At 47.5% G+C, this 60,948-nt stretch overlaps 2 protein-coding genes across 3 annotated transcripts; both read right to left on the reverse strand.

Moving 5' to 3' along the window:
- Window positions 1-29,292: 29,292 nt before the first annotated feature.
- On the reverse strand, window positions 29,293-32,352 carry LOC115307295 (anti-apoptotic protein NR13-like). Its single transcript, XM_029958710.1, is given in 5 exon segments — window positions 29,293-30,466; window positions 31,949-32,037; window positions 32,040-32,194; window positions 32,197-32,304; window positions 32,307-32,352. Coding segments are annotated over 5 exon segments (531 nt in total). The 3' UTR covers window positions 29,293-30,333.
- Window positions 32,353-34,828: 2,476 nt separating this feature from the next.
- GNB5 (G protein subunit beta 5) lies at window positions 34,829-60,704 on the reverse strand. 2 transcript variants are annotated; one of them, XM_018069763.2, is made up of 12 exons: window positions 60,579-60,704; window positions 55,753-55,864; window positions 52,122-52,258; window positions 50,736-50,777; window positions 49,878-49,954; window positions 48,242-48,374; window positions 44,352-44,495; window positions 41,145-41,236; window positions 40,975-41,023; window positions 38,358-38,454; window positions 37,166-37,332; window positions 34,829-36,927 (listed from the first exon to the last, which is right to left on the reverse strand). In XM_018069763.2, exons 1-12 carry the CDS (start codon window positions 60,702-60,704, stop codon window positions 36,916-36,918), a joined length of 1,188 nt encoding a protein of 395 aa, XP_017925252.1. In that variant the 3' UTR covers window positions 34,829-36,915. The 2 variants fall into 2 exon arrangements, with proteins under 2 accessions (XP_017925252.1, XP_017925253.1); XM_018069764.1 differs by lacking the exon at window positions 60,579-60,704 and adding an exon at window positions 56,175-56,189 and having other exon boundaries at window positions 36,570-36,927.
- Window positions 60,705-60,948: the final 244 nt, after the last annotated feature.

A 60,948-nucleotide genomic window follows, 5' to 3' on the forward strand; every position in this document is an offset into this window, starting at 1 on the left:
CACGTGCTGGTGGGCCACCATAACACCTCTGTCTGCACAAACAGGGGCTGCCACCCCCAGAGCTGTGCTGCATTGCCATGGAGAGGCTCTAACACAGACTCTGTGTGCACCATGGCCCAACAATATGGTGTGGTGTGGTGAGGCTCATCCCAGCCCTGTAGGAAAGCAGCTTTTTCTGGCATATGGTGGGAAGCAAACATTTCAGAGCCTCAGCAGGGCAGTGTGAGCTGGCCCAAGGGCTGGTGTCCAAAGGGGTTCAGCTGCCTCCTGTACACTGGGCGTGTATTTTATGGCCATCATCACCATCTTTCCTGCATCCTTCTCAGGGAAGGGCTTGGGGAATAATTAATTCCTTAAAAAATACTGTTGCACTAATGCCGACGTAAGTAATTTTATAGTGCTAAATAGTCAGTTCCAGTTAATGCATTTTTTAATTTCTGAGAATGACTCGGCAGCCCTTTAGGTGATGTCAGCAGTGTTCCCACCTGCTGTCACAGCCTGGGCACGAGGAGGCTGGCTGGGCACTGCTGAGCTGCCGTCTCTTCTATGCTGGCAGCACATCCAGAGCATTATAAATGAAAATTTCCAAACACGAAGGCAGCACTGAGGAAGAGGAAAATTACCCTTCAGCGAAGTATTCTGCTATTGTCAGGGCAGTGTGGAATGAAAGCAGAAAGGATTTCAAGACTGGGCTTTGGCTGCCAGTTGAGACTGTGATTATAAACTGCAGCCTGAATGCACCATGCCCAAACCTACCCCTCCTCCTGCCCAAGCCTTAAGCCAAAGGATTTAAACAAGCTCTTATGTAATATGGTTTTAGTGTTTCCAGTAGAAATAGGTGTTCTAAATATAAATGATTTGCAGATAAAACAGGCTTATATAAAATGCTTTTACATTTATATAACCCTGTGTTGGCATTGCACCCAACACCTCCATCGGCTGTGAGCCCAGCAGGGCAGAGTGCAGGGTGCTGGCAGTGCCCTGTTCAGGTGACATCCTGCCTGGCTGTGACATGGGACTGCACTGGCCTCTGCAGCCACAGACCAGTCCCTGTCCTGTCCCCCAGCCTCCAGGGGTGGTGCCTGCTGGAAGAGATGTAACTTGTTTTTGCATTTCTAATATGTAACCCCCTTCCTTCTCCCAGCCCAGGGGTTCACTCACAGCAGCAATTGCAGGATCCTGTGGTGTTCCTGTTAGTGCCAACTCTGGGGTGGTAGGGACACCCCCAGTTCCAGCAGCAGTATTGGTATTCATCCAGGCTCAGCAGCTGGGCACTGCAGATACTGTCCCTTGGGGTAAATTGCTTTGGTCCTTTAGGCAAATAAAGTTGTTCTGAGTGTTGAGAGGTGGAATTCTCCTTCATCCCGATGTTCATGCAGGGATGTGTGTGCATGTGTGTGTATGCATGTATTTATATACACACACATATATATGTATGTATATGTTTATATATACACATATAACATAGTAGAAGAGCTGACTGCCTCCAGCTCTGGGTTTGCAGCATGGCCTGGGCCATGGGCTGTTCCCAGGCAGTGGCCACAATCCTGCTCAGCAGCCAGACGTTGCTTGCCATCACAGTGAGGCTATCTGAACACTTCAGGCTCATAAGCCAAATATCTCCTTCACCAAAGGCTGTGCCACCACAGGATGAGCCCTTTTCTCCCCAGCCACCTTCATCAAGATTGTGGTTGATGGAAGCTGCTGAGCTTCTTGCCCAGCTCAGCAGTGCACCAGGAGCCATGACAGCAGACACTGATAAAGGATAGTGACAATTAGCTTGGAAATGGTGTCTTCTGAGCAGAAAACAATGGTTGCTACGTTACAACCTTTACGTATGGGAAAGGTACTCAGTCAAATCTGACACAACAGCCCTCAGTGCATCACACCAACCGTTTGCTTTTAGGGGAATGACTGTTTATTAAGTAAATTTAGCTACTGTTATGCGTAAAACACATGCATAGAATCCTACACAAATATACGGAGATATGAATAGATATGCACATCTTGTTTATAGACACGCACGTATATTTTCATATATACGAGAAACAAGAACATGTTTTTCAGATACAATCTATTTTTGCAGCAGACCAATATGATTTATATCTCCTTGCCATTAACGTTTCCATTCAAATAATGCCTTATTTATGCCCATACCGGAGAAGCTCTTTTGACAACGTGGGAAGGTGCTTTTTATCGTGAAGCCAGAACTGTCAGCAGCCTCTATTATTTCTGGTGGGACTGTCAGTTCTCCAAGTAACATGACTTCATTTTTAATCCCGGTTTGATGGAAGACACTTGGTCTGTCCTGCTTTTGTCAGTCACAGGAGGCAAACTTGCCATAAAGAAATGGTGTGTGTGACCTTCGAAAATGACTGTCGCCCTTTCCATCTTGTCTGTGCTCTATTTTTCATAAAAACCTGTTTCTGTGGTGCATTAGGGGGAAAATGAGCTATTCATCTTTGTCTCCACTGCCCTCACTACTGCTGGGGAGTTACTCCCTGCAGGCTTAAGGAGAATGCTGGGTCAAGCAGCACTTGGGCATCTTCTAGAGCTGGACCTGCAGTGATCCATCAGCTGCTTCCCTTTTGGAAATCAATAGTCATCTGTACTACAAGTGCTTCTGGCCCCTGAACAGATAAAAATTAAAAAAACTCCACAAAACCTAAAAAAAATAGCCCTACAAAGTGGCCACAGTGTGTTTTATGTCTCCCAGCACTGAGATCACCTCAGCAACCTGCTCTGGAGGCTGGGCTCCAGCCTCAGCTGGACCTTGGTCTAAATGCTTGGTGCTGGCACTACTTCTTGAACCAAGGGCTCTGCCAGCTCCCGTGTGCTGTGGCAGTCAGTGAGGTACTGCAGCCCTTTTGACAAGCATGGTGGGGCTGAAGGACATGATGAAAACCCCACAGTAGCTGCAGACAGGACTGTACACACCAGTTACAGCCCGAGGCTGTTTGATCTCAACAGCAAAAGAAGTTATATTACATATATAGTATGTAACATTGAATATATGTCTGTATATATATATAAAATAGAGCAGTAAATTATGTGTAATACAACTTTATATTATATATAAACATTATATGTGTATAACACATACACATAGATATATAGATATATATCTATATACGTGTATGTCTCTACATCTATGTGTGTATGTGTAAGCATATGCATATACACACACAATGTGTGTGTGTATATATATTAATATATATGTATGTATATAGACTCTATTCTATATGTATAATCATGTATAGAATATGTGTATATATACATGTGTTACATATGTGTGTATATGCACATTTATGTGTGTACACATATCCATACACACAGAGACATAGAGGGAAGCTCACCTCATGCAGGATACTGTAAGTAGGTGGCCCAGTGAGTGGTCCCAGGGTCTCATACTGCCAGTGCTTTTTCCTTCAGGAATTCAACAGTGATGCTCAACCCAGGGCCCTTGCAGTGCAAAGTGATTCCAGCACCTGAGTCAACCTGTCTTTGCACTAATGCCACTTTTCCCCCAAGCTGGTGTGAAGGCAGACAGACACTGCTGTGTGCTCAGCACCGTGCTTGGGTGATGTTCTGTGGAGCCCCACAGGGTGACAGTGGCAGTGTTTGTCCTGCCCAGTCAAGGGAATACAGTGTGTTTCCCACTCTACAGATTTGACTGTTCAGTGCTCCAGTACACAGTAGTACATGTCTAGTTTCTCTTGCTGTTACTTTTCTCTGAGGCTTTTAAAATAAGGTAAAAGACAGCCTGAAGTGTCGTGCTTGCAAACGTGTAGCAAGCTGTCTCCCTACTGGGATTTGTGTTTACAGTTCATTATGGAAACTAAATTTTGGTTACAGCAACTGGTCCACAAAAACTAGCTGTCACTAAAAACCCACTCCTTGCCCTCACACTGTTTTGCTATATTTCTGAGGTGACTAATGTGCCACTTTATTTTACCAGTAAGTATGAAAAAAAAAAGCTAATAAAACTGCTGGAAGAACGTTGCTTATTTTTCCTGGCTTGAAGCTGGGGGACAGGGCAGTTACCATGACGATGTATGTAAGACCATCAGCCTCATTCATCACAACTTAAGGAGCAGATCCTGGCAGGACTTTGCACAGCAGGTGAGCACCATTTCTTTGGACATCTCAGAGACTCTGCCAGAGGCCTTCACTTGGCCACTGTGTGAGCCTTCTCCTCCTCCCCGCTGATGCCTTGTCTGGTGCCAGGAGGAGGATCACCCCCCTGCAGTGCACACAAAGGGACCTCCATCCTCCTCTAAACCTCACTGTACACAAGGAAGGCCCCCCAGGTACCAGTTTCCTTTTCTAGTGAAGGTCTTTTGCATGGCATGAAATCATCAAATGCCCACCACATTTCCCACATTCCTGTTACCTTCCCACAAGTTAACTTGTTAGTGTTGGTCTCTCCACCCACAACAGAACCTAGATGTATATAGACACATTACATGTGTACAGGTATATGTGTGTGTACATATAAATAGACAATGCTTATATACACATGCATGTGCATGTATGTAAAAAAATATACATAAATATATAACATGTATACATATATGCATGTGTGTGTGTTATACATATATGCATATGTGTGTGCATTGTGTATGTATATACATACATACACATATACGTATATTTTTATTGTTTTATATATATATTTTTATTTAATTTTATATACGTCCTTGTGGCTAGATGATAGAAAGCACAGAGTTATTGACTAAACTCTTGGTTTAATGTCTAAAACTACAGATAGAAAAAATGTCATTTTATTGGCAAAAGTATTCAGGTGAGTACTTTCGCAGGCACAAAATGAGTAGCTCCTTGGTGGCCAAGTAGCAAGTGGCTGGGAGAGGACTGTGTGTTGCAATGGAGGGTGCTACTGAATCCATGCTCATGGAAAGCTGACAGCGACATTTCTGAGCTAGACAGACATATCTGCAGAGATGAAGGCAGCTGAAAACAGAGTTGACCCTTGTTTAGGGAGTAAATCCTATCTGTTTTTGCAAGAGGCATGACATGCATACTTCTGCTAAAGTAACAGCATAAAGCACCAAGCACAGCCACTGGAAAGTTGGCAACATCTTCTTTTCAGTGCTGAAAAGATGCCAGCCTGCTCAGGCGATGTGGGACAATTTTAGGAGATGAAAGACAAAAGATGAAATGGAGCTACGCCCTCGTGTTCTGTGCCTGGTGTGGTGAGAGGCTGGCCATGGCCACCACACTCCCGTGCTCTGCAGGCTGGCGGGCAGCCCGCTGCCATCCAGGCACTGGCCAGGCTGGGAACAAGTCCTGGCACCCCCAGTTTTGGAGCAAAGCATGCAGGAGACAGTGCCTTGATCTGCAAATGAGGCAGTCTCTCGCTCACCAAACAGCACTGCTTGCCCCTGAGCCACCCAGCTCCCCTTCCCATTGGCAGGGAGCAATCCCAGCCTGCCCTGACACAGCACCTGTGCTGCAGGACTCCAACCTTACCCACTGATCCCAGTTTGCCAGGTAGCAGCAATACAAACAGGTGAAAAGTAAAACCAGCAGCAACCTCAGTTTGCACTTGACTCTGGGTGCTTTGGCAGTTTCTCCTGAAGGATGACATGAAAGCTCCATTTTGCCTGGAACAGATCCCTCGCTGACTCTCAGGAACATCAGCATCAGCAGGGTTCCAAACACTCAGCCCTTCACTAGCTTTGCCCTGGGGGCACCTGGGGCTGGACCTCCACTCACAGGAGCACCAGTCATTACAGACAGGGCTGTATTCATGGGCCTCTTTCACTACGTGACCTTCAACTCCTGCTTTTCAGGCTATACCTATGGAATTTAGGTTTAAATTAATCCTTTGGCACCACTGGGTTCAGGACTTCCACCCTAAAAGCTAATGAGCTGCATTAAGATTAAATCTCATCAAGGAGAATACCAATGTCTTTGCTCCTCAGTGCTCCGTTCAGATCCCTCCTAAAAGGCTATCACAATGCTGTTGATCATATTGCTCAGGATCAAGGGATTCACTGCTGTTGAGAAGCCCAATGGAGCTGGACCCAGACTGAGCAACAGCCCGCCAGGTGGGCTCTGGAGGCATCTTCCAACCTATGTTGTCCTCTGGTTCTGATATCAAAAGCCACCTTGTGGAAATAAAAAAATGAAAACTAGCTCCACAGCAGATGGAGCTTCTCTCTTCTGCTGCTGTTTTTGGGTATAACATGGTCACAAACAGCACTTTCTTCTGTACCTGTCTTATCAGAAATAAAAGTGACAGAGAAAATGCACAAGAAAAGAGTAATTTTCTAATAAAGTCTTTGGCAAAAATGAAGAACAGTGACTTGCAGGGCTTTTACTTGGACTTTTTCATCTCTCTGGCTGAAGTGCATGGGAGCTGTAAGCCCAGCCATTCTCACCACAGACCACATGGCCAGAAGCACCCAAAATCCATGCCCATTTTTGAAACATTGGCTGCATGAAAGCAGCTTTAAAAAGGAACGAAGACACAAACCTCACCAATGCACAGTCATCACACAGCTGAACTGAAATCCTCTGTCTGCCTTGTGAAGATTGTCTCGGGATTTGGGCACAGATTTGTGCCTGAGCTTTGTGCCTCTCAGCCCTCCCAAACATGCAGTTTAAACGCTTCAGTAATCTCCAGTCTTTCAGGGTTAATGATCACATGTAACTTTGAAGTCGCTGAACTTGTGAACCAGGATGTGTTGGGAAAGGCTGAGGCATGTAAAGATTAGCCCTTTCTCAGGAGGAGAGTGTTAGCTGGGATGACTGGGAGGGTTTACATTTGGTGGGATTTCACTGATGGAGGTGATGCCATGGCCCTGCACACGCATGACAGCCTCCTGAGCTGCTTTAGGGAGCTCAAGCAGCTTTTCCCTCATTTCTCTCTCCATGCTCATGCTGCAAAATCAACAGTCAGCATAAAACCCCATGGCTGCTGCATTCTGCTATATGGGGTTGGAGTTTTTTCAGTTTGTTTCAGTCTAAATGAGATGAAACCCAGTCATTTATTCTGCAAAGCATTACTTTCACCATCCTGTAGCTACTCACCCAAACCCACCTAAACATCACATTGTGCAGCTGGAGGGTGTCCTGCCTCAGTCAGCCCAGAACCCGAGCCTGGGAGGGGACAAGCCAGAGGCAGCTCTGCCAGCCCCACCTGGGCTGTGTGGCTATGCCCATAGCCACTTGTGAGAGAAAATGCACAAGAAAAAAGTAATTTTCTACAAAAGTCTTCGGCAAAAATAAAGAATAATGACTTGCAGGGTCACTGCAGTGACTGCCTGCTGCCAGCCTGTGGTGTGTGGGTCTCAGTCCCAGCCAGGACAGCTCCTGCTTTACTTCTGATTCTTTCGCCTCTCACTCCTTCCAGGCACAGCAAACATTCCCCAAGTGACTTCAATTTTACAAGCTATTAGGATACTACCTGGTACGAAAACATAAGCAGAGCAATTCGAGTGGGATGAAAGACGGGTAAAAACTCATTTCTGTACGACAGACACGTCTGAAAACCGCGTCGTTCTCCGGGAGGAATTTTTATTCCCGTTTCTCCGTTACATACTTAGAGATTACCGGGGTAATATTTTTCGTTATTAACCTTTCCGAAGCCGTGCTTGACCCGGCACCGTTCCCATCCCGTCACCGCAGCGGGGATCGTGCGGCCAACAGCGTCACTCGCCGGCCGGCAGCGGGATGGACCCGGCCGGGGACACGCGTGTTCGCGGGGATGTGCGCGTAAATGTGCGTATGTGTGCATGTGTTCGTGCGTGAGAATGCATGCGTATGTATAATTTATGTACATACACACGTGTGTGTGTAGGCACGCCTATACATGCATTTATATATGTGTATATGCATGTAGAGAATTTCTATACATACACGTTTGTCTACACACACGTATATATATATGTTTATACGCACATTATAAAAATTTATAGAAACACACACACACATCTTTACGTGTGTACATATACACAAGTAAAGATACGTGTTTATCTATATGCATTCTGTGTGTATGTATGTATAAATTGTTTCTACACGCAGGGTGCACACCGGCTCCCGCTCGCCCCCAGCCGCTGTGCACCCTGCAACCACGGCGGGGTGCCGGCGCCCCGCAACAGCCCCGACCGGCCCGGGGAGATGCGCCGCAGGAAGGGGGGTAGGAGGGAGAGAGAGAGGGAGGGACGCAGGGATGGAGGGAGGCAGGGATGCAGCCGCAGGAAGCCGTGCTGCTGAGGAGCCCGAGGGGCCGTGTCCCACCCCCGCAGGGCAGCTCCGGCGAGAGTGGAGGTGTTTGAAGCCTTTTAACGCCCTCACTCAGCTGCTGCTCCAGCTGCCGTGTAATACCAAAGTGCTCTCCTCATTTAGTTACCCTCTGGTGTTCCCGGGAAGTGAGCTGACATAGGTGACAGGTGGGAATGGAAATATGAGCTGCGATGATTAGCCCAGTGCTCATTTAGAAACCCTGACTGTGTCAGAGCGGTGCTAGTTTGCCCCTGCCCTGTGTGGTGTGTCCCCACACCCCTAGTGAAGAGTCTGGGACGCACCAGTCGCTGCAAAGCCTGGCTCAGGCAGGGGGGTGAAGCCAGGCTTTGACAAGCCTAGCACCCCAGAAAGCTTCTGCTGCAGCCTGCAAACCTGGTCGGGCTCCATCCTGTGGGACAAAGCAGGAATGTCAGCCTGTTGTGTCTGTGTAAATAGTGCCAAAGGCACCCAGGCAAGGCACCAAAACTACCTACCTGCAAGTGGATAAGATCTTTTAGCCTGCAAAAAAGGAAAAGGTGCAAAACTGAGAATTTGGGAGGGGGAGGGACCAGCAACACTACCAGGGCTGGAATCTAGCTGGACATCCTCCTGGAGGCCTCTTGCTAGAACAAGGTAAACTTTCAAAGTTCAGCTTCTTCTCACCCATCATAATAAAACACATACTTCTAAGTACAAAGCACAGCAGCACATCAAGACTGGCCTTTAACAATTGCATTTCCTACAGTCAGCCTCCAACAATAGCAGGTTTCTGCTGTTATTGCTGAAGACTCCCCTGTGAAATATCTATTTTAAAAGCAGGAGATCCCCATCCTCAAATATAAAATACTTACAGCTTAGTCAGCCTTTAGCACTTCAAAAAAATGTTAGATCATCTGCACCAATACTGAACTTCTACAGAGTAAGGGGAGGAGAATTTTTTTCCTTATGTTTTGCTTTTGGCATTGCCAAAGACTTTCCTGCCCTGATTTTCGGAGTCACTTGATTACTGGTGCAAGATGCACCGTATGATCCCAGTGTGTGACAGGGTGTTCTAAGGCAGGGAGCTGTGGCCCTGTGTGCCCCCAGCTGGTGGCCCTGCGCTGGCCCATTGAGACAGACACCCTGACACTGCTGTGGTGGGACTGATTGGGGTAACTCTACCCCTGCTGCACACTGTGGGCATAGGCAGAGCACGGAGGGCTGCAGTTCATTACTCCAGTAGGCTCTGGAAGGAGCTGAGCTCCAGCTTGGCTCACTTACAGCCAAACCCACCTGGCAAGCTCTCGTGAAGGAAATTGGCAGTGCTCCCCAATATTTTGCATTTGCCATCCTCCACCCCAGCCTCAGCACAGCCCAGCGACATACAGAAGTGGTCTGTTATGGGGAATGGTGCTGATAAGCTGTGCTGTGCCTCTGGCTTCTGTCCTCCACACAGGTTAAATAGCCTGCAAGACTTGTAGTAATTATTAAATATATTTGCTCCTGGGAATATACCCAGAGTCTTCCAGACTGCCTGCCTGCTGGATCCCACTCATTCATCCACATGGTCGTCCCGTTGTGGAGACAAGGACTGGGTCAGAAGGAGCTATCAGACACAAGGAGCTATTGGGATGGAAGGAGCTATCAGGGTGAAACACAAGAGCTGGCAGTGAGAAGATAGTGGGTGCCCCACTCGCTTCACCCCAACAGGACAAGGTGACCTGAGGGAGTGCTGACCACCCGATGGGACAGGGAGTGGAGGAGCTGGAGTGGGCTTCACAGCCAGCTCCAGCCATGCCTCTGCTCAGCAGGACATTGGTGGCAGCCTGGACTCTCTTCTCAGGAGCAGCCCAACACAGACTCCCCGACATCCTCAGCTTTACTGCAGCCATCTGTGTACGAAAAGGCCACATCAGCCCTCAGCAAAAGGCGCCGCCATGGCCAGCAGCTGTGGCAGCAAGCCCCCTGGCTGCAGTGGTCACTAGCTGCTTTCACAGTCCAAGGAGTCTGCAGTGGAAAAAAAGAGTCCCAAAGCAGCAAATGAAAGCACCTCTGAGCAGTAGCTGTATGCCCACAGGAGCACGCAGCGGACCGGACACGCTGGAGACGTCGTGCAGAGCTGTGCTGGTTTCACTCTGATCAGATGAGGATGAGGTTGGTTTCTGCAATTTGTGGTAACAGCATTTTGCAAGCATGACAAAACTGTGTGGTAACCCTTGGGTGAACTGGGGCAGTCTTTGCACACAGACCATGGGGTATGGGGTTTGGAAGAGTCAGCCCCACTCCTGTCCCCGTGCTCCCGGGGCACAAGACAAGCCCTGCCACCCACACCAGCCCTTGACCACCTCCTCCAGCTTCTGGGTTTCCTCTGGGACCTGCTCCTGGGGTTCAGCAGCACTGCTGTGGGGTGACCTGTAGCAAGCGTCCTCAGTCCTTTGGGGTCATGGCTGCAGCTCAGCTGTGGGTACAGCCCTGCAGCCAGACCAGCAAGGAACCCCAGAGGTGTGTGGGGCTGAGCACTGTGAAGCAAGGCACACAGTTAAGAGCTGGAGGTGAGACCCACAAGCAGTGCCCAGAGCCTTACAGTGGGTGAGCAAAACAGTAGAAAAAAATCAATTTGCTCTGACAGCATGTCCTTACTGACTGTGAACTGGTGTGTATTAATGAAATCGCTACAGAGGAGTAGTGAACTGCTCATTTGTCCCATTAGTTTGCTTTGCCTGGGAGAAACTGACTTTGAAGTATCCTTCACATGCCCTTTCTTCATTTCTAAAACACACATTGCACCTGGACTAACTGAGGACACCCACACTGGCATGGCAAGTGGATGCGTGTCCTGCCCTTGCTCCAGCTGCTGAGGGACTCATCCAAAAGAAAAGTGAGATGCCAGCATTTTGAAAGAGTAAACAGGACAATGCTAGAGGCAAGTCACTGTGACCCAGTTGATTAAATCAGGTCCCCTCCCTTAAAAAGTTTATTCTGCTAATCGAGAAAGGTTTGCAGAAAACAGATCTGGTCTCAGAAACTTGCTGTGGTGCTGATACAGGATGCTCACGTTTGGTACAGCTCTTACTTGGTATTGCATTTTGACTGAGAACAAGAATAATGCAAAAGGTCAGAGCACATAATAACAGTGGCAAACCTGGCCAACTCACAGCTCTGAAAACCAATTCTAAGCCATGAAACAGCATCAAGGAGACACTTTGTCAGACAGGAATTTTTTCCTTGTCTCTCTGAAATTTCACATCAATGAACTGGATGAAACCACCATAATTAACACAGAATCCAGGTCCTGCCTCCAGAACTGGGCATACTGGGCACGCTGTGGAGGCAACATCATAACACAGCTGCTTCAAATGGGCACCAAGAGAAATAGACCCCAAAAAAAAGAGCTGCAGAGCCTGTAAAATCTTTTATGGCAAGACCAGTCAGACATACAGACACTGAGCTGAATTTTAAAGGAAACACTATGTTTGGGAGATCCTTTCTACAATTGCACACACTTTTCAACGTCCATGGTGAGATAGTTAGGGGCTCCTCTTGCAAGTGAGAAGCCACAACCAGATCTATGAGCAAGCCCCTTGCCTGAAGGGGATCCACAGGCCCAAAACACACACCCCAAAAACATCCTTTGGTGGGACACAGTCAAACCCCCCTGGCCTAGGCAGCAGGACAGCTGAGCCACAGGCTGCAGATGGCCTTATACCCTGTAGCCTGCAGCTCTTATGCAGTACTTTCTTCTAGTAATTAGCTAAAGCAATTTTCAGACTCAGTTATCCCAGAGGAGTAGAGGCAAGAAAGCTCAGCCACAGCCTAAGCAAGACATGGGCAGCTTTGGGCGTCCTTTCCTTCTCTTTATGACAAACAAGGGTGACCAAAGATGGGCAAGAAACTTGTACTATTCCCCAGGCTCAAAACTCATAAATAAATGCTCTTGGACTTCTTTTTCTTTAGTAGTTATCTCCATGTTATCTCCCTGAGGAGTCTCTAGGACACTTTGGAGGCTTCAGATAAGATTATGGACAATTAGGAAGGGAGGAAAGAGTTCATCTCTTGGTATCTTCTTGGACAAATAATCGGAGGCAAACAAGGTGTAGCAACATCTCTGGGATCACAGGGTTTAAGATCCCAATAACTCACTGTAAACCCAAAACACAGCCCAGCCAGTTTCCCGGCATGGCAATATCTTATCTGCTCCGACCTCTCACTCCTGCCAAGCCCACCAGCCAACCCTTTTATGGCAACCTGCCCATGAAATGCTGTAAGGATGATGTGTTTTCATCACCTTTTGCTCTGCTCTTTGAGATGTGAGCAGCCATCAGCTGGGAGTGCCAGGTGTATCTGGGGGGGTTGTCTGTTCCCAGCACAACCAACACAAACCCTGCATTGACCCTCTGTGACCCTCCTGCTTTGCAGAACCCTGATACAGCAGTTCACCAGCAGATCACTGAATGAACTGAGTTGTCTGCCCAAGAGGAAATGTCTCCTGCAGAGGAGCTGCTATTCCCAGCATCCTGTTTTATTTGCTTTACTGATACTACAGCCCACGCCACACACCTGGCACCACGAAGGCGAAAAATGAAAAGAAGGTAAAATTTCTGTGCCCACACAACAAGACCTTTTTATAGCCAAGGGGATGAGGTTTTTCACTCCCTTCCTATTTTCCACTTAAGGAGTAAACAGGAAAACCAACCTGACCTGGTAGCTAATTTCGGAGCACACAGCGTCCCTCTGTGTGCTTCCCTGTGATGCTTCCCACCCTCTCCTGCTGTGCCAGGATTGGTAGGACAGCACTGGGTCCAACACCCCATGCCCCCAGAGTTTGCCTTGGAGGGAGCTGACAGCTTGTGGCCACTCCTGAACGGTAATGGAGACACCCAGAGCTAGTGCTGGGCATGTGGGGCTGGTTTGCATCTGTGCTAACAGCGGGCAAAGCAAAGGGCAAGAGTGTGAGCACTGCACCACAGGCGCTCATAGGGTGGGCATTTTCACCTGGTTGTGCCCTTCCCTTGGTGCAGTGTGCACCAGCATGCTGGGACATCACTGCCACAGCCCAGTGGGGCTGGAGTAGGGCTGTGGAGTTCAGGCTGGGGGAGCAGAAGGACATGTGCTTAGTTCAAGGTACACAGCTCCCTCGTCTCCTCAGCACATCCACAGAATCTCTACAGCTCCCACCACAGCCAGGCTGGGAGCCAGCACCTCTGAGAGAGCTGCAGATGGCCTTATACCCCTTCCATGGGGCTGAAAGTGTTTGTGTACACTGGCATTCACACAGCCTGGACTCATCCTGTACCTGTGCTCATGTTTGTGTCACCACATGACTTCCCAGGCTTCCCCAGCACCACCATATGTCACTCTTTGCTGACTCACTTGGCCACGTGGCTGGCTAGCTCATCTCCCACCTTCCATCTGCAGCCCTCCTTCCCTGGCCACATGCACCCCCATAACACTGCCAGCACTCACCACCCCGGGGGGTGTGATGGATGAGTGGCCCCAGGTGACCAACATCACCAGGCAGTTGCTCTTAGAGCAAAGCATCACCTCCTTGCTGGCACTGCCCAGGAGAGCATGTCTCTGCCTTTAACAAGGGAAAGACATTGGCAACTGCAAGAGAGAAAAAAATAAGCAGCACTGATGGCAACAAGTGAAACCCAAACTGTAGCAAATCCTCAGGCCCTAAGAAATGCAGCAGGTCTCTGACTTGCTCAACAAGACAGCCAGTGTGAAAGCTGTGAGCCCAGCAGAATGAACCTTGTAGCAATAAGACGGCTTTAGTCATGGTCACAAGGCTGGAACAGCCAGGAGGGGAACATTTCCTCAAATACCAAATAGGAAAGTTGCATAACCACTGCCTAGACCCTTCAAATTGGGCCTGATCTTCCCCTTCAAAGTTAGGATGACTTCCCCTTGCATCAGTTTCCAGCTGAATCTGTGGCACAGAGTTAACCAGAGGTTGTGGACCCAATCCACAGGGTGCACTTGGAGGTCCTATATGCTTAAGAGAGTGGAAAAGTATCTCAAAAAGCATCACCTGTAAGGTTAATCACAGCAGGCAGCTTTTAAGCTCCTTCACTGAGCAATCACATGCTGGTAACCAAAGGGCTGAAGCTGGGGGATGCTGCCTGACGAGGCTGGACCATACCTCTCCCAGTCCTGTCCTCTCAGGCCACATGGGATAGCAGCTGGAAAGCTTCAAGAGGCTTTGTCAACATGGCTACAGTGAGACTTTAGGTTTGGTTATTTTTGATCCCTTTTCAAAAGGGACAGCAAAAGCAAGGCAAAGAGAACTGAGGCACGGGCATGAGAGCTCACTGTGTACAAACAGGTGTTTGCCCAGTGCAAGGACGTCCGTGAGAGTGGCACTGGTACCCCCAAGCAGCTGGACACAGGCTAAATTCTGGAACTAAAAGGCCACCCTGATCAGTGTTGCTCATTCCCAGGCACCATTCGTGTGCATGAATCACTGTGCTTCCCTTTGACCCATTAATCACTCCAAAATCAATAAAGGCCACATACGTTTTTCATGTAGCAGCCATTAGTCTGACCTTGCGTCTATCTCTGTAGAGGGTACGAAATAAAAGCCTGTGAGATCAAAGCAATCGGCACTAAATTTACCCAGCACCAGTGCCCGGTGGAGCTGCTGATTTACGGCCGCTGAGCTCATACCGCGGTTGTTTTGGTTCCCGAGAGCCCTGGCCAGTTACAAAGCACTCGTTGTCCTCTAAGGACAGAGCAGGCAGGAGGGGGCTGCTCCGAAAGGATGTTCTTTGGGATTTGTTTATTTCCTTAAAAACAGGGACTGCTTTCTTGTCCAGGAGCAAGTGTCTACATTGCACTCAGGGATGAGCAGAGGCGTCTCCTTCCCGAGGCACTCACACGTGGTGGGATCACACCCAGAGCTGCTGTGTCCCCCTCCCATGGCACCTGCCTCATTCCCATCCTTCACCCGAGCCTTCTGCACTCTGCTGCTGCAGAACAAACACGTCACAAAGCAAAACCCACTGGAGACCCATCATCACCAGTAAAGGGGGACCAGAAGGACCAAAGTCATTCCCTGGGGCATGGTAAACTAAGCCTTCCATTGCCCTTGGACCACAGGGTGAAGCCCCTCCAGCTGATGCCCAACCACAGGAGCTGGACCACCTGCATGTTTCTGAATGCATTTATTTCTTTTGGGACCAAGACACCAAGAGCCAGGCAGTGCTGCTGACCAATTACCATCACTATTGATCACTTCTGCATCCAGTTTTCTGGGTCAGGCCTGCTCTAATTTTCTTAGAGGCAGGCACAAAAGGCCAATGAACCAGGAAACCACAGTGCTCAGAGATGCCTCTGGGGCACAGTGACAGGTCAGCCAGGTCCACAAAACCCAAATGCCTTCCAAATACCACATGCCAGAGGCAGATATGCTGCTGTCCCACATGGAGCACTGATGACTGCACACCAAACCCCTCATCAGCCTGTCACAGCGCTCCTAACGATCTCTGGTTAATGCTGCAGCAGAAGCCACAGAAATATTTGCCTAAGGAAAGAGAGTGGTTTACTTTTCAGAAAAATAAAATGGGCCTTTGCACTAAGTGGGGAGGTGGGAGGATGGGTTAGGACACTGCAACGTGAAGCTCATGTAATAGCAGGAGGTGCACAGCTTGGACCTAAACAGCTTCAAGACTTCTTAAAGCCTGAAATCAGTAATAATTATGCCTACTGGAGACAGCCATTTATCACAGATTGTCTTGGTTTTAATTTAAAATCATGTCCAATTCACGTTTCTTCAGCTTTCAGCCCGGGGAACATATCAGGTCCCACCTATCCAAAGCCTCTCTCATGAATGCTGTGGTCCTGGCAAAGGCACAGGGGCCAGCTGAGGCTTGCAGGCTGGATTTCATCCACCTCTCAGTGCCAGTCCACCATTCAGCCATCCTCTCCAGAATGCTGTAATCTACTTGTCCGGCACAAACAGCCCTTCACCACATCAAAGGCATCCAGCAGGCACCCTCCCTGTTAGGTGGGGTATCTTCCCACTGTACCCCTCTGCCCCACCTCCCTCCCCATCTGACACCTCAGACTCAGCCCTCTCACAATGCAGTAGCTGTGGCCAGAATGTTGCTGGGCGCTGCCCTCACAGGCAGCACTTTTGTAACTCGGTCTGTACTGGCTGCCTCCCCCCAGTGACATCCACCCCTTCGTGTTCCCCCTCACAGTTACTGATTTCCAGGGCAGCTATGGTGGGGTTTCTCACCCTGTGTCAGGCTGACACACCATGTGTCACACACAAGCACATCCCCTTTGGCTTTGCCCAGAGCATCTCCCCTTCCATAGTTTGGGGAAGGCAGACACAGACTGCTGATCTCAGCCTGCCTTTCCTGGGGCAATCCCACTGTACATGCAATTCAGGTTTGCTGCACGTATGCAACCCGTGGCAGCGACCTCCCCATTCATATTTGGTAGTCAATGGCACACACCTCTCTGGCTCAGCAGGCAAACAGCCCTGCCCCACTGCTTTGTCCTGCTCTCCCTGCAGTGAGAGCTCCTCTCATGCCAAAGCCTTCAGCACCCTGAATACTCATGTCCCAACATCCCCCATGGCAGCATGTTCATGGGTTTCTGGGGTTTTCTGCTGCTTGATAGGCATCAGCTCACAGAAGTAAACACACCAAAGCTGCACTAGCAAAAATTCCCCAAAGATTATATGGGGGATTTTACTCAAGGGTGATTCCAGTTTAATCTTGCAGCTGGGCTTACTATAAACCTTTGGACTAGAGCACGTACAAATAACTCCACCTGCCTGGCTGATTACATTGGGATATTGTTATAAAAAATGTTACTTCAACATTTATAATCAAACGTGCAAGTTGAATGCTGAAGGATGGCACAGGGCCACTGCTGGGCAGCCATGGGGGAGGACAAGCTTCTCCTGCCTGTGCCAGTGCAGGTCACCCTGGGACAGGCAGCCCCTGCCCACCTCTGCCAGCACACAGGTGGCACTGGAGGGGAGGACTCCCACCTGGCTGAACACACCAGCAGCAGATGCTGACACTCTCTGTCACGGCTGCAATGGGCACACACAGAGCCCATCCCACTGGAGCCAGTCTCCTGCCGTGTCCCAGCAGCAAGCACAGCACCTAGAGCAGTGCTGACCAAAACAGGCAAGAGGGCTTGTTTTTTTTCTCCCTTATGCTGCTTTTTGCTTTTTTCCTCTGCCCTTTAAAATTGCAGATGAGAAGAGTAAATATTGGAAGGTTATCCTTTGTATCTCATGATCAGATCACAAGTTAGCATGTGACTCGGGAGGGAAAAACAAGTCTTTCCAGCAGATGTCAAGGCAGTGAGCAGGCTCCACAGACTGCTGTACCTTGCTGTCTGCCGCCAAATTCCTGGTGCATCCTTGAGGTACAGAACCTCATGATTCATCAGGATTTTATTCTAATTAAAGAAAACTCAGATGACTTTCATTTTGGCTTTGCCTGTTTAGCAAATCTGAATGCAATGTGTATGTAAGGATAAATAGCAGCCCTCAGCCACTGTTTTGTAAACAGGCTCCAGCTCAGGAAGGGCAATAGCAGTTTGGAGCCACCCTGTAAATCATGGTATTGAGCAGATATGTCCCACTGAGCAAAGGGACCGATCAAATAGGAGCCCAGGTAGGCACCCCATGGGCTGATAGCCTGCAAAACAGCCTGTACTGTACTCTGAAGGCCAGGGCAGGCATCAGTGAGCAGCTGCTCCAGGGGAGCAGGGAAGCATCTCTCTATGAGACAGGGTCCAGTGGTACACAAGCTCACTGCCCTCCCTCTTACAGCACATTGGGGGTCGCCCATTCCCAGAGGACTGGAGCCTGGGCACTGGGGGCCATTCCCTACACGAGCACCGGGGTGATAAGCTGCCAATACTGCATCTTGCAGCAGCAGCCCCACCATGGCCCTGTCACATGATGGGTCAGCAGTTCGTGGGAAGTCACAGGCTGAAATCCTAAAAAAACCCCGTTACTTTAGCCAGCTCCTTCCCCACAGGAAATAAAAATTGGAGCTGAGCTTTAGCAATTTGGGTTTGACTAGACTTATCTTGCCTGGGGCCTGGGGTGGGTTTGTCTCACCAAGCTCCTGACCAACCAGCCAGCCACAAAACCCAGCAGGGAAAAGACTCAGAGAAGGGTATGAGCAGCAGAGACAGGCAGGTGAGGGGCAAAGGGGGTTGCAGTAGCTCTCCTGTAGCCCCACACTGGGATGACTCTGCATGGAGAAGAAAGTCTCTCCCAGACTTTCCCATCCTCATAAAGCCAATGGGAAAAGCCAGCACACCAAATATTCCCACGGTCGCTGTCCTTGTGCCCCGGCTCAGCCAGCAAAGCCAGTCCCAGCCTATGGGACCAGGAACATGGAGAGGCTTTTGCCCTTCCCTTGCCCAGACTCCACGGACAATCAGGAGCTATTTTTAACCTGGCTCTTTCTTTTCCCCTGCAGAGGCGCTTGAATGGCTTTCCCCTTGCACACGGAAGCACAGGAGCATGGACGTCGTCTCTCATTGTGATGGGAAAGGTTATCGGGTACAAAACAAAAGTGAAATCATCCGCTGGCATTCCTGGGACCAAAATAGCTGCCTGCTTCCAGCGCTGACGTTATCACAGGGGAAGGAAGGCTCCGAAGACAGGCTGTCCTGCTCCAGGGCTCACGTACTGACCCTGCAGCGAGCCAGCACTGGGGCTGGCTGTGAGCAGAAGAGAAATGAGGCATTCTTGCCATGGCAGGTTAAAGGTAACTTAGTACATGAGGTCCCAAACTTGCCATCACTCCTAAGCAGCCACAGAGCCTCACATGAGCTTCACTCAGTGACAGCCCAGCAAAGAAACTCATCTACCTCATGCTAATGTTCAGGGCTAGCACCCTCCCGGGGACAGCATGGAGTGGGGAGAGCTGTGGTAGATGGACCCTCCTAACAGGGCAATCTGTGAGTTGCCCCACTACTGGCAGCCTCAGGGCTGTGGTGCCCTGCCTGCAGAACTGTGCAGGGACATGGCAAAGGACAAAGGCAAGGCTTGGCTATCGGCTCACTAAAAGCATCTTTGCTGTTGGACTTATTTGAGATTCTCTGTTATTGTTTTTCCCTCTTGCACAAATAGATTAAATGCAAGAGCTAGCATGGCCTCGAAGCCAGGCACATTGATCAGGCCTGTCCTGACAGAGACCCTTAGGTGTTTCTCAACTGAAATTTGTCACAAAACAGTGGTTTGCTGAAAGCAGAGCTTGACACCAGCCCACAGGGCTCCAGTACAGGGCTGCCCAGTGTGTCACCCTGAGCCAGCAGCATGTCCCTGTCCACCCAAAGTGCTGCCCCAGCCCCGATCCCCTTGCTCCCTCCTGCCTTTTTGCAGCCACTCCCATCAGGCCATCTGTAAGAAATACCAGGGAAGCACCCAGGTCTGGGGGATCCCTGATGCCACTGCCTCCTGGGGATCTCCAGCCCCTCCTGCTACAGGAAACACAAACACTGGGAAGTCCTTGTTGCGGTTTCTCAAGGCAGGACTGTGCAGGCACGTCCCCAGGCTGGATGTTCCTGGGGTGGTCCATGTGGAAACCATTTCTAGCAGCACTCCATGAAGAGGACCCAGAGGGGGGATCACAGGGAGATTCCAATACCAGTTGCTGCTCTCAGTCCTGCCCACCAAAGCCAAAAGCCTGGGAAAGGGCTGCAGGGGCTGTGGGATGCTTTGCAGATGGAGAAGGCAGGGACACCCAAGAGATCCTGCAGAGCCCAGTAGAGATGGAGTGCCTGGAAGGTGGCACACTGCAGATATGGCATCAGCCAGGATGTGGGGAGAGCAGGATTTGAGGAATCCAAATGTGCCAAGCAGCATTCTATGATCCCCTTGGCACTTCCATCCTGGAAGAACAGCTCACGTACCGGGCATTCGAGCTAAGAGGTAAACCTCTTGCAAAGCAAAGACATTTCATTGCATAAATACCTCCCTGTGAGACCAGTCAGAAGCAAGGGGCAATTCATGGCAGTGCTGAAGCTGAGAACCAAGAAACATGAAAACTAGGCATAAACTTTACTTCCCTTGAACAGACAGTAAAACGTATACCAAAATTATCCAAGGCATTTTCACAATAAGCCAAGCCCTCCGCTGCCTGCCAAACCCAGATTCTTCCCAGAGTTTTAAGACTCTTCCTCATTTGAATCGCAGTAACGAATTAACATCGTGAGTGCTTCCAGCTGCCAGCAGCTGCCTTAGACTTAATTGCACCCAGGAGCTTTTCCTGGGAGCTGCGGAACCACCCAGCCCAGCCCTGCCCAGCCCAGGCAGCAGGAGCAGCCCACGGACACTGCAGATGCTGGTTCATGCAGAACCAAGCAGGTCAGGAAATGTGAGCCAGCACTGTCCATGTGGACTCCGGTGAGGATGGCAGAGCCACCAGTGCAGGCTCCAGCACAGCTTTCCTGGCTTTGTTGACGGGTAAGGCTTTATCACTGTTAAAACACCATTTGTTGCTGTGACTTCCCCCCCCCTTCTTAAATGTCAACTTGAAAAGAAAAATTTGGGAAAGGTCACTTACCAGAGAGACTGGCACTGCTCCAGTCACTTGGATAAACACGTGTAGGGTCAGCTGCCATGAGAGGGGATTTTAAACCAGTTATTTACCTGGTTGAACAAGTGTTGGGTTTCTGTAGAAGGGCGAGACTTTATGTACCTTGCAGGAGGCAATCAATCTCCTCACCACCCATCCATTGCTGTTGGGATTGTTAACCATTTGGGACACTCAGGTGGAGAAGATGTTAACTCAGGATGCCAAATTGCCTATTTAAAGGGGGCGTGAGCACTCATTAAAGCCCCAGGCTTACCCTGAGGGAACAGTGACACCCCTGGCCTGATGCTCATTGCCAGTCCCACCAGACCCCTCCCTTGGGCAAAACCTGCTGGGGCTGCTCTGCACTCCTGCATGGCAGGGGGCTGGTAACCCTTGGTTCTTCAGGCCAGTCGAGTCATTAATTGATTTCAACAGGTACTTTTGTCTCTCACCTGGTGAGTTTCTACCCCACTACTGAACATGCTGGCTGTAGTCAAGTCAAGGGTTTGACTAAAATAATAAACCTTTTTCCACTTGTCTTCCTGTCCCAGCCTTCCCCACGCCCTCTCAACAAGGGAAACTTCAGAATTTCATTGAACAAAACCCATTGATTTTTGCCCTTGTTTACAAGCAGTATGCTATTTATGACTTGCCCAGAGTGCTCTGTAGCTCAGTAAACCAGCACACAGAGCAAAGCAGTTACCACCACTCCACGAGCTAGACAAGTGTGCTGCAAGCTGGGCTTCCAAACCACCACCAGCTGAACAGACTTGGTTGATAATGTCCTGAAACTGGTGCCACCTCCATTCCCTCAGCATCCTCTTACTGCTTAGTTGGCATCCTATGCCCAATCCTTCTGCAAGGGCCTGGATGAAACCATCACCTCCACAAGCTGGGAAAGCTGGAGTAATTCCAGAGAACTGGCACCAACCCCACAGCAGGCAGGGAATGGCTTTGCAAGTGTATGCTTCATGGTCAACCCCTGTAGCCACACTTGCTGAGCAATTTCCCAGCAGCAGCAGGGAGGAGAGTGTGCTTCTGCCAGACCTTCAGCAGCCCCAGATCACTCTGCAGAGAGATCAAGCCATGGTGCACGCTGAGCCAGACCAAGGGATTTGGCATAAGCACTCTTCCCACAGCAAAACAGGCACTGTCTGTGATCAAGTTTAGCTCTGTTGACAATGGCCGTGCTTACTCCCAAATAAAAGCTGAGCATACAGCCTTGCTCAGGACAACTCCTAGGCTGCAGGCACGTGAAGGCTTATGTTCCCTTACGTAAGGAAACCAGCACCAGCCAGGGACACCACGTCAGACCCATCCAAAACATCCAACGCTGCTGGAACCTAACAACTCACATTACTGTGCACAATGCACAGCTTTATGGCCTTCAGCAGCCACACGAAGGGGACGGCAGCCGTGCAAGGTCAAAGGCATGAGGGCTCTGCTCAGTGGGAAACCACCACCATGAGGCTTTCAGAAGTTCAGCTAGGCAGAAGAACTGTCAGCAGTGGGAAAAGGGCAGCTGCTGGCCCTGCCAGTAAAAGCAAAAAAGGAGAAATCAGCCCACCACCGCTTCCGATCGGATGTGACAGCTCTGTCTGAGGTCCTCAGCAAACCCAGCCTGTGTTGCAAGCACAGCAGGAGATCCAGGAGCTCCCAGGCGAGGGGAAGTGGAGAAGTGGCTCCAGGGGCACAGGGCAGGGAGCCACACAAAGCACCCCTGATTCTGCACTAACCCACAGCCAGCACTCCATGCTGGCTCACACACACCTTGGGAAGGAGCCCAGGTCCTGGTTATGTGTGTGCCACGGCCCTGTTAATGCTGGTGTCCCATCCTGGCAGCCTTCCCTGAGCAGGGGGTGGGTTTTTCCAAGAAAACCGGAGACAGATCGTTCCCTATGGCTGGGGAAACCAAGAGCCTCTAGCACCCCTGTGTTGGCCAGGGCAGACGGCTGCAGGCAGCCTGTTCCCAAACACAGCAAAGTGTTCCCACCAGGACCCCACGCCCCTTGGAATAATTTGGGTTTTGTGGAATTCAGTCACTTAAAAAAAAAAAAGAAACAACAAAAAAAAACAACAGAAAACCCTTCCCCAGGCTTGCAGCAATATTTTGTCTGTAAATATTCTAGAGAGCAAGGTCACATTCCAAAGGGAGCACAGAGCGGGGAGGGTGGGCAGAGGGGGATGTGAAGCAGGGAGAACACAGCCCCCAGCACTGGGCACAGCCAGGCTGGGGACTGGGGAGAGCAAGAAAAGGGGGGTTGGGGGAAGGGGCAGAGCAGAAAGGGGCTCTAGGAGTAAGAGGCAAGATGATTTCACCATTCTTTCACCAGCTGTCCTTGAAGAGGGGACAAACCTCCATCCTCCCACACTGGTACATGTGCCAGGTCCCACAGCTGGCAGGGTGGTGTGTGGCACAGAGCTGTGCATGGCTCAGCCTGCCCTGCTGCTGGTGGCAGCATGTGGTGGTGGGCATGAGCTGCCCTGATGGTGCGTTGCTGCAATGATGGAACCATGAGCAGTTCCAGGCTGTCCTGCCCAAGAGCTCCTTGCAGGAATGGCAGAGATGTGCCAACCCCCATACCCCTGGCACTCACTCAGTTCACGCCACAGGCATTGATGTCCGGGCTTTTCTGGATTGCTGCTGGAACGGGCTCTTGGCAGCAGCTTCAGTGTGGCCATCAGTACTGCCCACGGCTGCTGGCCAGGCCACAGCACCCAAATTCTGCCTGCCAAAGGGCAACTCCCCCAGGAGAAAGGGGATGCAGCTCCCACCAGCTCTGTGGTGCCAGCTTGGGCAGTTCAAAGCCCTTTGCCAGCCATGCAGCAGCAAGGGGAGTAGGAGCACTCTGGGAAACCACCCACAGCCTGGATGGAGTATGGAGCAGATGGCAGAACAAACAGCACCGGGATTTCTGTTTCACATGATCTTTTGCCCTGCTCACTCCCACACATCACCTTTTCTTCCCAAGGAGCAGGCCTTCGCTTGGAAAAAGTGACCAGGAAATCTGGAAGGGTTTCAGAGTGGCAGGTGTTCTCTGAACATCACCAAGGACAATACACAAGGCCCCAGAGGATTTTTCTTTAAAAACATACTCAGGCTAGGTTTGTGCTATTTTGTGCCCTTTCCAAAAGAGTTTATGAGTAATTAATTTTTTTTCCTTTTTCTAGACCAGGGGAAAGGTGAAGTCGCTGTGACAGAGAGCTGCTTCAGGACTGGCAGTGAGAACGCTTAGGGACGGTGGGTTCTTCACGGCACAGTTGTGAGTGACCTGTGCTGAGGAGCAGGAGGGGTGCTCACACTGGGACTGCCAACCAGGCACTGCAGGTACATATCCTTCAGGGCATGTAAGAGTTTGGGGGGAAAAAAAAAGGAAAAAGAAAAGAGGAAAATATTAAAACCTTGCATATGTTTTACAGACTCCTCACACACCAGAACGCTCAGGGATGTCTGTGGAGTTTTAGGACGTAAACCACTTACTGACTGGCTGGCAGCAGGTCCAGGTTTCCCCTTCAGCAGGCAGTGGCTGCATGACAGCTGCATGACAGCTCCACACTCCCATCACAGGGACACTGTCCTAGCCCAGCCATCCCACCTCACTTAGGGCTGCATGAGGATCCAGCACAGCCTGGGCAGGAACCCAGCACAGTCACCTGTTGGACCACATCCCATGTTCTGCTTGAAAATGCCACCATCCCGGTTGGGTATGAAATGCTCAAGGAACCCCATCACTTTCAGACTCCCAGTATAATTAGGTTCAACATTTAAAGCATTGTCTGTAGCAAAGCACCCACCATCCATGTGCTGGATATCAGGAAACAAGTGTTTGCCTTACCTGTCAAGCACCATCAGCTCTCAGCTGCCACTGGTCACGCCACTGCCGTTTTACAAGGTTACACGACTGGTGGAATTTGTTCTTGCTCATGCATTATAATCATTAGAAAGTCATCTAACCACCACCCACCCAGTATAGCACCCATATGATCACTCCTTCACAGGCTTGTGCTTGGCACCAAGAGGCAGCACACCCATGCTGCCGGGGCAGGACAGCACTGGGTGCATCTCAGCACGGCCATGCTCCCAGCAGGCAGGCTGCCGGGACCTTTGGGAGCACAACCTCTGCCTCAGGAGAGGTGGGAAAGCCCCAGGCTGGCGGTGGCACAAAGCAGCTGTGTCCAGCCAGACGAGCAGGAGGGTCCAGCCTGTGTGCCAGGAGGTCAGGCACCAAGTGAGCTTTTGCTGGCAGATCCCAGAGAGACAGGAGTTAACGCTGCCTGTCCTGCACCAACTCCTCCCCAGAGCCACATGGCTCTGCCTGTATTTCAGGAGTTCCCAATGGGCTCATCATAGAGCTTCACAATTAATACTTAGACATTAATTACAAGAGTCTGGGATTGTTCTAAAGACAATAATACCTACAAGGAAAAAGCCAACCAGCCATTAGCTCTGCACACTAGAGACAGTGCTCTCTCCTTAGCACTTTGATGAAGCCAGGTGCTTTTGCCCTTTTACTATTATGCATTGCAAATTAATAGTGCCAGCAAGAACACCTGGCTTTGGTGCCAGGCTGCAGAGCAGGCTGCCCAGGGCAGAGCTCCAGCTACCACGTCCAGTCCTCCCAAGGCACAATGCAGCAGGGACAGTGGTTAGACTGAACCTGGACACCCTTCCCCACACACCCTATAAGCCACATTTGAGAACAAAAAAAGCCAGTACCCAAACACCCTAAGCAGGGTGTGGGGTTCCTGCTGTTACTCACCATGTGCTGAGCTGTTCAGAGACAAACAAAAGAGCAGGTTGGGTCAAACACAGGAACTCCCTCAAGTGAACTGCAGTCACAGGTAAGAATCATTAATGGGATTAAATCCAGAGAGCACAAAATTTCTGCAGTGCCTACAGTGGCTTTCTGCATATAGCCTTGTCCAATTCCCTGTGGTGTCTCTTACTACAGGCCATCAGTGATTCAATCACCCCAATGGCCAATGGGGTCTCAACTGAGTTAAAGCAGCCATTTTAATGGGTTTAATTCTTAACTGACAGAAATGTGTAACACCCATCAGTTCTGACACAAAATGGGTCAACATCCAGAGACTATGAGATCACCAGTGGGCAAGTATCAGTTCCAACTGGGCAGAAACACATCACCTGTTTGAAAGGAGAACTCCTTGACAAGGGAAGCCAGGTCCTCTCTTCCTCCTCTCATTTGAATTAAACAAATAGACCAAGCCCAGGCAGAAAAATTCAACAAAACAATCCCATTAGTTCAGCACAGAGTTGATTTTTAGACTTCCTACGTTTGACTTCAAGTAAACCAAGATTTTATGTTTATATTTTAAATCCTGTTCTCATTTAAGAACTTCAGTTGGTGACAGGATAATTGTTAACAGTTTGAAGGTAACATTTTAAAGCACTCCTAATAATGGCAGTATTTAAGAGGGAATCACACCGACACTTTTTAAACCTGAAAGCAAGTAATTTTCCAGCTGTGCCTGCTCTCCCCACATGGCATCTTTTCCTGGCAAAGACAACCCAGTTCGAGTCTGGTACAGAAAGCAGCCAGAGAAATGGAAGTGAAACCCAGAAGTTTGTTTTCATTATCTAAACTGAATAAGCAGAAGAAGTGAAATTATGTGAATAAATGCCATGCACTTGACCTTTTTTCTTTCCAATGATTCTCTGGGGGGTTTTTTGGCTGCCCAATTACTAAGTCATTTGTAACAGGGCTCTCCCATCCTACCCAGGCTTGGGTACCACCCTGCAGGTCAGACCCATGCTGCATGCAGGATACAGCACCAGCACCAATTCCTCCAGCCAGACATGCCAGACCAGATTTTTTACATACCACAGCAAAGCAGCTCACCGACTGCCTTATAACACCATTCTGCAACTCACGTTTTTCAAGCTCTAACAGCGCCTCATTTTTTCCAAGTCAGAAAGAAACCTACTCGCTAGTTCAGCACCCTTAAGAAGCCTGATGAGTAGATTGCTTTTTCCTTTAATGAGCAGGCAGCTGGGCTCCTGCAACAGCACTGCAGCCTTGGCCCTGGTTACAATGGAAGCCCCTTCAGAAGGGAACTGTGTAGGCAGCAGGTGCAGCGCAAGCAGATAACACCAACAGCTCCAGTGAGACCATTGTGAACACCCCTATAAGCTGGGAATGCCGCCTCCTCCGCCCCTCAGCCCTGCAAAGGTCTCTGTACACAGCAGAGCAGGAAAGACTCAAAACTGGTATGAGCAGCCAGGGGATGGAAGAGCTCAGCCAGCATCTTCACTCCTCTCCTTTTCCCTCAAACACAAGACCCTGCCAGCACCCAGTGCCTTGAAGCAACCCATGATTCTGCAGGCGTGGGCACGCTGGGGCCCCAGCAGAACCTGCAGCAATTACCACGTGCTAATCTTTAGATAGGATGAGCCTGTTGCACCCACCACATGCCCGGGAAGTACAGCAGCACTGGAGAGCCCAAAGATGTCATGAGGATTAGACACAGCCTTGTATTGAAACACCACCTACTCTCCTTCTGCATTTAAAGGAAGGAACAGCAGCATCTTGCTTCCCTTTTCTGAGGCAGAAAAGCGGACGAGCAGCAGTTTTGAATTGAAATAAAAGACTTCATTGAGACAAACTGTCAGGCTGAAACTGAAATAAAAATTTAAAAAAAAAATCAAGTCACGTAAAAGTAAGTTAAACTGCCCTGAAATCAATGGGGCTTCAGTGATTTAAGTCCTGGTCTTCAATCCCACATCCCCCCGTCAGCAGGCAGTGGCAAAGGGAGCACAGCTCTGGCAGACACATTACAGCAACCTGGGCTGTGCCCTCTGCTCTCAGCAGGGCTGAGTGGAGCACCCTGTGGCACAGGCTCCCAGCAGAGACCAACCTGGCTCCAGGCATCAGGAAGCTACAGGCAGCATTACTGCTACACTGCTGAGCTGCACTGCAGCCTCCTGACAGTCTTACAGCTTTCCTCCTAGCTCTTAGAAAGCCCACACCCAGCTTCTCCCAGGCCAAGAAACAGTGGCAGATGCTCTCCACATTGCACTTTGGAATGGGTCAGGTTTACACCAAAAGCTCATGTGACTTTGTTCAAGGACATTTCCAGGCTAGGTTTTTTTCACTTTTCCAGAGCACACTGTAAAAACCAGCATAATATCCTCTCCGCTGTTGTTTTTGTGGGGCCTGCCAGATCAGATTACACTGAAAATCAAGATACATATATTTTATCTTTGTTCTTCTTGGTACTGAAGAGACATTTGACCTCTGTTTAAAGCATTCCTTGCCCTGTTGTTTCCCATGCTTTTCATCATACATTCCCCCTAAGCATCCCACGTTTTGGAAACTACCTTCACTTCTCAGCACCAGCCAGCTCACTTCCTCTGTAGATAAACTTCAGGCACTGCAGCCTCCTAGATGGCTGGAGGCAAATGACCGAGAGCATCCAACTGCCACAGGCAGGCATCATCCCTGTGGGAACTTGAGAGAGGAACTGAGCACAGCAGTCCCACACACTCTTAATCCTTTAGCTGAGGAGGCAGGCCGGAGTTTTAGAGAACTGGAAGTCAGAGAACAAGCAGACATTTATTCAGAGCGGGCAGTGTGAGGGGGAGGACCACCAGCTCCTTCCTGCCTCCGCGGGACTTACCGTCCCTGAATGTCCCTTTTTGTCCTGTCCCCACATCTGTGGCTGGCTGGCACAACGCTGCTCTGTCCAGCGCTGCACGCCTGCCCCAGGGCCCAGTGGCCAGCAGAAGGAGAAGCAGGGTGGCCACTGCTGGCCACAGAGATGCTGAGCTGGCTGCCAGGCTGAGCTTTCCCAAGAGGAAGCATGCCACCCCACTCTTCCCACGAAGAGCCAGACCTTCTCAAATGGCAGGGTGGTGGGCCCACAGGCAGCCAGGGAGGGAGGCTGAACAACAGGCTTGCAGTGTTTAACAGGCATCAGAGCCACCAACTTGGAGACAAGAGCATGAGACTGCTTTTTAAAAAAGTCCCACACCCTAAAAAATTACAGCTGCTCAGTATTACTAATCTGAGAAGGTTGAATTGCCACCTATTGCACAGCTGTCATCATAACATGTATCAGAAATTCCAGTTTCAGTAAAAAAACATGCATGTGTGAGAGAGAGAGGCAGCAGCAAGCCTTGGCAGAGAAGAAACGAGCTCTGTCACTCTCTACAAGCAGGAGCAGCTCTCAGAGGAGCCTGACTGCACTCAGCTATGTTAGTAAACTTTGGAAAGTTTTGGCCTACAAAACCACCAGGTTGTTTCCAGTTGCAGCAGTGAAGGTGGGCCTTTTGGACTGGATTTTCCCCTTAGGCTGTGTTAGCCCTAGTGTGGACTGCAGGACTGCATTGAAGACTGGTATCACACTGCTCTGGTGCTGCACAGCTCCTCATTTCAGGTCAAGGCACCGGCAAGGTGAATACAAAACTGATTCATCCAGGTAACCACCAAAACACTCACTGTCTGAGCACCATCACCCATCAGATCAAACAATCAGAAAATTTTTTTAAAATAAAAATACTTAACATTTATTCACCTTTGAAGTCACCATAGTAAAATTGTACACGCTATGAGTAACCCAGCAACGTTATTAAAAAGCTACCAGAAACATAAGGCAATTTGTACAACCATTGAAAGAAATACACAGCATGTTGAAAACAGAGTGAAATATTACTCAAACAAGACAACGCTTGATACACACTAGAGTGACAAGAACCAGCATTAAGTTTTAAACAAAAATAAAGATGTCATGGCTACAAGTATTATACAGTGATAAATACTTCAAAAATATATTAAGATATATGGAAATTCTCATTTTGTCATGGAAATCCAGAGAAATTCCAGCCTCCACTGGATTTCAATATACCAATTAAGGTTTAATATTTAAGTTCCTTTCCTTTCAGTAAGAACCAGTACTGCAGCCATTACTGTCCTGTATCAATACTTATCTTCTTGTAGTGTAATGAAATCAAGCCTTATGTTACATTAAGCCCTAATGCCTCTTGCATCACAGGCACCAATTGCTCTAAATCAACCAATGAGTTGCCTTTTGGTAACAAGTGCTGTGCACAGCATTTGAAGCCATAAACCACGTTAAATCACAGTCATTGTTCGCCCACTTTACGGTATTAATGGAAGGTGGGTTTGAAGACTTGCCCTCATGTAAATAAGACATCTCGAACAGAGGGTTTAGTAGCAAGTCCACCATAATGTTTTCCTAGCATAACATCAAGCACTCAGAAGTTACAGTACATGAACCATGCTATAGTTTAGGTTACACCTTCAAAAAGAAAGTCCAGAGGATGTTTGGAGACAACAGGTTTTAAACACGCACAAATAGTGCTTTAGTACACGTTTGTTTGTGCTGTTACTGGGTAGCGAGTGAAGCAGTTTATAGCCAAGGGTTTGGTGAGGCAGTTTTTTGAGCCAGTTTAAAAATATAGACTTCTTCTTAGAGGGTCTGTTCTATAGAAAATAAAGTGAAATCTGGTAAATTTGTCAGTTTTGAGAGTACTTTCCCGTGGCAAGATCCGTTCATCGGCCTACCGCACCAAGAGGAAAGCCAATCCTGCCATCCCAATCCCCGCTGCGGCTGCCATGATGGCATTGCCAATGGTGCTGCTCTGCTCAGCCGCCTCGGAGCCGTGCCTGCCGAAGAAGCGACAGAAGCCATCCTAGAACAGCAAGAGAAAGGACATTGAGTTGCTCGGCTCGCGATTAACTGGATTTCTTTTAACAAGCCTTTGGGCACAGTTTGGTTCACGCTCCCAGCACAGGGTTTGTCAGCTGTAGAAACCTCTAATTTAACCATAGAAGTCTAAGCCCACTGCCTTGGGTACACACAAAAACGCTTTGTGAGAGCCCTTGCACAAGGCAACTGAAAGAAGTAGCTACAAGCATTTGCTCAACAGACAATTGCAAACTTCCTATTGAGATGCTCGGCCTATCATTACATTATTTTTGCCCTTTTAGGCAAGTTTCTGACGGAAGCTGCCAGCATTGTTCCCCCTTGAGTTTCAGAAAGCATCTGAAACACAGGATATGGAAATTTCCACTTGAGAGAGACAGTAGGCCCAAGCTGGTCCCATTTTGGTGGACATGGGGCTGATTACACACTCTCTTGGAAGGGCCGGGTGGACACTGCTCAGAGCTGACCTATGACAGAGCAAAGCTGGCAGCTGCTCTCCCAGATCGTTGTGATAATCAGAAGTGGCAGCAATACAACTCCAGATGGTCGTGTTTGAACTCTGCTCCGCAGATGTCTATGTAAACAAGTTATATTCTTAATTTCTTCCGGAACTTTGTTCTTTACACTTTAATTTGTGCGAACAGGCAGCGCGATTTTGCCAAGTGACAGTGTGCACTGCAGCCAACGACCACACTGTTCTGAGCAGTCAGATGGACCAGTGACCACTGGAAAACCAAGTTCATTTTGGTCTCTGGAAAAGTCAACGAAACCAGTGGCTGCTTCCCCTCCTTTCTATTTTTAGTGCTTATTTGTACTGACACCAAGTATTCCACTAGGACTGAAAATAGGAAATGTGGACAGTTCTGCGGGATAGCTGACATTTTGTGCAGAAACGCAGGCAAAGCTGCACGGACTCCTTAAAAACCGTACCTTCAGTGTGCATCTCGAGGGGCAGAAAGTCCACACCTTCCCCGGGCCCGACCTGACCTGACCGGCTTCGGGACAAGCAGGAACAAGAGCCGCAGGCCTGGCGGGTGAGTGCCTCCACACACAGGTGTATTTAAGAACAGGCACATGGGTAGTTTTTCCTTACACCTGGGAGGGGACCTGTGCTAGCCTGCTCACCGACATCCGCAGGCTGCGGACCCAAGGGGGAAGGCAAACCTCGCCGCCTCAGCCAGCAGCATCACTCCTGCGGTTCCAGGAGGCTGCATCCCGAGGGATCCGGCTGAGCCGCAGAACAGGGCACCCCCAGGCCCCTCGCTGAGTCACCAAGAGTCGCTACGGCCAGGAGCCCCCGGGGATGCTCGCTGGTCCCGCCGGTGCGCGCACGCCCATCGCCGGCAGCGAACCCGGCGTCCCCCGGCCGTACCCCACCGCTCCACGGCCGCGGGGGACCGCCCTGCCCCGCTAACCGGGAGGGGGCGAGGGTTTCCCGGCACCCACCCCAGGCCGCCCCGTCCCCCGCTCACCCATCCGCGTGCGCCTCCAGCCACTCGCCCCGCTCCTCGCCAAGGTAGGCGGCCAGGTGCGCGGCCAGGCAGCGCGGCCCCGTCTCCCGCAGCCCCGCTCGGCCAGCGCGGCCGCCAGCGTGCCCTGCGAACACCACCAGCGCCAGCAGCCGGCCCAGTTGAGGCCGCCGTCGGCCTCCAGCTGCGCCGCCACCCGCCCCAAGCAGCGGGCCGCCTCCCGGGCTCCGGCCCGCGCCAGCGGGCGCACGAGCGGAAGAAGGGCCGCTCCTGCCGCTCCAGCTCGGCCGCCGCCCGGCGCAGCGCGGCCGCCGTGGGGCTGGGGGGCAGCGCGGCGCGCCGCCCGCGGTGCTGGAATAATCCTCCAGCAGCAGCGCCGTCTCCTCCTTCAGAGAGCCCGGCATGGCGCTGCCCACGGCGGCGGCCCCGCAGCAGCAGCTGCCGCCGACTAAGAGGCTGGGCGGCCCCTTCGCCCGGCCCGGCCCGGCCCAGCCAGGGCGCTCCCCTCCTCCGGGGCGGGGCCGAGCGGGGCGGGGGCAGCGCGGTCCCGCGTTCCCCGCGGAGAAGGGTCGCCCGCATGCCCGGGAGGCACTTGTGGAGCGGAGCTGCGGGTCTCTCCGGGCAGCCGAGGGAAACGCTCAGTTGTATTAATATATATTAAATGTATTAATGAATACATATAAGTTGTATTAATATATATTTTTAATATATCAAAATACTTGCTTTAATATTTTAGGATTTAGGGTTTTGTGAGGTTTTTTTCCACATTACTGCCCCAAACCTGTATGTTTTGCACCAAAGGAGATGCATGCATTTGTGTATTTACTCAGCAAATGCAGTGGTGTTTGCTTTTTGATGGGCATATAGGAAAAATTTAGGATTAGGACCCGTCACGGGGCAAAGGGGGGGGGCCCTTCACACTGTTGGTGTAAAATAAAATGGCTGAGAACAACATTGGTGTCATTTGCACAGCACCATGGCGCTATCTCAGCGAGACACCTTGCCTGCACCCCAGCTGTGCCCTTCCAGCTCTGAGTACCATCAACTGCTTCACAGACTAGTGGGACTCCCATAAGTACCACCCCAAGACTGATGGCAGATCCAGCACGGGGTACATCCAGCCTGTGCTTCCTGGCCAGTGCTGGTTTGCAGGTGAGGTTCTGATGGTGGCCTGAGGCAAAGTGAGGCTGTGACCCACTGTCACTGCACAGCTCTGCAGTGGGAGAAGCATTGCCACAGCTGCCTAGGACCGGGTCACTCTCACCTCTCATCCCACAACCGGCTCAAGGTGACCAACATGTCAGCACAGGACTGCTTGGCTTCATTCCACCTATATTGAGATACAGCTGTCTCCATTTTACATCCCTGTTAGAAAATCTAAAAATAGATGGTTGGAATCAATCCTGTTGCAATTTCTCAGATCGCTGTCAAGAATTGGAGTCGCTCCTAAGGCGAGCTCTTAGTTTTTCATCCCCGTATTTGGCTTTTGTTTTGTTTTGAAGCAGGGAAATACAATCTATGTTTATGTGCTAGAGCAGTAGCTGGAATGATATCTTTACTTTTCACAAGAGCTTTACACACATGCTTTTTAAACTATTTTTCCTTACGATTGTTAATCCTGGAGCAGGAATTTCCTATTGCATTCCTCACAGCAGGAGAGCAAGAGGGAGAGGCTGCTCTTTCTCTAGCAATATCCTCTTCCACCCTTCCTGTTTATATAGCATTTTTGTTTAACAGGACAGAGCCGTCCGATAGTGACTGCCCCAGCTATACCTCCTTCTCTCCATATTATGAAATAAAGGTGTTTCTCACATAAATAGCTTGACAGACTAAGGGGGGTCTCAAAGTGCTGGGATTTCCAAATCTTCCCTGGCCAGTCTTTAACAAGCAAGAAATACAATGGGTAATTCAGTGTCCTGTTCCTCTATCTGTCGTTTATCTGTCATTTATGATGGGAAGTTGAGTCATTTATCTGATGGGAAGTTGAGGCCTGTCCTGTTTCATGCTTTCACCACTATCTCAGGAACAAAAAAGATGATTTTTCACAGGTGGCAAGACCATGCAGCCCAATACACAAGTCCATAGGCAGTGGCCCTGAAGTGAAAGAACCATGGGAATTTTTCTGTGTAAGAACCAATGCTAGATGCGATGTCAGCCTCATTCTCACTGGATCTGGTCACAGTTTGAGCACTGATGTCACTCAGAACAAGCTGGCTCAGCACTTTCCCCAGCCCCTGAGAGGAGAGGAAATGAAACAATGCACCTAAATTAAGGAGGTGTTTTTTCAGTGTCTAAACTGAGCACTTCCACCAAGCACCTTCATGCTGACCACAAATTCTACACTGAGGTGGAGAGGACAGATGGCCCCAGCATAGTTCTCTCCTGACAAGGCAGAAAGCTGAACTGCTGCATCTCAAGGTGATCTGCACATCTGGTTCACCCAAACAGTGACAGCCCCAGCATTTCAGCAACCAGCTTTCTCTGGCATCCCACTGCAACTCAAGGAGAATCCTATGTGCCCACAAACACATACTCTGCATTTTCCAGATAAGGATCTGGAAAGAAAACATCACATTAGCTTCGATCCTTCTGAGCAGGAAAACAACCTGAATTCTGGTGTCCTGAATGCAGGGGGAGCTCAGATGGTGTTTCAGGTACTTTCAAGGACTGCTCACTCTCACTTGCTGTTGCTCTCCTTGGGTATTTCCAGAAAACATTCCAGAAGCAATTTTCTGGTAGATCTGGGCTTTGCCCTAGATTTTGCAGGAAAAATGATCTAAGGAGCTATATGGTACAAAAAGTGAATGTCAAAAAAAGCAAAAAAACCAACAAAACATAGCTACCATTGCAAGTACCTAACAGCTGGGAAAAACTACTACATACATGTTCTCAATATGTAAAATACAATTTATTGTATTTAGGCTGTTCATAAGTATCAACACAACGTAGTATGTTTGAAACAAACATCTCGCCAATAAATACTATCTAAACATTAATATTAATCTTTTGATCAAATGTGTACAGTGTTTTGACTCAATATTGCACAGTGAGCTCTATATGACATTTCCATAGTGCATTCAGTTTGTTGCAGGGATAGTTTGCCACAAATATTGCAAAGCATCAGAGTTGACTTTTCCAAGTGAAAACAGCTGAACTATTCCATTAGGGATGGAAGGCTGAGATAAATGTCAGTGTCCTAGGTTAATTGGTTATGGATTCACAGAACCTAATGTTTTCATAAATGAGGAGACTTTTGTTTCTTATATGATTTTTTTCTAAAAAAAATCCACTTTCAAATAGAATGAGGATATTATCATCAAACTTATAACTCCAGTGATCAGTGAGCTTCTTTTCTCTTGTTTCAATCTAAATATGAATCATATATTTGATATTTTCAGAGCTGAATCTAACCACTTGCATTTCAAAGGCCAGACTGTGCAAGCCCCCAGCATTATTCCAGCCCCTTGCTCCCTGTATGCCTCTGCTCAAGTTAGACTCAGTACCTGTTGGTATGAGCAGAGCTGACACACTATAGTCTCAATAGTTTTCAATGTATAAATGCAGATAGAATCTCACAATGGTTCTATAATTAATTCTCATATTTACCTGATTAAATCTTGATTCTACAGCATCAGCTCTGCAGGGGGTGGTGCTGCCAGTTTGTGGGGCATTCCCATGTTCACACAGAGGGTTGGGTGCTGCCAGCAATGTGGCCAGCTGTCCTGCTTCCCTGAAACCCAGAGGTTCCTGGATCAGATGGGCTCATGTGCTCTGGTCAGCACAGTATAAAACATTGGCAGGACTGTGGCTCACAGCAGGTTTTCAACAACTCACTGTTATTGATTCTCAAGTCCAAAACTATGTCCGTGGCAGTGGGAGATGACTGTTAAAATTAAGAACTGTATGATTTGTTTTTTAATGTTTGACCCACATTTGCATGAACTTACACTGCTCTGACATTGCAGAAGGACCTTAAAATGGGATATACTGCCTTAATATACATTTAAGCTACATTGCCCTGCCAAAGTGGTATGAACTGCTCAAAATGCAAATAAGAATCATGATCATAGAACGACTATGACTGACTCGGAAAAGATTTGACCATCGGCATAACGGTGCTTAATGCTTAGCATGTAGCATCCCTTAGTGCTTAGCATGTAGTATTTTTTTAATTAAAAGAAAATTCACTCACCAAGTGATACAATTAAAAATTTCTAAGAAACTACTGGTTAAGTATTACCTCATGATTACGTAAATCATGTTTATATCCCTCCTCTTTGCCGTTTATCAGTTTGTATATATTTAGATTCTTTATATTCAGGTAACAGAGATGAAATACTTATTTCTATCTAAAAAGATAGTAGAAAAAAAAGGGATTGAAAGAATTTCTTTTCTGTACAAAAAAATACATTTTTATGACAGCAGCCAGTACCTTCACAGTAGGTCCTTTACTCCTCTATACCAGCAAGGTTCAGTCATCCATAACACCATCATAAAGTATCAGAATTGTTTTTCTTTCCACTTTTCAACACTAAAATTCAATATGCTACTACGGAATGATTCCAAAGCCTTATGCTACATCCTGATAAAATCAGGACTTTTTTTTTTTTTTTTTTTTACTTTAAAAAGAAACTCAGTTCATGCAAATAAATACACAATGTGCACTGAAATAGTCAATTCTATGATACAGGAGACTTCGCAGAAAAGTCCCTTTATAATTAACTAAACTAGTTCTAATAAAAGAATATTGTTTCAAAACAGAATTTAAACCATTTCGTTCTACTACAAGTTGATGTTTGCTAAGTGCTCAAGCAGACTATATTTTCTACCTAGTTGTTTTAATCTGTTGGTTCAGTGTCACTCTTTTGTAATGTAGTGAATATTTGATTTTGAGGAACGGCTTCTTTATGCAGTTTTTGTAGTCCAGGGTTTCAGTCTTCATTTGATTCTGCAAGCGGGATCTCAGGTTAAGCCCAGATCTGTAGAAAGTTGAACAATCGTTTGTGACAATGACTCTTCTATCAAACTTAACAGTTCTGCTAGCACTTTGTGGGGATTTTTACTAGACTTTCCAGTTCATGCTTTACACCGTGTTTTTATACCCTCGTTACGTCCTCTAGAGTTAGTTATCCTGTAACAGCCCTTCCCCCTCACCCCCTTCTATTAACCCATCAAAGAAACAAAGAAGCACTCAAAGTGGGTGCTCCCCGCACTTACTCGGAGCGTGTGATCCCAGGAGCCTGAGCAGAACGCCGTCCCGTCGGGAGACACCCGCAAGGTGCTGACGCGATTTTCATGTCCGAACAGGATGGATACGCGGGACCCTTTCAGCACATCCCAGACATTTATGGTGTAATCATTATAGCCTGCAAACAGCAGGCGACCTACAGAGCGAATGAGATTTTACACAGTGAGGTCTTAACGTGCCTTGACTGCAGCAAGAGCCTTCTGCAAGACATTCATCCCCCCGTGAGACACAACGCCGCTTTCCCGTGCCGCCCTCGGACCACTGCTCCCCCCAGACTAGCTGTGCTCCTGTGGGACAGCCCTGCCCCGCCGCTGAGCTGTCCATACTAAATGCTGAAACAATTAAAATTAATGGCTTACAAACACAGCACATTTTACTTAAATCACACAGAATGTGTTCGGTCATTACAGATGGGAGATGACTCTTAATCGTGACAGACTGAAGAGCACTTCGACAGCTATTGCAGGGTCATAATACTTTGCTCAGTCTTTGCACAAGAAGTTAAATATAAGTGGTCGAATGATTAGTAGGCAATCTGGTAAGTGATTCATTGCTAACGGGACGAGCTGGGGTGCTTGTGACCGGGACAGAGGCATTTGCCTCAGTCTCAGAGGAAGGGTAGTTCACCACCCACTCATCCCCCACCCACAGTTACTGGGGAGCTCTGCATTTGTGCTGGGGCAGCAGAGAGAAGACCCGAGCTCATGGCTCAGGATCTGTAGTGAAAAGTGGTAATGTCTCTTTCTTCATGCCCCTCTAACATATTTTTACTATTAATCATTTACTCTCCTTTTAAAAACTATTTATGTAAGCGCGCTTAATAGTTTAGTTGCATTTCATGTTTCCTTTGAAATGTTTTTCATCATTATTGTGAAATTCTAGCCCAGCTGTAGTTAATGGTAAAATATTTCCTGCCTTCAGTAGGGCCAGGAAAATACTTTTCATCACTACAACGAAGCAGTAGCCAGCTAGGTTATTTAAAGAGTAATTATTTTTACAGAGGCAAAAAAAAAAAAAGCTTCCATGCATTAAATGTTTCTTTTGGCACTTATTACTTTTGCTAACTTTTAATAACAAATGCTTTATCAAATTAAACTGAAAAAATTTTCAGTTCCCCTCAAAATCTCAACACTAAGATAACCTCCAAAGTTCAAGTCTCACCACTGAGAGAGAAGTCCACACTGGATGCTCCAAAAATGATGCTCTCTTTGGAATAAATTGCTACTTCTCTGTCTGCACGAAGGTCATATAAACGACACTAGGATTAAAACAAAACCAACAAACATGCCTCAGTAAAGGCTGGAGGCACCGGCTAAAATATTTTGAAAAAATGGGAGTGGGAAGTGCAGCCTAACAGGCATCACAGGAAGTGGCTGCTTGGCTTCTTTCCTTCTGCTATTTCTGCCTGCTGTTACTGGGACTCCTTTAACAGGGATCTAAGCAACACAAGGCTGTTTTGTATAAACTCTGTGAAGAATTTGCTTTTTCAAACCACTTCTCTAAGCCTCCTGCCTGTCCTGCTCTAAAGAGATGTGTGGTGGGCTTTGGACCATGGCTGCCCACTGAAAGTCCCCACACCCTCTTGCTTCCTCTCTGTGGTTTCCTACATATTAGGGCATCCTGCTACTGGGGAGGTGCATGGGGACACAGTCTCTGAGTCTGGGAGACAGAGGATCAAATCTCTAATCATTGTTGAGAACACGGACCACGAACTAACGAGGCTATAAACACACAGGGTAAAACATGAACAGGAAAGTCAAAGAAAAAGATGGTAGCCCTTGCTCTGAGTAAGCTAGGATAGCAGTCTCTGCCCTTCAAGAGGCCTCTTTGTCTGAAAAACCTACAGGAAAGTAACTGAAGTGAAATAATGCATTTTTGTACAGATCTTTGGTTTTTATTTCTCACGGAAAATCCCAAATCACCTCTAACAAGCTATACTTCCTGTTTTTATCATTTGCCAGCAAACTTTGACTTGTTTAACATGGAAATCATGCATCAGACTTCACTGCCATGCAGAAAGGCAGTCTGTTAGCCCTGAAATCAAAACACACTTTTGAAACTATTTCAATTGAAACTCCTCCTCAATAAGTTAAGCTTAAGCAAATACTGGTCAGATGGCTTTGTTACTACTAAGAGTTTACTATTGAAAAATGGCTGGTATTCAAGCCTGCACATAAAGAAGAGGCTTTTTGATTTCAGAGCAGTGGGGAGCTGCCAGGTGTGTGAAGTCCAGCTCACCCAATGCTACAAGCTGATGAATAATTTCATCAGACTGTCCTGATGGGGAGTTGGGGTCACTGCAGGTGACAGCACTGTCATGTGAGCACACCTTTATGGTTTACCTCCAGACAGCCAGGATTATCTGTTACTCAAAATCCCCAAGTATATAAATCAGGCAAGGATACCAGTCTGTAACACTGAAAACACCAACCTCTTAATTTAAAGAATGAGGTATAAGGAAACTGCCAAAACCTCTGTCAGAAGTACAGAGGTGGAATTTCCCATTCTCCTGCTTAAGGCAGGGGTGTCAAGAATAGTTAAGAAAGAAAAACCCCATCAAATAAACTAGTAAGAGCCTGTGATACTGGGCATAAGAGCTTGTGATACTGGGCATAAAAAGAAAGTGCTCTCATCAGAATTTAATGATGGACAATTTCTCCCTATCACACTCTCAGCATCTCAAGAGCTCACAGTACCACATCCAAGTGTGCAGAGAGCTGGGCTCCCCACAGATATTAATTTACAATTGCAGTTTTTAAGACCTAAAAGCAGGGTACACTCTCTCCAGAAGAGCCCTGGAAGGTCTCCACATCCAATGAAGATAAAAGGAATGCTTCTATTGAGTTTAGCTAGTATTGGAGCAGACTCAAAACATGCTCTGAGGGCAGAGTACTTTAGATAAAGTCTTCACCCTCACCCAACTCAGTGTGATGTTTGAATAAACAGAAGAAATAAGGTGCCAAGTGCTTCCCAAACATCTGCTCTCAAGTTACACTTAACTGCCAGCTCAGTCCCTGCAGGGTTGTGGTGGGGGCAAAGCCTGGTCTCCCATGGGGACCCATCAGCTGCAGGGAGAGCCACCAGCCATATGCCTCACTCAGGGTGGAGGGCACCAGGTAAATGTCATTTTGCTTACATTGTGCTGACCCAATTTACCTGTCAATATATTCTGTGCCCCTCCTAGCAGATTGCTCATAGATAACTAGGGTCCATTAAGAACTACTGTGTGATCCAGAATGACCTGGATGCAGTGACTCACTGCAGTGAAGAGTGTTGGCAGTGAGTCAGACCGACAGGGAGGAGATGAATGTGATCAAGGCCAGCCTGGGGCTGCAGAGCCAGCTGCCCACATCTGCCCTGCTCTGTGCTGAGCCCACAGCCCCTCTGCTTGCTGGGACAAGCTGCTTCTCCTGACACAAGCTTCAGCATTTCAGCTGGTTCCTCCCATGCTGTGACCAACAGTTACACAAAGTCAAATATCTTCCGGTAAGACAACTATTTTTGGTCATGAAACTTCAAACATAGAAAATCTGAAATGAATATTTGGACAGTACCTCATGTAGACAACTTTGCAGAAGTGACCTACAGTGTTACTAGATTTTCCCTATAGCAATACATAGTATTTAATATCTTATAGGAATTATTATTTCTGCAACTATAGTGTCACAGGCCCAGTTTAGTCACTAAAAGTCCTCTGTGGTTGTGACCTAATCTTCTAGGAGAATCTGACTTGGGAAGTAACAGAATTTCCCTAAATTAGGTTGCTGAATTAACATACCGTGGCATCGTCTGAACCAGAGGCAAAGGCATCTCCACTTGGATAATATCTGTGCACAAGTAAAAGAAGACCAGAACACATTACATTACTTGGATGAGGTCAGACTTCAAAAATAGAACCAGAACATTGCTCAACATTGCAAATGTGTCCTCTCCCAGAAACAAACTGACCTGACACTGTTGATATCTGAATCGTGGGTTTCAAATGACTGGATGCACTGACCAGACCGCATGTCCCAAACCATGGCTTTCTTGTCACATCCCTAATAAGACATAAAAAAGACAGCAAAAATCACTACAGTAGAGCAAATGGTGATATTCACCCCTCATGTACCTGACATTAAAAGCCCAGTTACTTTTAAAGGCTCTGAACATCACAGCTCTGAGGGGATTTAACCAGCAAAGCAGCCCCAGAGCTGCCTGCACTGGTACCCCCAGCTGGTGCAGTTGCAGGTAGAAGAAGAGGACATCATGAAGGCTGAAGCCTCAGGACAGTGGGGTGCAGATAGCACTGGGTTGTCTGCACAGGCAGCCCCACACTGACCAGCACTCACAGCCCTGCTTTGTTTATGCTGCTGCCCTGCCTGTGTCTGCAGCCCCCCACCATGCCACAGAGCTGCGTAACTCACTCTTTCCCTTACCACATAACATGCCCAATATAAAAGGTTAATACCCAGCATTCAAAGTTTTATAACTAATTCTTTTCACACACTGAAACAGAAAATTAAATAGTTGCATCCGGAGGGGCTCTTGTCCAGCCTCCTACCAGAGTTAACCCCTGTCAGGGCTCTGCACCCTCAGGCTTGATGGTGTGGTTGGGAGAGAAAAGCAGCATAGCAGCACTTCATCTCATCATCAAGCTCTAATCTGCCCTTCCAAACTGTGCTTTGAAAAGATCATTTAACACTCAGTGCTCAGCACCCTGAATGCTTTGGGCAAGGGCCTCGCCCATCTTGTCTGCAATGTCCTTGGGGCAGGAACCATCTCATACCTGTAGGCTCATGCTCTCAGCAGCAGTGTCTCACTGCTGCCACAGTCACAGTGACAGGAAGAAGAACAAGGTCTTTTCTTTTAAGAGTGACAGAAGATTTCAATAAATCTGCCCCTTCTGAGGGGCAGGCAGTGGGAAGGCTCACCTCTGGGGGCTTGGCCCCTCAGGGGCTGTGTGGGAAGCACAGGGCAGACCAGGTGGCTGCTGCTTGTGCTGAGCCAGAGTGCCCTGCCCAGCAGACCATGTTGTTTATTTTAATCAAATATGATTGCTAATTAAACTAAACAGTCTCTTTACAATTCATATATTTCTCTCTTTTTTTTTTTTAATTCAAATTCCGTTGTCAAAATGAAACCCCAATGTTTTTACTAATGATGTCATGATTTATGTTCCTTTGCACCGAATTGTGGTTTGGTTTAGTTTCGGGGAAACCGAACAGGATAGAGAATATTTTGGACTCAGCATATTTCCCTCTCAAGCCCCATCACAGTCCAAGCCCAGCCTTTCATATCACTTCCATGTGCACTGTTCTTACTGACCTCTCTGGGAGGTTGGGGACAAGACCAATCTGACAAGCTGGTTCTTTGACTCCTAAGGTTTTGAAGGAGAAACCAGCAACCACCTGCGGAGAGATGGGCCCCCCGAGTGATATCCAACTCAGCCCAAGGAGCAGAGCTCAGAGGGCACGGAGCACAACAGCCTGGGACACAGTCCTGAGCTCACCCAGGAGAGTTGGAATTTTGAGTTAAGTTGTTAAATGTAACATCACCCAGCCTCTATGTTGATGGACTGACATTGCTTATTCCAGCTCAGGGTTACTGTGTTGAAGAGGCACAGCATACAGGGAGTCTCTCCATGCTGCCATACCTTCAGGTTGTACTGTTCTGCCTATACCTGCATTGACACGATGTAAGACAGATCTGAAGTGGTGTTTTGCATCTGATGAATTGAGTGCCTGTAAGCACAGACATACCCAAGCTGCTGTATCAACACCAGTATGACATATTCTCTTAGCAGTACCATAGCTGCTTGTGATTCTTTGCCCTATAATAAGCTGAGCTGTTCCCAGGGAGAATGAATCTATCCTTTCTGGGAAGCAAACTCGGTGACAGGAAAACCCGAGAGAAGTAATGCACTTGGATGGAATTAGCTTTCAGTCACACTTCAGAGCAGCTGTGCTAGCAGCAGGCAAACTGGGCCAGTGTGCTGGACCCTGCTCCTGATGGGCCAGCCAAATCTGATAAAACAGCCATAACAGAAGAGATCCAGGTTTACTGTGCAGGGATGGGACCATGACTCCAAGCACCCCTAATCCATGTTTGGCACACTCTGGCACAAGGGCCATTTCCATCATCAAGCACAGGATCAGCCCTGGGCCAGTGCTTGTGGGGCTCAGAAACCAGGTACCTTCAGCAAAGTTACTGGTGGCAACCTGCCTCCAGCAAGAGAGGTCATCTCTCAGCTGCTGCCAGCTCTCACCTGCACACTCAGTCTCTAATGTGGGAAAGACCAGGATCACCTTGAAAAGGAGCAGAGCCTCATTTCGCTCACCTTTATGACTTGCCTGCCTCACTGCCAGGCTGTGTGCCAATGGCTCAGCTGCCTGGGAACAGTGATCCCTCAGCAGCACGACAAGACTTGGAAGATGCCCTGGGTACTTTCCCAGACCAGTCCAGTCCTGCATTCCCAGTGAGGCTTGTGTGTTCCTCTGGGCCAGGACAGGGAGCGGGCAGTTTTTGACTGATAAAGGGGCTTTAAATGCCTCTTGTACCGCTGGAAGGCACAGAGGACTCAGCAACAGCTGAAGATGTGGCCACACCTCATGTCCCTGCTCCAACATGCACGAAGGTTTAGCCAGTGTCCAAGCTACCCCATGACTTCTGGGGAGTGGTTGAGGGACACAGTGACATGCACGTCATTTCAGCCCCACTTTGATGCCCTGAGCACGACCTGATGCCTGTCACACCCCATCTCACTCCAGAGAGCTGGGCACAAGAAAGGAGCAATGTGTGGGAAGTCCTCTGCTGTTCCAGGCTCCAATCCACAGGGATTCACACCTCCTCTGTGGCAGAAGCCCACTGCTCTAACCCTGAGCCTTTCCCTTCCCTGGAGAGGCGTTGTTTTGATCTTGAGCTGGATTGCTTTGGTGTGGGGTGGAACTTGCTAAGTAAGCAGAACTGCAGTCAGACTGGCTGGGTGGGTTTGACCCCACTGTCAGGGGTTTAATTCGCTCCAGCTTGTAAAATGTGCTTGCAATGAGTGGATTGCACTGGGGCATCCAACATATACTCCAGCACTCACTCAGTAAGATCAGAAGCCTCCTGCTTTGCTGCCTTTTCGTTTCCATATTCCTTAATTTTATATTATGAAAAGAAGCTCCTGCTTACCCCAGAGACAAATGTATTTCCTGTTTCAGAAGGGGCCAGGTCCAGGCACAGGACATCAGCTCCATGACCATGGAAACTCTGTAGAAGCTGCCCACTCTCAACATCCCATAGAGCACAAGTTCCATCTCCACTTGCTGTCAGGATCTATAGGATGTGAGAAGAATCACAATACAAAAATCAACAGTTACAAAGAAACAACTGACATCCCACACATACACCAAAGGACAGCTTTGAGTTAATGAAATATCAAAGCCATAAATCCACTGTGAACCTAAGTACTTTTCATGGCTTTTAGTTTTAAGGAAAGAAGTTAAGAGTGGAAAGGAGAGCTGTATTGACACCACTATACCTACACAATGTTTCTACAATGGCCCCTTTTGTGCAGTGGGGTTTGCATAACTGATGGCACTAAGGACATGCTGGCATTTCTTTATTCTCCAAAAAGAAGGTAGAACCATACTGGTATTCCTGTCTGCCCCTGTATTTAACCCTATCCATATACAGGCTGCTGGAATTCAACCTAGGCAAAGGGAAGAATTGTTGGAGCTAAGTTTACCTGTTCAACTCTCTAATTTATTGTTTTTTTCTGCTTGAAATAGTCAGGTTAAACCCAATTAATTTGGCTTAAGACATGGATTTTCTGAAAGGGCTGTAAGCCTGTCTAGACAGTTGTTTGATAAGTCCATCAGCTCTCACTTGTCCAAAACCATTTGTGTGTGAAAGGGCTTGAACAGACACTGACCCAACACAGCCCACAGCTTCCCATCTGCTACAGCACTTGTAGAAAGCGCATGTGATCAGAGCTTGTTATTGTGACTAAATCCTGATGATGCTCAATTGTTCAAAATTTCCCCTTGGCACCCGAAGCTGTTATGCAATCACAAATTTCATAGGTTGACAGGGTTCCTGTGCACTGGCGAGGAAGGAGGCAAGGGTGAACGAAGGAGGGCTCTCGGTTTTGTACACAGGTTTTTCTCATGGTTGGTGAGGAAATTCAAGGGATCCCAGCGGGCAGTCAGAAGTTAAAAACAAAATACTCTTCAAAAGAAAAGGATCATGCAGTCACGAACCCATTCACAGAGTTGCATAAAGGTTAAACACTAAACATGTTTGACAGATGCTCCAAAAACTCTTCCCGTAAACAGAGGTCTGCAAAGCTGCAGAACAGACTGTTCTGGATCCTGCAGTAGAGAGACGCTAATGCTCTCAGATGATGATAGCAGAAGAAAGTCCTGACTTGTCTTTCTGGCCAGCTTTTGAGCCTGGATCAATGAACTTCTCTATTCTGAGAAATATTTGTACTTGGCTGACGAATGAAGCCTTTCAGCTCTGAGGATTTGCTCTTGCAATACTGTGTAAGAAAGACACGAGGGGAATAGGAGTAGCTAAAGGTGTAAGGGAAGGGTCTGTTGGCAACCCAGAGCTTCAGCTAATACTTAAAGAAAAAGGTTATGGACTCAACTTCAGGGTATTGCTATTGAAAACCAAACCAACTCTAAAAATCTAAAACCAGAAGGGAATTAACAATCTTTGCTGTTGGACTCTGGCTTGCTGCACTAGGGGCTCCTACAGCGCTGGATGGGGATCCTGCCTTGCCTGGCAGCAAGAGGCAGCACTTGCACAGGGCAAGGGACAGCAGGGACACAGCCCCTGCTCACTGGGAGCACAGGCACCGGGGTTGGGAACAGCGTTGAGGGGAGAGGGGCCATCTTCACCTCCTCCACCACCACAGGCGTCATCCTGCTTCTCAGCCCTGCCACACTGGAGCATGGCTGCCTGCCCTATGCAAAACACTTGAGATCCCAATTAACTGTTGCTATTAATACACATGGAGCATTGTCACGTGGGGAGCATTATCACACTGCAGAGCTGCAGATACCTAATTTAGGAAGCGAGGCTCCCTGGCTCTGCTCACTGAGGTGGGGGAGGCTCTCTCAAGCAAGACTGATTTGGGGCACTGAGAACAAGGTGCATGGGTGACCCAGCTCTGCACTTCTGCACTTGTCTTGGCCCAGGTGGGAACGTGATCAGGAGTAAGGGTGGGACCCCTTCTTTCAGCACCCCCACAGCCTGAGAGTGGCTTTAATCAACGATGAACCACCCCTAAATCTCCTCTCTTTCCCTTGCACTGCCAGATGCCCGTGGGCACATCAACCCCTAAACTCCAACCCAGCCTTTCATTCCTTTGAGGGAAAACAGAGCTGTAGTTTAAGAAAGCAGTCAAGGCAGAGCAGCAGCCCTGACAGCACCTAGCAGTGGGAGCTGGGGAGGCACTGGGCTGGGGGACACCTCCACCTCATGCTAGAGCTGCTCCAGGACAGGGACTGCATTCCCCTGGTGATGAGAACTGCTCTGCACATAGCTGGGAAAGCTCCTGCACCATGTGCTTGTTGCACTGTGCACCTTCAGAGCTCCTGAATAGTGGTAATTCTGAGGCCTTTGTGTAAGTGGAAAAAGATAAGAAATCTGGTATTATCTAGGATCTTCTACATAACAGTGTCCTAATAGAAGCTTGGCCAACCCAATTGCTTGCATTTGTTTCAATGATAGCAATCATAAGAAAATTTCTTTTTAAAGACTTCGGAAAAATCTCTGAATCACTAAATATAAAACACCTTAATCCACTGTGTATTATCTAACAATAGCTGTACATTACCTTCAATATCAATGCAGTTTGCTGTATTTAATATGAAGAAAAAATACCTAACCTTTCTTTTCTACTATGAAAAAATATTGTATCATAGGATTTAAGCACAATGCATTTAGGTATGGAGAAGAAAAGAGGAAACCGGTTTTATGTCTCATGAAAAACATTCCACTTAATTTAGACTGCTCTAATTCAGCGGGGTTCCTACACAGTCAGGTCAGGGCTAAGCAAGTCTGAGCACTGGGTACCTCCACCACTTGTTTCCATGGCAATGGACTTAAATTAGCACCTCAGAGTCATTACAGAAACCAGAGAGCGACAAACAACAACATACAACATACTCTCGGGCTTCACATGTCCTGAAATAGAAGCAATGAGAGCTGATATTTCCTTCAGAAGAGCTCCAAATATCTGGAAGAAGGGAACACGATAATCCCTTTCCAGCAGCTCTGTTGACACCGAAAGCAATGAAAATGCTCCATTCTGCTGCAGAGCTGCACTGAGCAGAGCTCTAATTAAATTCAGAAATCAGAGAGGACAAGGGGATTATCCTGGCTCCTTTCATCATCTTCCGTGTTCCTGCAGAATGAGATCTTTGCGATATTCACTACAGAGTGGCCTGGTCTCAGAAGATCTGCATTTAGTTCCTGGCTCTGCCATTGCCTCCCACTGTGGGCCTCTGTGCTCCACCCCACTGGCTGCGAGATGGGGACCAGCATCACTCCTTTCCCTCGAGGGAACACACCACTGCACGTACAGACAACAGGGATGCCCCTGTGGGGCCAAATGTATTACTTGGTACAAATAAAAAATATTAAGAATGAAAGCAAAAGCAAAGTTGTCCGGATGTCCAGGACAAAGGAGGCAAACAACACAGTCTCTATCAGCTGGTGTAGTATGTACCCAACCTAGTCCTAAGCAAACAGTGTTTTTAACTATTTGCAATAGTCTGAGCCCCTGAAAGCACAAACTGGCACAGATCAGGTGAGCAGAGAACACACAGGTACCAGCGAGCTCCCTCTGCAGAAGCAACAGGCCTTTGCAGGGTGCAGCCTGGCCACGGGCTGTGAGGAGCATCTCCTTACAGCAGCTTTTGCAGTACCTTCACTGCCCCCGAGAGGGTCTTCCAGCAGCCCCTGCATGGAGCAGGATATGGTTCTGGGAGCAAGGAACATCATGTGCACCGTGTACGAGTGCAGCTCATGTTAGGTGGTTGTGAGCAGCGGGAAGGGAATGCATTTACCTGCATGTCTGAGTTAGTGAAGCTGCAGGCAGACAAGTAGTTTGTGTGCATTGCAACCGATTTCTTCTTTGCAGCCATATTTTCATTTTTTTCAAATGTCAGAGGGTACACAGAACACTTGTTGTCCAGGCCACTGAAGAGAGTAATAATAGCAATAACAGAGAGAGGAGAACTGGTTAAAACTGCAACGACAAAAGGCGAGTGGTGATAAGAAGGAAACCACCTGTCAGTGCTGCGCTGCCAAACCCTTACAAGTACCGACTTCCCTGTATTGTGCTGTGTGGGATCTCCCTGTGCAGGGAAGCCCCAGCTGCCTCACCAGGCTGGCTGCTTTACAGAACTTGAACAGCTGCGCCTCAGTATTTTTTACCCTTACCGAATTTATAAATGCCACTGAATGAAACCTCACGAAAGCATAAACTTGGAGGTGACAGCAGTCACCTCAGGGTTAATGCTTCACATACAGCCAAACTGCCATTTTTCTGCTGACATATGTCATTGCAAAGATCAGTATTTAAGCATAATTATTGATCTATCTTAATAAATTTGACCTGACTACAGAAGAGAAGGTACAGCAAGTGGAGAGTGTGAAGACAGACCTTTTAGAAGAGTTTGGAAAAAAGGCAACAGAAGCACTGATGTCTGTAGCTGGTGTGTCCCTCCTGGACAGTTCTACCAGTTAAGCTGTGTCAGATATAGGACTCATTTCTAAAGGCTCTGATCCTTTCCTCGAGCCGTGGTAGATCAGCCCTGCCCTGGTCCCTGGGATCCTGGCACACCAGCACTTGCTGGTTTTGTGCCTTACATTACATGTATAGCACTTAACTGACAGCACAACAGAAATATAGAATTAGGTAGTGCAATAAATGCATATGTGTATTCCCTCTCTTCCTTACATATGCGAATACAGAGTTTTCTTGCCATTCTTTGAGTTTTAGTCAAAAACCCAGTTTCCAGACTTGATTATGGAGTCTGCCTGTCTGTCTCAGTCTGCTGCTTTCTAGATTTTCAGGCCACACAGTGAAGTCTCCCTTTGTTCCCTTCTCTTGCCCCAAGCTTGCTTTGTCTGTCTGATCCACCCAGTCACTTTTAAAAAGATGCTTTGCCAACATTTCATGTCTTTGTTTTTTCCCCTGTGTGAACTCAATGTTGTCAAACTTGAGCCTTCCAAGAAAAACTTGTAGAAGATTATCAAGGATGGAGTTTCTTCTCCCCACCCCATCTTAGCAAGATCTATTCACATACTGGTAATTGTTAGTGATGAACCTCTACCTCATAGAAGAATGAGTGCAAAGTAAGAACAGGATTAAAACCTCTTTCCCTTAGAATATATATCCGACATAGACAACCACACTGGAACAGGGAAGTAGCATGCATGCAGAATTCCTAACCCATGATATAAATGCTGAAAGAGGATTATTTTCCATGCTTACACAACAAATGTTATTGCACTGAAGTCAGTGGAGATAATGTGTACAAGCCATTATAGGAATAGAATTAGAGACACTGAGTGTAGTCCTTCCACCCACAATCGCTGCACGCAAACTCCTATCTGTCAGCTTCTGAAGGCACCAGGACAGCACAAAAAAAAAATCAAACTTCTCTGTGTAAGCAGCTGTGGAAACTGGGAACTTACCCACAAGCAATGGCACATCCAGATGGGGCATATGCACATGCCATCACCCAGGTACAGGGCATCGTCACCGCGTGTTCCTGAAACACAGCATCTCTTTAGACTGTGATGTCACTGTTTCTCTAATCATTGCAAGGAAAACAGCATAGAGTAATAAGTTCAGTATTTCTGTAAGACATTTTTAGGGTCAGTGAAAAGTAGAGGTGTTTCCCCCAGCCATAACTCACACGTCAGGCTGAGACAACCCTTACTGCAGAGCTCAGCAGAGTAGCAGGAGGATGGCTAGTCCTTCTCTGACACTTTCCACCTTATTCATGAGCACCAAACTGATCACAGAGCATGCTTTATTTGGGTTATTCAGGGCTGTAAAAAGTCCCCATTGCTGCACATGAAAAAGTGAGTTAAAGGCATGTAGTTTTTTCTCATCTGTGTGGCACACAGTGCCACAAGGCAGCCAGGTAGGGCTTGGAGGAGCAGCAGAACCATTTCACAGTGAATACCACAGCTGAAGGATCCCAGGTGATCACACAGGACATATGGTACAATGGTTACTCAGGAAGGCCCTCTGTTTTGTTGGCTGGGCTTTGCCCAAGCCAGGAGCCCTCCCTTGTCAGCGAAGAGGCTGGATCAGAGTCTCACAATGGGGAGACCATGACAAACCCCAGTGCCCTGATAGGGACTTTGCTCAGAGACAGGTCAAGGCAGCTGACTTGCCCTCAGCTCCTTCTTTTTAGGTGCTGGTGGAGATATGCATATTATCCCGTCATCCCACTCTCCTGTGACACCTGTGGGCCCTTCATCTCATTCCACCGTCATTTGCCCTGGGCACAGAAATCTGAATTTTGCTGAAGTTTTACTTACCTTGTTGGTAGTGAAGGAATCCCACACGATCACCTTCCCATCCTAAAGGAAAGCACAGAGAGAGAGAAACTGAGGCCTTACAGAGACATGGCTGTAAGCCTGCTTCCCACTTTGGGGAAAGCACTGCTGCTCATTTCTATCCCCCAGTCTGTTATGGCCTGAAATCTTTGTTGCCATCTTAACAACAGCACAATGGTCACAGTGAAGCATCAAGGAGACACTCCTCAACAGTGCCAGTTGTATCTATGACAAGAAAAGCATATCTCCTCCTCACCAAGATGACTCATGTTGACTTAAAAGACCAATGTTTTTCCTGTTTTCTTCCCTCCCTTTTAGTGGGTTCATGAGAACTCCTTTCACTTGCAGCACATATCCATTGATATGATCTGCTAAATAGCCATCCTAAGAACCCTCTACAGAGAGCAACACAATCACTTTGGGTATGGCAGCTACACCTGTGCCAGCTACTTTGCCTTATGCACATAATATTGTTATCCTCCCTGTAAGCTAAATGTTTATTACTGAGCAACAACTGCTGCTGTACCTGGACTTATATAGTTCTTAAAACAGAGTAAAAATGCATTTCAACCTGCCTGTTCAGGTTGAAATGCATTACACACTAACATTTTAACTACTTTAAAAAAAGGTGACATTAGTTATTTAAAATTATTCTCTGCTGAGATCACCATGAATGGTAAAAACTCATAGTAACTGAAGGTGGCTTGCAATGCAGATTGCCTATTTTTATCCCTCAAGTGAGACCCCTGACAGATTTCATGTAGGTCAATGAACAGCTGTGAGATGCAACAAGCACACTGAGTGCCATACTGGGCTCAGGAAGAACCAGGGGATCTAGAAAGTAATTATCTCATTACCTCCTCCAGCTTAGGAGACTGGTCTTGAGCAGGTGTTAGGACTGTTTCTCAAAATGCCCAACTAAATGCAGTAATTTTGGCAGGATATTTGAGGCTTTCAAGGTCACATCAATCATACAGACTGCAGAAGAAATTTCTGTGCACAGAAATCTCTGAAAGAATCAGCATTTCTTCCCTTCCCTTTATTTTCTCTGAACACGTAATCTGAGAAATTTACTACATATTTCATCTGTAAAGAACGAGGAAATAAAACTGGCCTTACATGAGTTCTATTTTCTATTATAGTAGGGAATATGGGGAAACTCTGTGTATGACTGGACAAGAACAATTTAGGGTATTAACTACAACGGGGGTAGCAATGATCAGAAGCTTAGATTTAAGCTTTCTGAACAAATACATTGCCAATAAACTTTCAGGGCATCTTGAAAACATTTACACTATTCACAGGTATGATATGCAAAGAGTGGCACACAGCACAGCCCGAAGATTTGTATACTGCCCAACAGCATACCTGGGAAGAGCTCACAATTCTTCTCTTGTCTTTGCACCAGTCCATACAGAGAACTTTATTTCCATGGCCCTTTAGGGTCCTCCTGGTCTTCATCACAAACTGGCCCAGCGCCTCCACACGCTCTGCCACCTGATGGACTGCAAACAGCTGGTGGTTAGAGAGCCCTGCATCAAAGCTCTGCCCTGGCAAATCTCTGTGTTTAGGAGTAATGCCCCTGGAGGAGTTAATCCATGAAGTTCGAGTCCATGGTGCAAGGCAATGAACTCTGTTTCAGAGGTGGCAGGTGGTAAAACCAAGGTGGGTGGCATATGAACATATTTACCAGATAAATATAAGGATGAATTCATCCAGGGCTTAAATTCCAGGGATGTAGCAGCTGAAGGCCTTGCAGACCATCACACCTAAGTATAACTGGAAAACAGATTACCCCTTTGCCCCCTCCTACTGGGAAATCCTCAGGCCTGAAAGTGGACAGCCAGCCCCCAGAGCAACACATGCTTCAAAGTACTCAGCAGAAGTGAAGACCACTACTGGGTCTTAGAGGAAAAATCATACAGAAGAAGGGGGTAGGCATCAAATCTCCAGAGTTTTAATGGTAAAACAGTTGTTCTGGGTGTGAGACTCCCAACTGCAGTTGGCTCTCAGCACTGTGTGGTGATGGAGTGTGATACAGGTACTAACTGCCCTTCTGGTGGCCAGGGGAGCCCCCAGGGCCAGGACACAGCTCTGAGTGAGTAGTAAGCTTGGCATTTGCTATAAGACCACACTACCCAACTTTTCAACAGTATCTATAGACATCACGGACTTCATGGGATGTATCAGCTTTTTCTTTTACAACAGAGAGCTTTTCTGAGTAGCATCCTCTGATGGAGAAATCAGTTCTTTCATACCTCATTTAATAGCAGTACTTTCACCTGATACTCTTATAAAACAAAAAAAATTGCATTTCCATTTGTGCCAATTGACTTTGACATAAAGCTGCACAGACATGCAGCTGACACAACTAAAAGGTGTCTCATGTAACCCTGATGCCTCATGCTGGGGTTATCTGTACATGTCTGGGACAAAGTGTCATCCGAGGAAACCTATTTGCTTTGCTCCAGCATTTTCATCCAGCATGGAGCTGAGGAGGGCCATGATTTCTAGTGGATTACCTTTCCAAGAGTTGCCTTTCAAAGCCACCAGCCCCACAGGCTGTACCAGAATAATGTTCTCATCTGAAATCTCAGCTCAACCAGTCTCACAGAGCCCAGGGACGGGTGCTGTCCACCATTCCTGACAACTTGTCAATAGGTCAGAAGCCAATTTCTGAGAAAGTACCATATAAACCCACTGAGGAAAAGATACATTCTCCCTATCATTGCCCATAGAAACCTGCCAAATGATCCAATCAAAAGACATGAAAACACAGGACAGGAGGTTATTATGGCAGCTGGAAAGATGCTTGTGTCCAGAACATATCTGAAAAAACAAATGTGGCACAGACAATGAACAAAGCATTTCCATTATGTCAACGCAGCTGAGACTCTGTGAAATTGTCTGGTTTAGCCTCACTGATTCTCTGAGGACGCTTATCTCCAACCACAGCCATAATAATCCTGCTCCCACCCAGCACAGGTTCGAGAGTCAGATAATTATTTTTAAGCATTCTTCAACATTGTTCCAAGATAGTTGAAAATCATGCACTCAGACAAGTAGATCAGCTAAAGCCAGTAAGTAGCTTGAGTAGTTTTACAGAGGTCCAGATAAAATTGCCTATTTTTCTTAAAAATATTGTTTGGCCTGAACAGGAGGTGTGGACTTGATGCAGGTACTATTGGGTCTTTGATCTTTTCTGTGCAGGAAGTCAATTAGGTCTAATGATCTGTCTGGCCTTAGAAATTTATAGACTGCACAAACAGAACAAACTTTTCTCTATGCCTAAAATTTTAAGCTATAGCATTGAATCCTTAAAACTACAAGAGTGCAAATCAAATGTATGTTTGGCATTTCCTTTTTCGGTCCACATTTTTGAGAGCTGATGTTCCAAACCAGTTGAACAAATAAGGGCAATCCTATTTCAGCCAGCTGTTTGTTTTGGGAACCACACAGGGAAAGTCACAATCAAAAAAATGTGAAAGATACAAATTTAGATTAGGAAAAAAAAACAAACCACCCAACCAAGCAAAACCCAGAAAAGATGCTTTATTCTGAAACTTACAAGCTCTGCAGAAATAGTACTTGGGAATATCTGAAGTGTAAAAAAGATCTGATACAGAATTAGTATAAAATATCATGAGGGAGCATTGCTCTACAGCAGCATAGCACTTCTGTCTCAGAAATCCCGTCATGGCTATGCAAACACACCTTTCCAATGGAAGTTTACAGATTTCACATATGACAAAGACATGAGTATCTTATGACTATCAATGGCACACAGAGTTATGGTATCACTGCAACCACAGTTAAAACTCTGAGCAAAAATGGGTTTAAGAATATTCTTAAGAGGTGTGTTAAACAGAGGCCCTGCTAGTTCTGATACAGAAAATATAATATAGAAATATGGTGATTTATGGTAATGTTTCTGTAATGAGGCTATCTCCATTTGTTTAATAATTCCAATTAATAGGACATTCACATAACATATGATTGTCTCATTTGGACAAGAAATGCTCTATTTACTCCAGAAAAAAAAAATAAAATTTAACCCTTCCTCACCTTAAATTTACAAATGTTTGTCAGTCCCTCATTCTTAGAAAACATGAAGAACTAAATCATTGGATACAGGCTCAGATTGCTTTTCAATGTTTAGGACATCAAAACAGATAAAAAAAAGTTTTAATGACCCACTAATATTTCTAATAGAGTAAGGTGTGTGATTTCAGAGGAAAAAAGTAATTTGTATGTTTTTTAAAAAACACACCCCAAAATGCCCAAAAACCATGCAATAGATTCTATCATTGTAATTATAAAAATGAAATTATGAAAACGAAAGGATTATTATCTGTCTGGACAGGTGAATTAATACCTACTTGAGGAGCTCCATAAAGTAAGGTTAGCTTATTTTTCTTGAATTTGGAGGGAGGGTGATAGTGGGAGGGCAGAGTTGAGGTCTGTCCATATAATTTCTGTCACGTTATCCCTGGATCTTGAAGCTGCAGCTGAGAACGGTGAGTTACAGCATTGACAGCTCCAGCACTGACTCACCCCGCACCTCTGAATCAGCACTGCATCCCTGCAAGTTGTTTCCCTGGGGGAAGGGGGGCAGAGGAGCCGGTTTTTGAAATGATGCTCCTTTTTAAGCCCGTCCACACCTTGGGTAAAATCCCGGCCTCATCAAAGCAAATTCCTATCAACTCCCAGGCGGCTGGGGTTAATCTTTGTTCCTGACACCACATCGAGCGGCCGCAGGCACATCCCGGGCTGCACCGAGGGTATTTCGGGGTCCCCGCCCTCCGGCCGCCCACCCCGCCGGAGGCAGCGCAGCCCGGGCCGTGCCGCCGCGGTGCTCCGGGGATGCTGCGGGTCCTGCCCGCCCCGGGGGAGCGATGTCCCGGCGCTGGGGGCCGCGCTCCCCGCCCGCTCCCGGCCAGGCCCGTCCCGCGGTGCGGCCCCGCGGCGGCCCCCCGCGCCCCCGCCCGGCCCCACTCACGCTCCACGTCGTGCAGCTTGGCCCGCTCCTCCTCCAGCTTCCCCTTCAGGCTCTCGGCCTCGCTCTTCAGCGATGCCAAGGTCTCGTTCTCGCGCAGCCCCTCGGTTGCCATCTTTGCGGAGGAAGCAGGGAGAGCGGGGATGAGAGCGGGAGGGAGGAGTTTGCCCGCCCGGCTCTCGGGGATGCTGCCGAGGCTCCTGCTGCCTCAGCAACGGCGCCGGAGCCGGCCCGGGCTCCCCCTCCCCTCCCCGCTGACGTCCAGGCCGGATGGGATGCTGCCAGCCCCGAGCACGCACACCATGGGGACCAGCATCCCCTGCCCGGCCTCTCCTGCATCCCCAGCCCGCTCCAGCATCAGCATCCATCCCACTGGCCTCCCGGCCGACAGCCGCGACCAGCCTCACCTCCTGCCCCGCTCCTACCCTACTGTGCATTCCAAGCCCTTTTCACAGCCTAAAGGCTTAGTTTCCCCAGAAACACACGCCAAAGAGTGTTTCTGCTTTGCATCCAAACTTCTTTGTACAAGTTGCGCACTCTGTGGGGGAAGGAGGCAAAAAAAAAAAAAAGCCATCGGTCACCCCAATGGCATTTTAAAACATGAGACTGCGAAGACAGAACCTGTGCCAGCTTAGATCCATCATTCCCTGATACTGCGATGGGTAGGGGTAGGAGATTCAGCCAGCAGGTCTGTGGCCCAGCTCCTGTTCCAGCAGTACAGATGCAGTGGTAAGAACCCTTCTCTCTACTATGCTTCGCATTCCTCATTTTTAAATTTGCTGTTATCAGGGTTTCTTTCTTTTTTCTTTTTCTTTTTTTCTTTTAACTCCGCTTTGAACAAGCTACTTCTTTCCCCTGCTCTTAGGTAAGCATAGTAGGGTCTGTGGCCTTCCCAGCTCTTGAAATGGACCAGTTTCCAAAATTCCAAAGGGTGAATAAAGAACCCTCCAGTTTGGTGTTGGTGTGAGCCCGGGGGCACAGCTCTGTGGGTTCTGCTTGGGTGCAGAGCAGGAGCTGTGCTGGGCACAAGGAGCAGCTGGTGCTTCCAGGGAAAGAGCCATGGCACATAGCCTGGCAGCTCCTTGTTCCCTGGGAGTTCCTTGAAAATGTCCTCTTGCTACAGAATTGTCCTTGATCTACAAGGAGTAACTTCGTGCATATTGACTCCCATTGTCTCCTTTTAGCCAGAAAATAGACAATCCAATGGCTATTGTTCAATCTGGAGATGGGCCAAGATTGGAAAGGGAGATAAGAAAATGACTGTTTGCAGCTGCTGTTTGGACTCTGGGCACATCCTGGATGGAGAAAAGTCGTTTCCCACACTGGGCTTGGAAGTAATGCTGCTGTCCAACAGGGATGCAAGGGCAGAGCTGCTGAGCTCTTCACCATCATTCTGGAGCTGAATTCAGGCCCTGATCTGGTCATGTCCTCAAGGTCTATTTTAGTCAATGGATCTTCAGGCAGAATCTGGGTTGCTTTGCTGCAGAGTCAAAGGCAGTGGATGTATTTTCAGACTTCTCATTGTCCACAGAAACTGGTGTGACCTAACCCCACCAGCCTGAAGGCGATGCAGGCAGCCCTGAACTGATGAATCCAGTTGCATTCAGAATCACAAAAGCAAAAGTAGGTGGTGTAAACTATGGAATTCATATAGTGCTCAATAAAGGAACATCCTTCAAAGCCTCCTACAGTAATCAGCACATTGGAAATGCCTTCCAGCACAGACATTGCCAAGGAAATAAAAATTCCATACTTTTAAAGTGATACTAAAAGAACAAAAAAACCATCCCAAATGTCTTTTAGGAAAGTGACAGAAAGCTTCTTGTATTGTGTTATCTTCATGTCTGAAAAATTAAACCTACCTGTATTAAACTCAATAATACAGCTGTGTCCTGGGGCACTAGCAGGGGAAGACTGTGAAGAAGAAACTTTATTTTTGAAGGATTCTAATCTGTGACAAATGCCTTACTTCTGACACCTGGTAAGTGTGAAGAGGCCCAGAAGTTAAATCCAACAAAAGCCATAGGAAATTTATTTACCTTGGTAGGAACGCATCAGCTCTCAGGAATTTGGCGTAGATAACACCTATGTGTCAGATACTTGGCACAGTCCTGACAGTGAAAAATTCAGAGTTTCTTGCCTTAACTGATGTGAACAGTCTCACTGCCTTAGGGAATGGGATTAAAGAGTCTACAAAGAACAGCTCAGAATGTGAGAGTCCTTGGGAACCACACGTGTAGGCTGATACATGGTACTAGTCCTGAGATGACAGGGGTAAGCAGATCCATAAGGTGAAAGGGAAGCCTGTACCAAACACAGTGAGCTGTAGAAGTGTGTGATACTTATCATTAGTTTGAATAAAAAGTTAAAAAAATAAATATTTAGTTCATCTGACCAACTACTGCTTAACTACCCATGCTCTTATTAGCTAACCATGCAAAAACCACAGGTTAGAATAAAGCCAGTTGGGACCTTTTAATAAAATGGACCAGGGTTGAAATAATTTAGAGGATAACATAGTACTGGGTTAATGAGTGCCACACATGGCAAATACATCAGACTGTAGTGATGAGATGATGGGATGGATGAAGAAAGTTGGTACTGTTCTGACAATAAGGACACTGGGGAAAATGAATGATCTATCAGTGTGTCACAAATTGTTGCCTATCTCAAAAGTTAGGCCTTTAAAATAAGTTTTCATTCTCACTAATTCACCAGCTGATCTCTTTTAAAATTGTAAGCTAATTTACTAATAGTTTTATGGGGAAATTAAACCAGCAAACATTGATTGAGTTTCTACTGATTAGCACCAAACTAAGGCAGGTAAAACCATAGAGGGACAAGATTATTTTGTCTAAAACAATTGAAGCAGGATGACCTCAACACTGAGAATCAGCAATTTCTAATTCTTGTTATCCCTCAGCATATGATGCTTTTGGGGAAATCACAAAGACTGGCTGATGAAAATGCATCTGTGCATCTGCTGGACTGGAATCAGGAGTTTCATGGGCACATTGGGAAGTTGCAGAAAGATCAGCCAATTAGACACTACAATTGTGCATCCACAAACACTTGCACAAGTGTGGCAAGGATATATTGTGCATTTTGATATAAGCCAAAGCGCTAAAAAATCAATTCAAAAAAGTAAAGAATATAATTTCCCTACCCATGTGTATTTCAGCACTAGTGCAAAGAGCTCTCTGTGTTCTGAATATTTGTTTTTAAATTTTTTGCTAAATATAAAGCAAGCTGAGGCCAGATCTACCAGATCCTACTGCAGTGCTAATAGAAAGCCTAACAGGCTGTTAGGTACTGAGGCAATTCTTCCTGAAGTCTCAGTCTGCTTCTAGCCAGCAGCTGTTCCAGTGGGTAAGAGCCTAACGTCCATAATACAAATAATAAGGAGAAAGTTGCTGGGACTGTAAATAACAAACAGCCTCTTTCCTGTAATTCCAGCATGCATTTATCAGGTCATGCAAAAATTTATTGGATAAATAGCCAAGAAGGCTGTTGGCCAAGAAGGACCTGAACAAAGCAGCAATTTCAAAGTCAGGAGAAGCAAATAAACCGGGAAGGGACTGTCTTTTGTCTTGCAGTCATTACATCTAAATTTCCTCCTAAACAACGTAAGGCATGACAATGTGCTGTGTCAGCCAGTGAATTGTACACATGCACCACCTAGGCCACCAAATCAGTGCTCTCATCTGCTTGTACAACAGTGTTTTGTAAACACAGCTTGCTAAACCTTTTAGCATTCCTGCAGACATCATTTAATCTGACAGTCAAATGCAACAAACAGTTGGACCCCATTCAGTCACAGTAGAGACCAGTTCTGGGGAGGAAACAGTGATGGATGTCTTCTCCAACTGATAATGCACAATGGTTTAGGAAGATGAAATAAAATGCTGCCAAGTTGGACAACAAAATCCTAAAGTTTACAAAAGGAGTTTTCCAGACGAGCTCTTCAATAGCCACGTAGGTTCATGACCTTAGCTTTGTATTTCACCTAAAAAAACCCCACAGTGATCTCTCCAGAACAGTGCTTCCTACCAGGATAGTGGGATATAACCTCACCATTAATTACTGGAGATTAGAAACCCTCCAATATCATTCCTTTTTCAGGCAGTATGTGGCAGGACCTGCTGGTCAGGCCAGCAGGTTTGCTAATCTCCTCCATTACCAAGTTCTGTGGTGATGCATGCCCATGGGACAGAAGACACTCCACTCCTCTATCCAATGAGGATAAGTTTTTTCCCACCTTATTCTAATAGTAGCTACTTCCAGCTCTCACCCAGGTACTGCACACAGCATAGGAGACAATGTGGTTGCAGTGTGAAATGTGGGCCATGATGGAATTCTGACAGCACTTCACTGTGTCTTGTTTTTACTGAGACAGACTAGATGAACATCATGTTCCTAGTCACTAGTGAATGAGTTTATTGTAATGATATAGCATTATTTTTTAAAGTTCTGTTAAAGGTAAATGGGAAACACTTAAGAACTTAGGCCAAGCAGAGTTGCACACATGCATCTCAGAGAAGAGCTTAGATGGGCACATAACATTTGCACAGCTGAGGAACGTGGTACCATAAGGGAAAAAGCTTGAATTTTTTATGATTTTTCAATCAAAAATTATAAAACATATCCTCGAGCCCCAGGGCCACCTCTGTTGCAGGGTCATGGAAACACCAGGTGTCTGCAGAGGTGTTTGTTTGGCAGCCTGTGGGCCTAGCAATGCTTATTTGCAGTCCAGAAAAATCCAACCTAACAGACCAACCCCCGTTTTGTGCAGTCTTTCCACACTCTGGCTGATAGAATCAATAACGTACCATTTCCACACATAGCGAGCAGTAGCTGAGTTGTTCTGATTTGATGTAAACAGGCCTGAGGGGCTTCTCTTTGGAGCACTTGTCACAGGGACCAAACACAATTGCTAAAAAGGTCTGGTCACACATCTTTGCAGTTTGTGAGAGCTGAAAGAGATGGAGAAGAAGGAAAGGGTGCATTCCAGTCCAGCACAAAGCTTCCCACCACTGCTGTGCTAGCTAATGCAGCCTAGGCTTATATAGACATCTGTAGGCTGGATAATCTCTCTCTGTGACTAATCTTTTGAGCACCATGAACTGTCACTATATACAAAACAGTCACATGCTCTGCAGATTCTAATTTTACGCAGAAAAATATAAAGCAAAATATATG

This window comes from Manacus vitellinus, unplaced genomic scaffold (assembly GCF_001715985.3).
Source record: "Manacus vitellinus isolate BGI_N305 unplaced genomic scaffold, ASM171598v3 scaffold_16_pilon, whole genome shotgun sequence".
Lineage (NCBI taxonomy): Eukaryota > Metazoa > Chordata > Aves > Passeriformes > Pipridae > Manacus > Manacus vitellinus.

Bases quoted from the DNA above. Each gene is read 5' to 3' on its own strand.
- GNB5 (XM_018069763.2), bottom strand. From the start codon at position 60,704: ATGTGTGACCAGACCTTTTTAGCAATTGTGTTTGGTCCCTGTGACAAG. The intron at 44,496-48,241 runs GTAAATGCATTC...CACATCCTATAG, and splicing joins TCACTAACTCAGACATGCAG to ATCCTGACAGCAAGTGGAGA. The intron at 37,333-38,357 runs GTGAGACTTGAA...TTCGCTCTGTAG, and splicing joins TGTGGACTTCTCTCTCAGTG to GTCGCCTGCTGTTTGCAGGC.